The 72089-nt window shown below is 32.0% G+C and overlaps 3 protein-coding genes and 2 long non-coding RNA genes across 6 annotated transcripts in view; all 5 read right to left on the reverse strand.

The window, feature by feature from the left end:
• Window positions 1–568, reverse strand: part of LOC105790453 (uncharacterized) — a 3337-nt gene extending 2769 nt beyond the window's left edge. The window contains exon 1 of the long non-coding RNA XR_001132481.2: window positions 156–568. This is a non-coding gene — a long non-coding RNA (uncharacterized LOC105790453). The remainder of the gene's footprint in view (window positions 1–155) is intronic.
• Window positions 569–6891: 6323 nt separating this feature from the next.
• LOC128042964 (uncharacterized) lies at window positions 6892–7452 on the reverse strand. The gene has a single exon (XM_052634499.1). It carries the CDS (start codon window positions 7450–7452, stop codon window positions 6892–6894), a length of 561 nt encoding a protein of 186 aa, XP_052490459.1.
• An 18958-nt stretch (window positions 7453–26410) lies between these two features.
• LOC105790451 (protein TRANSPORT INHIBITOR RESPONSE 1) lies at window positions 26411–31240 on the reverse strand. Of its 2 annotated transcripts, XR_008198820.1 has the most exons (4): window positions 30588–31240; window positions 29765–30260; window positions 28732–29592; window positions 26411–26753 (listed from the first exon to the last, which is right to left on the reverse strand). XR_008198820.1 is itself a non-coding variant. In XM_012618049.2 (3 exons), exons 1-3 carry the CDS (start codon window positions 31052–31054, stop codon window positions 28792–28794), a joined length of 1764 nt encoding a protein of 587 aa, XP_012473503.1. In that variant the 5' UTR covers window positions 31055–31240; the 3' UTR covers window positions 28568–28791. The 2 variants fall into 2 exon arrangements, 1 of the variants encoding a protein (XP_012473503.1); XM_012618049.2 differs by lacking the exon at window positions 26411–26753 and having other exon boundaries at window positions 28568–29592.
• A 13846-nt stretch (window positions 31241–45086) lies between these two features.
• Window positions 45087–46975, reverse strand: LOC105790454 (U1 small nuclear ribonucleoprotein C). The gene is made up of 5 exons (XM_012618052.2): window positions 46808–46975; window positions 46661–46703; window positions 46479–46520; window positions 46134–46386; window positions 45087–45603 (listed from the first exon to the last, which is right to left on the reverse strand). The coding sequence occupies exons 1-5, from the start codon at window positions 46813–46815 to the stop codon at window positions 45350–45352; spliced, it is 600 nt and encodes a 199-aa protein (XP_012473506.1). The 5' UTR covers window positions 46816–46975; the 3' UTR covers window positions 45087–45349.
• Window positions 46976–50796: 3821 nt separating this feature from the next.
• LOC128042925 (uncharacterized) lies at window positions 50797–52502 on the reverse strand. The gene is made up of 3 exons (XR_008198526.1): window positions 52389–52502; window positions 51872–51945; window positions 50797–50930 (listed from the first exon to the last, which is right to left on the reverse strand). It is a non-coding gene; the product is annotated as an uncharacterized LOC128042925 (long non-coding RNA).
• Window positions 52503–72089: the final 19587 nt, after the last annotated feature.

Raw genomic sequence — 72089 nt, forward strand, 5'->3', positions numbered from 1 at the left:
TACCAAAATCATGAATATGTCAAAATTGATATATAATATAAAGTATAGCATGTCAAAATTTATAATAAATATAGAGTACGTTAAACAAACGATTACAATACAAAAACAAACATCATCGAACTAACTCAAGCAAGTGACAAGGGAAGATGAAGGACCTTGATCATTTCTCAGCCAAAACGCCGTGCCACGAGCACAGCTCGCCGCGGTGGTGGTGGGAAGCAGATGGCCATGAGGGCGAGAGCAATAACCAGCACCATGAGGAACCCGGTGAAGCCCAAACTGTTCCCTTCTTTTAATTCCGAGCAGATGACTTTCCCCATCTTCGATTAGATCAGCGTCGGTCAGCTTCTGGTTGGTTCCTGTCCCAAAAGGAGGGCTCGGAGTTAGGGGGAAACATTGAAATGCAAATTGTATTATAGATGGTAATGGGTCTATATTTCAAGTCAACTCCGAAAATCAAAATGTGTAGACTCTTGGAAGACTTCAAATTAAGGTTTAGGTGAGTTGTGAAATGTGGACTAACCCCTCACCATACGATTAAGGCTTAATGACAACTTCACTTTTATATTATACGGGCTTCATTCCTGAAGAATAAATAGAAACAAGTCTTTTTTTTTTTAATTAGTATAAAAATTTTCTTTTAAATTTGATATCGAGGCATACCAATTATGGTACAATAAAAGTTAAAAAAATGTACGGATCTTAAAAATAATATATTATAGGTTCTGATTATATATGTTCTTTTTGACATAAAGTCTAGAATTACTCATACCCTTCCCCAACCCATAAATAAGAAGATAATGCGATTCAGTATACTTAAACTCATGTCTTCCTATATTAACAATAATGCACATATCAATAAAATTAAAACTCAATCAACATGAATCTAAATAAATTAACATTAAGATTAAGAAGACTTGGCCCTATGGGTCGTCTGGAGGTGCGGCCACCCAGGGTTTAAGGGGTTTAAAATATTGTTTTCTAATTTTTAAAGAGCCTAAAATGATTATTTTTTAACTTTTAAAGGTAAAAGAAAAAAGTTTTTACCAACTTTTAAGGGCCCCAAATTTTTTTTTTTAGCTTTTAAGGATTCAAAATTTTTCTTTTACCAACTTTTAAGGGACTTAAAAATTTTTCTTTAATATTTAAAGAACCTAAAACTCTATTTTATTATTTTATTTGGGCCAAAAAAAAACCAATAACGGGGCAGAGATTAAGTCTAACTCTAATTTACAACTTGAATATATTCCCTAATGTTAAATTTGGGTTAGTATTCTTAACCACCATTGAATTAGCATCTTTGGAATTATTAAAAGATAAGTTTGGTACAAACATCTATAGCGACCTAAAAATTTGGTCATGGGCGCTAGTCGAAGTAACTATTGAAAGTTTGAAAACAGAATCTCGATTTTATTTGAAAAAGGAGTCGCCACCGATCTTTTTTCTAGGTGTGATCGGACACCTAATAAATTCTCTTTTTTTAAAAGAAAATTTTATTTTTAAATTTTCCTAAAAAGAGGTAATTTTAGGTCTGCGTGAAAATCTAGAGAAAATTAGAGTTTGGGAGTAGGTTACGCGCGAGGAAGATATTAGCACCCACGCGACGCCCAAAATTGGTATCTCGTTAAACACATGTTGTTTTAATTTTCAAAATGCAAGTTCAATTTAATATTTAATTGTAATCCGATTGAAATATGAAATTTTTTTTAAAAAACACGAGAATTTTGAAGCACAATTTTTTTTTGTTTTAAAAAAAACGAAATTTTCGAACACGAAAATTTTAGAAACACGAATTTTTTTTAAAACACGACAATTTTTGAAACACGAGAATTTTTCAAAACACAAATTTTATTAAAAAAACATGACAATTTGTGAAACACTAGAGTCATTGAAAACACGGAAATTTGTGAAAAACGAAATTTTTTGAAGCACAGAAATTTTTAGAAAACACGAAAATTTTGAATCACCGAAATTTTTGAAAACACGAAGATTTTTGAAACACCGAAATTTTTGAAAATACGTAGATTTTTGAAACACTGAAATTTTTGAAAACACGAGAATTTTTTTTACATAAACTTTTTGATTTTTTATTAAGCAAGTATCGTATTTAACACGAACCGATGATATTCACTCAACATAGCAATGAAATCAACAAATTAGTGCCAATCGATTCGCTGCCTTATTTTTGAAAACACGAATATTTTTTTGAAACACGAGAAAAATTTTTGAAGACGAAAAATTTTGAAAGATAGAAATTTTTTGAAATCATGAGATTTTTTTTGAATATTTTCAATTTTTAAAAGGGCGTATCGATTTTAACGCGAACCAGTGATATTCACCCAACATAGCAATGAAATCAACGAGTTTATGTTAAATCGATTCGTTGTCTTATTTATTAAAAGTATTCAAAATAAAATAAAATAAAAATTGAATTAAATTTAAAATTTAAAATTAAAAATATAAATACAAAAATATAAAAATGCACAAAATACTAATAATATTAAAATGAAAAAAATACGAGCATTAAATTAAAATAAAAAAATGAAATTACCGAAAAAATCTCGAAACACGAATTTCGTCGAACGAGTCCCACAAATTGAACCTTTTTTTTCTTTTTCCCTTTTTTCTTTTTTCTCTTTTTTTCTTCTTTTTTTTTTTCGCTCGCTTCTTTTGTACTCTTTGAAATTTGGTGTGTCTTGACTTCTTTGGTGGGTTTCTTGCAATTGGGCACTTGGGTCTTGAAATGGCTGTTGCTTTTTTTTCTGTTTTGTTTTTTTTTTTTTGGCTTTGCTTTTTTTTTTTGAACTGGAGCTGCTTTGGGTGGTCGTGGGTGGTCGGGTCGGGTCACTTGACCCGATCAATTAATTTTTTCTTTTTCTTTCTTTTCTTCTTCCTTCTTCCTTTCTTCTTTTCTTTCTTCTTTTTCTTTCTTCCCGTTCATTCCCCCACCAACTTCTCTCTTCTTCTGGCCTTCCTCACTTCTTGGTCTGACTACTGATGACGCTCCTCCTTTTCTTTCTCTTCTTTTTTTTTTTCTTCTTTGTTTTTTCTTGCTTGTTGTTGTTTTTCTTTCTTTCTTTTTTATTTTGCTTGCTTTGCTAGGTGTTGGCGATGGTGGCGTTGTGGCGGTGGGCACGGTGGTGCTGGTCTTGACCATGAGGTCTCATTGTTTTGACCTTTTTTATTTTTTTGCTTTTGCTATTTTTTTTGGTTGCTCCTTGCTTCTTTTTTTTATTTTGTGGGGGTTTTTTATTTTTTAGGAGAAAGTCCCTTTATGCTTGATTTTTGCTTCTTTTTGCGGTGGTAGGGAGGGCCTAGGTTTGGCCGCACATGCTGAGTGCAACTTGCGTCGATGGCTGCAGAGAGGACCAAAATGTAATGGCAACAAAACTTTTAAATGAATCGTAATTTTGAGAAAGTTTAAGGGTTCAAATGTAATTTCAAGAAAGTTTAGGGTCAAAATGTAATTTAGAAAAGTTTAGGTGTTGAATTGTAATTTTGAGAAAGTTTAGGGGTTAAAATGCAATTTTAGAAAAGTTTAGAGGTCAAAAAGCAAAAAAATTAAAAAAAAATTTAAACACGAAATTAATCCCGAACAAAATTCAGTGATTACAATGTGTCCTCTTTGCTCATCATTTGTGAAAGCAGGATAGAGCAAAGACTAAAAGCATGAATTTTGTTTGACCATCCAAAATTTTCCTCTTTATTTGAAAAGCGAAATCGAGAACAGCTCGGCGTGCGACCCGAGACTCAACTCACCTCTTGGATTATGAGTTGATCTTCGAAAAACAAAAATCGAAAATACCTCGACATGTGCCCCGAGGCTCAACTTACCTCTCGCAATATGAGTTGATTTTTGAAAAACATGAATTGAAAAATACCTCGGCGTGACCCGAGGCTCAACTCACCTCTCGCAATATGAGTTGATTTTTGAAAAATAGAAATTTAAAAGAAATACCTCGGCATGGTCCAAGGCTCAACTCACCTCTCGTAATATGAGTTGATTTTTTGAAAAACATAAATTTAAAAGAAATACATCGGCATGGTCCTAGGCTCAACTCACCTCTCGTAATATGAGTTGATTTTTTGAAAAACATAAATTTAAAAGAAATACATCAGCATGGTCCGAGGCTCAACTCACCTATCGCAATATGAGTTAATTTTTTGAAAAACATAAATTTAAAAGAAATACCTCGGCATGGTCCGAGGCTCAACTCACCTCTCGCAATATGAGTTGATTTTAAAAAAGACATAAATTAAAAATACCTCAGTGTGACCCGAGGCTCAACTCACCTCTGTATTATGAGTTGATTTTTTAAAAAAAGACATAAATTAAAAATACCTCAGCGTGACCCGAGGCTCAATTCACCTCTTTATTATGAGTTGATTTTTTTTAAAAAAGACATAAATTAAAAATACCTAAGCGTGACCCGAGGCTCAACTCACCTCTGTATTATGAGTTGATTTTTAAAAAAAGACATAAATTAAAAATACCTCAGTGTGACCCGAGGCTCAACTCACCTCTATATTATGAGTTGATTTTAAAAAAAAAACCGAAATTAAAAATACCTCAGCGTGACCCGAGGCTCAACTCACCTCTGTATTATGAGTTGATTTTAAAAAAAAGACCGAAATTAAAAATACCTCAGCGTGACCCGAGGCTTAACTCACCTCTATGTTATGAGTTGATTTTAAAAAAAAAAGACATAAATTAAAAACACCTCAGCGTGACCCGAGGCTCAACTCACCTCTGTATTATGAGTTGATTTTAAAAAAAGACCGAAATTAAAAATACCTCAGCGTGACCCGAGGCTCAACTCACCTCTGTATTATGAGTTGATTTTAAAAAAAGACCGAAATTAAAAATACCTCAGCGTGACCCGAGGCTCAACTCACCTCTAGTATTATGAGTTGATATTTAAAAAAAACAGAAAGTGAAAAATATTTCTTGAAAGAAACAGGGTTTCAAAAAACATCTGGTAAAACTAAAAGCCTTCTTCTTCATTGATTCTGTGTAGCTTTCACCTAGTATTCCTTGCTCTACTGGTATATTTGTATATGTCATGTATGATGTTATTATGATATGCACATGTTTGTCCTAAATGCTTTTGTGTCTACATGATCATGCAATGCACCCTGGGCTGTTTGTCACGTGCCCCACTTTTGATTTTTGTGAGGGTCCGCATTCATTTCCTCAATTCTTGACTTTTCTCTCTAGTTTTGTACTCATCCTCAAGTTTGGTGAGTAACCCACATTTCTTCGTATATCACTCTCTTGCCCCCTGTTGAACTTTTTCTTGCTTTGGGGCCCTCGTATTTATCAAATTCTCATCCAGGTAATGCTCAACATTCCATTTGTTTAGAGTATGTCATCTTACTATTTATCATTTAAATGAATCAAACACGAGATACATGAAAAATGGCAAAGTAGGCATGAAAGAAAGACCTCGCATTCATTTTTTTCAAAAGCAACAAACAAAAAATTGACAAGGAAAGTTTAACAAATGAATCGTCATAAAGAAAAGAAAGCGAATTCAATGGCCAGAAATGCTCTAGATATCCAATGCATGAACTTCTATGCATTTCTTCATCCTGGATCCTTTCGAGCACGGCTTCTTGTGTAGAAGATTTCGAGCTTCTGAGAATGCTTCAAATATTGCGACTTCGTCATTCAACTCCCATTCAAGTCACTTTGCTCCTTTAAGCCAGAACCCACCTTATTAGGACGCCATTTTGGGTTTTCATCCTAATCCTTTTTGTTTATCAAGATGCCCTTTTCGGGTTTTCATCTTGATTTTTCTTTTTCTTTTCTTTGTTTTGTTTTTGTTTGTTTTTTTTTGTCCTTTTTTTAAGCATAATATTTCTTCACAGCATCTGAGTTCACTGGATTAGGTAATTCTTTCCCATCCATCTCAGTAAGAATCAGAGCCCCTCCTGAGAATGCCTTTTTTACAACGTATGGTCCTTCCCAATTTGGTGACCATTTTCCTCGAAAGTCCTTTGTATCAGGAGGATTTTTCTTAAAACGAGTTCCCCTTCGCGAAATTCTCTTGGTCGCACCTTATTATCATGGTCCGTGATCATTCTCTTCTGGTACATCTGTCCATGACAAATTGCCTTCAAGCATTTTCCCTCAATAAGATTTAGCTGATCATACCGAGCTCGAACCCACTCTGATTCTTCTAACTTTGTCTCCATCAAAACGCGCAGGGATGGGATCTCTACTTTGATGGGCAGAACGGCCTCCATCCCGTTGACCAGAGAAAAAGAAGTTGCCTCTATAAACGTCCGTACAAAGGTGCGATATGCGTACAAAGCGAATGGTAGCTTCTCGTGCCAGTCATTATATGTCTCAGTCATCTTTTCGAGAATCCTTTTAATGTTCTTATTAGCCGCTTCTACTGCTCCGTTCATCTTCGAGCGATAGGGTAAAGAATTATGATGCCTTATCTGAAATTGCTCACATACTTCTTTCATCATATTGTTGTTCAAATTTAAAGCATTATCTGAGACGATTCTTTCAGGCAGACCATGTCGACATATGATTTCCTTTTTTAAGAACCTACAGACCGTAGCCTTCGTCACATTAGCAAACGAAGTGGCTTCTATCCATTTTGTGAAGTAGTCTATAACCACAAAGATGAATCGATATCCATTGGGAGCTTTCGGGGAAATCGGCCATATAACATCCATGCCCCACATAGAAAAGGGCCACGGAGAAGTCATGACATGAATGGGCGACGGAGCTGTATGAATTTTATCGCCATAAATTTGACATTTGTGGCACTTTCGTGCGTAACCAATGCAATCCCTTTCCATCGTCAGCCAATAATAACCAAGTCTCATAATCTGCCTGGCCATGGTGAAACCACTGGCATGTGTTCCACAAATTCATTCATGAACCTTTTCAAGTATCTTTCTAGCTTCAACAGTGTCCACGCACCTCATGAACACTTGATCTTTTCCTCTTTTGTATAGAATATCCCCGTCAAGAACAAATTCAATCGCTATTCTCCTGATTGTTCTTTTGTCATTCTCGTTTGCTTGCTCGGGGTACATTTGATTCTTGATATACTCCAAGATATCATGGAACCATGGTCGTCCATCTGACTCCTCATCAATACTAAAACAGTGTGCAGGGGTCTCATATATACTCATTTGGATGGGCATTATCTCAGTTTCTCTGTTTGCCTTGAACATCGAAGCCAAGGTGGCTAGGGCATCAGCCAGTTGGTTCTCTTCTCGTGGAAAGTAGTTAAAAGTCACTTCTCTGAATTCTTTGACCAATTTCGCAATGAGATCGTGATACTTGACTAATTTTGGATCTCTCACTTCCCAATCTCCACAAATTTGATAAATGACTAATGCTGAGTCCCCGTGTACTTCTAATATTTTGATTTTCTTCTCGATAGCTGCACAAAGTCCCATGATGCAAGCTTCATACTCTGCCATATTATTACTACAGAAGAAGTTCAATCTGGCAGTGAGCGGGTAATGATTTCCTTCCGATGACACTAAGACTACTCCGATCCCATGCCCTCAATGCATTCGATGCATTATCAAAACTCATCTTTTATGATTGATCTTTTGATGATTCACCTTCGAAAATGCACATCAAGTCTTCATCTGGGAAATCAAATCTCAGAGGCTCGTATTCTTCCGCTGTTCAACTTGCCAAGAAGTCAGCTGTCGCTCTTCCCTTTATCGATTTTTGGCTCACATACACGATGTCATACTCAGTCAGCAAGATCTGCCATCGTGCCATTCTTCCTGAGAGTGCAGGTGACTCCATCATGTACTTTATTGGATCCAATTTTGAAATTAACCATGTCGTATGATACAACATGTATTGTCTGAGCCTTCGAACCGTCCAAATCAATGCGCAACAAAACTTCTAAATTGAAGGGTACTTTGCCTCATATTCTGTGAACTTTTTACTGAGGTAGTAAATCGCCTTTTCTCTTTTCCCTGACTCATCATGTTGCCTCAGTACGCAACCTATTGAGTTTTCAAACACGGTCAGGTACAATATTAAGGGTTTTTCAGGTGTTGGCGGTACTAGTACTGGAGGATTAGACAAATACTGTTTTATCTTGTCAAATGCCGCTTGGCACTCCTCGTTCCATTTTCCCGGATTATATTTTCGAAGGAGTCGAAAAATTGGATCACACTGATTGGTAAGTTGAGTGATGAATCGAGTAATGTAATTCAACCTTCCTAAAAATCCTCTGACTTCCTTTTGTGTACGCGGAGGTAGCAGTTCTTGTATAACTTTTATCTTGTCTGGATCAACTTCAATACCTCTCTCACCGACAATGAAACCTAACAATTTTCTTGAGGTAGCCCCAAACGTATATTTGGCTGGGTTTAGCTTCAACTGGAACTTTCTTAGCCTTTTGAACAGCTTCTTGAGATTTCCAATATGCTCTTTTTCTTCCCAAGATTTGGCAATCATATCATCGACGTAAACTTCTATTTTTTTATGCATCATATCATGGAACAACGTCACCATAGCTCTCTGATATGTTACCCCAACATTCTTTAATCCGAACGGCATTACCTTATAGCAGAAGGTTCCCCACATTGTTATGAATGTAGTTTTCTCTATGTCCTCGGGAGCCATCTTTATCTGATTATAACTTGAAAAGCCATCCATGAAAGAAAATAGAGAATGTTTTACCGTATTATCTACCAAAGTGTCGATGTGTGGTAAAGGAAAGTTATCTTTAGGGCTTGCTTGATTCAGATCACGATAATCTACGCACATTCGCACCTTGCCATCTTTCTTCGGCACTGGGACTATGTTAGCCACCCACTCTGGATATTTGGAGACTTGTAGGAAGCCAGCGTCAAATTATTTCTTGACTTCTTCTTTTATCTTTAATAGCATTTTAGGTCTCATCCTTCTTAACTTCTGTTGAACGAGCTTGCATTCTGGTTTTAGTGGGAGCTTATGAACCACCACATCCTCATTCAACCCTGGCATGTCCTGATACGACCAGGCAAATACATCTTTGTACTCACGGAGCAAGGCGATCAAATTCTGTTTGGTGTTCTCTGAAATGGAAATCTCAATCTTCACTTCTTGTTTCTTTTCTTCACTTCCCAAGTTCACTGTCTCAACAGATTCTTGATGGGGTAGAATCTGTTTCTTTTCTTGTTTAACCTTTCTCAGTAAGTCAGGAGGTGAGACACAATCTTCAGCATCTTCTTCGGCTTCAAATTCTCCTAAACAAACAGCCTTCTCAAAATCGATTTCAGGACTTGTAACGGGATTGTTCATGCCATGGATATCTGAGCACTTGAAAGACGGATAGAAAAGACTGCTATAGGAGAGCATCAAAGTATTGGAATCAACAAACATAATGTTTTGGAATGAGATATATGGAGAGAAAGGATATGAAGCGATGAGGGTAATTATGAAACTGATAGAAATGAAAAGATCACGACAAAATGCATCTTCATTAATGTTCATTGAAATGATAAAGAACAAACATAAGCTCTTACAAAAGGAATCCCACTATTTAGGGGCACACAAAATAAATGGAGAAGTAACATTGGGCATTACTCTGGAGATGACTTAGAAACTATAAGAAGGTCCACAGCAGTCCAATTGTTCAAAACATATCCTGGAAGACAGAGGTGTATCATTGAAACATCCTCAATTGTATCACTCTCGTTGAGCTCAGTATCCATAGTTCTAGCTCTTAAATGCATTCTATAAGAATGACGTGATTCCAGACTTGTAGTGTCACAATTGTGGATTATGCGGTTCTAGCCTTAGTGAATGGTTAGGGTGATATGTACATGCAATGCATGAATGAATGACAAGTGAATGTTAGTCATGAATAAATATACAAGAATTTGGTGTTGATTTCAAGATAGCCCCATATTTTGGCGTTTCATTAATCAAAAGAGCCCATTACAATACATTTTTCCATCTTGGACTTAACAGTTACACAAATTCCCTAGCCACATCGCCTTGTTTCTTCACTCGTCCTAGGAATTCCAACATATTTTATTTTTGGCTTAGAGATAATTGGTAATTGAGAGCTTCGGCCTCATCTGATAATTGCACAATTTGCATAGCCGCCTAGCGAATTTCATTGACTAAACTTCAGAACATGTATCAGTCATCCCTGTCTACTTCATTAGCTTTTTCTTGAAGGTCATCGATTTAGACTCCTTCACATATATCTTGTTGAGTTGCACATTGTCGATGCGAAGCAGGGCAACATACTCTTCTATGGTCGGAGTCATATCTTCCTGATTAAAAGTGAAACACTGATAGGCTGGGTCTCAGAATCGAACCATGGCTTGGATCAACTGCTCGTTCACATTGATTGCTATCAAGTGAGCTATATCTCTGTATTTTTCAGTGAAGATGCCTCTAGTATCTGAGTCTCACTGCTTCCAAATCCTAGTCAAGTCTTCAAGATCATTCTAACGCACATTCGAGGTCACACGCTCGGGAAGATCAGAGGTGTATCATTCCTTTAAACTGTCCCCTTTTACTTTTTGAGTCCTCAAAGACCAATCTCAGACTACAGCATTTTTCTCAGTTACTCGTGTAATTGACTCCTCCATCAGAAACCTGTTTTTGGCAACCAATCTTTAACCAACACCTTCATAATGAGATGTCTATGATGTATGATAAAAAAATAAAATGAAGAACAAATAACCTTGGTTAGAGATCACAATAGAAATAAACAGAGGAAAAAAAGAAAAATAAAGACTATGAAAAATTTAACAAATTAAGCTATTCAATCATGTAATTTGGTGGAACAGACCCACATTTATTTATTTATTTATTTTTTGCCCCAACATGCTTTACAAGAACCTACCCCACATACCATCAGACAATCTATCCGGCCCAATTTATTAAACAGACTCAATTCATTTGCAAATAAATGTAAATGTAAAAGAAATAAAAGGTAAGAGGCGTTTCTCCCGTGCACTTATTTTGGTAACTATCAAACGGACAGAGGTTCGGCATGGCTCTAATTGGGTGGCTCGTACGGTTCACTATATGTGGCTTCGGTTCTAGACAGGTACTCGAATTGTCCATATTGTCACCTACTAAGGTAAGTACGGAGCCTCGGTTATCGCCCGTCATGGGCTTGCGAGTTCAATTTGAGGGATTACATTTACTTATGCCTATGCGGAGCGACAAGTTAACTCACGAAAGCATAAGTCATATGTAACCCGGAAGTAATTACTAGCCTGTGCGGAGGGACGAGTTAACTCACGAAGGCGTAGCGTTTACTTCCACTTAAACGGACGGAGCCCGAGTAGAGAGCTCATGTTATGCAAAAAATGCACGTGCACGGTGTGTGGGGAGAAACTCACAAACCTTTTAAATTTTATTTTTACTAAAACAACTAAAAAAACATAAAACTTAAAGCTGAAAAAAAAACAAAAAGACAAAACAAGTTAGAAAAATATTAATTAAAAAAAACCGAATGCAAATGCATGACTTTTCAAAAAATAAAATTCAAGGATCACGATTAAAATTTAATTTGAATAAAGGATTTTAAAAATTTGACAACACGCGTTTAACATCAGACTCGACTCTCAAAAACATTTTGTCCCCAGCGGAGTCGCCAGCTATAGCGACCTAAAAATTTGGTCATGGGCGCTAGTCGAAGTAACTATTGAAAGTTTGAAAACAGAATCTCGATTTTATTTGAAAAAGGAGTCGCCACCGATCTTTTTTCTAGGTGTGATCGGACACCTAATAAATTCTTTTTTTTTTAAAGAAAAATTTATTTTTAAATTTTCCTAAAAAGAGGTAATTTTAGGTCTGCGTGAAAATCCAGAGAAAATTAGAGTTCGGGAGTCGGTTACGCGCGAGGAAGGTATTAGCACCCTCGCGACGCCCAAAATTGGTATCTCGTTAAACACATGTTGTTTTAATTTTCAAAATGCAAGTTCAATTTAATATTTAATTGTAATCCGATTGAAATATGGAATTTTTTTAAAAAAACACGAGAATTTTGAAGCACAAATTTTTTTTTGTTTTTTAAAAAAACGAAATTTTCGAACACGAAAATTTTAGAAACACGAAATTTTTTTTAAAACACGACAATTTTTGACACACGAGAATTTTTCAAAACACAATTTTTTAAAAAAAAAACATGACAATTTGTGAAACACTAGAGTCATTGAAAACACGGAAATTTGTGAAAAACGAAATTTTTTGAAGCACAGAAATTTTTAGAAAACACGAAAATTTTGAATCACCGGAATTTTTAAAAACACGAAGATTTTTGAAGCACCGAAAATTTTGAAAACACGAAGATTTTTGAAACACCGAAATTTTTGAAAACACGTGGATTTTTGAAACACGAATTTTTTTTGAAAATACGAAAATTTTTTAAAACACAGATATTTTTAAAACACGGGAATTTTTGAAACACTAAAATTTTTGAAAACACGAGAAATTTTTTTTACATAAACTTTTTGATTTTTTATTAAGCAAGTATCGTATTTAACACGAACCGATGATATTCACTCAACATAACAATGAAATCAACAAATTAGTGCCAATCGATTCGCTGCCTTATTTTTGAAAACACGAATATTTTTTTGAAACACAAGAAAATTTTTAAAGACACAAAAAAATTTGAAAGATAGAAATTTTTTGAAATCATGAGAATTTTTTTTGAATATTTTCAATTTTTAAAAGGGCGTATCGATTTTAACTCGAACCGGTGATATTCACCCAACATAGCGATGAAATCAACGAGTTTATGTTAAATCGATTCGTTGCCTTATTTATTAAAAGTATTCAAAATAAAATAAAATTAAAATTGAATTAAATTTAAAATTTAAAATTAAAATATAAATACAAAAATATAAAATGCACAAAATACTAATAATATTAAAATGAAAAAAATCGAGCATTAAATTAAAATAAAAATGAAATTACCGAAAAATCTCAAACACAATTTAAATCGAACGGGTCCCTAAATTGAACCTTTTTTCTTTTCCCTTTTTCTTTTTTTCTTTTTTTTCTTCTTTTTTTTTATGGCACGCTTCTTTTGGGCTCTTTGCTGGTTGGTGCGTCTTGTCTTGGCCGGCCTGGGAACTCTTGATGGGTTCTTGCAATTGGACACTTGAAATTTCTTGGAATTGGCTGTTTTTTTTTTCTGTTTTGTTTCTTTTTTTTTTGGGGCTTTGCCTTTTTTTTCGGGCTTGGAGCTGCTGGGTCGGGTCGTCAGTCGGGTCGGGTCGGGTCGGATCAGCTTGACCCGACTGAATTAATTTTTTATTTATTTTTCTTTTTCTTTCTTCTTTTCTTCTTTTTCTTTCTTCCTGTTCAACCCCCCACCAACTCTCTCTCTTCGGGCTGCTTCCTCACTTCTTGGTCACTGACCATGACGCTCCTCCTTTTCTTTCTCTTCTTTTCTTTTTTTTCTTCTTTGTTTTTTCTTGCTTGTTGTTGTTTTTTCTTTCTTTCTTTTTTATTTTTGCTTGCTTTGCTAGGTGTTGGCGATGGTGGCGTTGTGGCGGTGGGCACGGTGATACTGGTCTTGACAGCGGAGGTCTTCTTGTTTTGACCTTTTTTTTATTTTTTGCTTCGCTATTTTTTTTGGTTGCTCCTTGCTTTTTTTTTGTATTTTGTGGGGATTTTTTATTTTTTGGAGAGAAAGTCCCTTTATGCTTGATTTTGCTTCTTTTTGCGGTGGTAGGGAGGGCCTAGGGTGGCCATGCATGCTGCAGTGCAACTTGCGTCGATGGTGCCAGAGGGACCAAAATGTAATGGCAACAAAACTTTGGGGCGAATCATAATTTTGAGAAAGTTTAAGGGTTCAAATGTAATTTCAAGAAAGTTTAGGGGTCAAAATGTAATTTAGAAAAGTTTAGGTGTTGAATTGTAATTTTGAGAAAGTTTAAGGGTTAAAATGAAATTTTAGAAAAGTTTAAGGGTTAAAATGCAAAAAAAATTTAAAAAAATTTTAAACACGAAATTAATCCCGGACAAAATTCAGTGATTACAACATCTAAACATCAACGAACATATGGCTAAAAAAACTTAACCAACATATGGCTAAAATAACTTTCTCCACCGTCCTTTATATTAAATGAAGGTAATTTTATATTAGTTGTTTATCAGTGTAAAATTAAGGTAATCTTACATTATTTCATCTTTTTATACGATTAATATTTTAGTGATTTAATCGTTATTTTTATATTTTACTCATATAAATTATGTATGGTAAATTTAATATAAATTAAAATTTTCTAACTATTTATTTTTCATATTATCGTATCCATCACTTATTGGAATTAAAAGAATTTTTTTTGTCCTCTAATAAACACATTTCATTAAATTTTATCTATATGTTATATTTCATATTAGACCTACCTATAGGTTAGGCATAGTGGCGGCTTGGATTTTCCTCCAACCCTTTTATGTTGTATAGTGTAAAACTAGTTTATAGTTAAATGTGACGTATGGGTTAATTGTGTATATTAAAATTTTAATATAATTATAAAATATTTTAAAAATAGAATCAATGTTAATTAATTTTAAAAATATTTAATATTAAAATAATATAAAATTCATCATAGTTTGAATATTAATATATTATCATTTAAATAATATTATCAGTAATTTCTCATAGGTTATTTCTTATATATTTGATTTTTTAATTTTATTTTTATCCATAAATCGTTGTTTATTCGATTGATTATAATTATTTCTTCATTTAATAAATTAAAACATTATATTGAAAATAATGAAAAATATTAGATTAAAAATGAAAAAATATTTTCTATAAGATAATTAAAATAATTTTTAAAATTTCTTTTCAATGGGCTTACTACATATTATAAATAAGTAAAATGAAAAAGCATTATTTCATTTCACTTATTACACATATTTTTAAATAAAATATAATAAATTATCTTAATAATTATCCCAACAAAAATAATTTTAAAATAAATATAATTCTTTTATCTTTTAAAATTACTTTTGTAATAAAATAAACAAAATTGAAATAATTTTAAAATAAGAATGTTAAGAGGATTTATTAATGAAACCCATGCGATAATTATACATTATTTAAAATTAAATATAAAAACATTACCAACCTCACATTAAAATATTTCTTATGTTTTAAAAGGTTTATAATGACACATATTTAATTGTTATGTATAAATATTATCTGTTAATATAAAAAATGCATCATTAAATGGTCATTAGGGCTAGTATTTTCTGTGTATATATAGGTTTTATTCAGTTAAATGGTCATTTTTGTTTACACCCATTATAAATACATCCCTCTTTTTCATTCTTCCTAAAATTCATGTAAATAAAATTGCATACACCTTAATGCTAAAAGTTCTTTTATTAAGTTCAGGATTCATGACATATTATTTGTAACTTCTCTAACCTGGCCTAAACATTACGATCAGATTCTAAAGGTTACATAAGCCACAGAAATGGCCTAGTAAAACTATTGGAGTTTATAAAACAATCTTTTTAAAGCATTTGCTTACCTTAGTAGAAAAAACTTAGTGTGTTTCCAAAAGGTATAATTTCTTTCAAAAATCGGTTAATTTTAATGATTACTTTGTAAAAATTGATTTCTAATTTTATATGTTTTTCAAATCTCATTTACATAATAATGCAACGGAAAAGTGAAATTCAACATAGTATTAATTAAAAATCTAGTTTGCATTCAAAATTAACTCAAATTCCATGTTTCGACATCCTAAAATCAATTAAAACGACATGCATACCAAATAAACCCCAAATTAAAAATAAACCGAGACGAGCCCTCCAAATGCCGAATTTGTGTCTTAACATTGTGGGTTATCTGAAAAGATGAAAATTAAGGGGGATGAGCTTAAGAAGCTCAGTGTGAGTCCAATTACAAAAACACCAATGCAAAACAGTAGACCAAGCATACAAAATAACAATTCTCAGATTAATCACAATCGTGTAACAAACATAATTTAATAGTTTATTTGAGCATGCTTATGTATGTCAATGTAATTCATATTAACAGAATAAGTTTCTACCCATACTTCGCTACACTCCACAGTAAGAGTTCCCCATAACTCATCCATTCCTACACTCTATATTATGGATAAACCACCAGTATTTGCAAATGAACTGCTAGTAAAAATTGTGGGTAACCACCAGTATTTTCAAATAAAAAGTTTGCAAATAAACTGCCAGTTAGTTTTAGATGAACCACTAGTGTTTGCAAATTATTAATGTAATAGTCCGTTTTTAGTGAAATTGGAATAATGGTTTCGGGACCACAAATTTGAGGTCGGAAGAAAATTTATTTTAATATTATTTTGTGGTCTATTGTATAATAGGAATGACATATGAAAATTTCGTTAAGAAATTTTACCGATTACATGTCTAATTGGTTAAAAAGGACTAAATTAAAAAATGTGTAAAACTTGCTAATTATGATAGTTAAGTGATTAAATAGCTTGACTAGTAAATAGGGGAGGACTTACGGCATAAATATGCCTAAAATAGGTGGATGAGGCGGCATAAACTGGGAAATTAATAAAATAAAAATCAATTACAATTTTGCCAAATTAAAACAAAAACAAATGGAAAATTAAAGATTTCTAGACATTCAATTATCATTTTCGGTTCTAAGAATAGACATTAAAGAGGGTTTAGGCTGGTTCTTTAATTTTTCTTCATGTGAGTTTAATTCTTACCCGTTTCTTGAAATTTTTATGTTTTTGAGATTGTTATAATTAGATCCAATTAACCTTTACTTTAGTTTTAGATTTATTTGAAAATTTTGGAAGTTACCATTGAAAAGTTCATATGATTTTAGTTATTAGATGATGAATTTGAGATGTTGATGGGTATTTAAAAGTATTTTATTTAAGAATTTTGATGAAATTTTGATTTAGGGATAAAATTGAAAAGATGTTGAAATCATGGAAAATTTTGAATTTTATGAAATTCATGGGTTTCTATTGTTATATATGAAAATTTCTAGGCTTGGAATGAAGATTAAATTTCATGGATTTCATTTTCAGAGCCTAAGGACGAAATCGTAATTGATTAAAAGTATAGGGGCAAAATGGTAATTTTGCCAAAGATGTGTATTAGATAGTGTTTGACACAATTTTTTTGATAAAATGGAGTCGACTTGGGTTTTGGAAAATGAAAACAAAAATGGGAGTCGCCACCAATCCTTTTTGATGAGGTGTGATCGGGTCACCTCGAAAAGTTTTTTAATAAACGATTTGATTTTATTAAAACACGATTTTTGTCCACGAAATCTAGGAAAACAGGTTCGGGAGGCAGTTACGTACGAGGAAGGACTAGCACCCTCGTAACGCCCAAAATTGGCACCTAGTTGATTAATTAGTGTCCTAGTATCGAAGATTGAAGACTTTGAAAAGTTTTTAAAAAATACGATCCTAAAAAAAAACTAATATAAATCAAATTATCCGTTAAGACCCTCTCATTTCGGAGAGAGAAAATATCACACCCAATGAGTTAGGGCATGATATTTCACCTCTTCAAAAATGAGCTTGTCCAAAAAACTCGTGCAATAAAATTTAAAAGGATATTCAATTGTTTAAGTCAGATGAAGAAATCGCAGCCCAATACGTTAGGGCACAATTTCTCAAAATTCTAAACATTGAATATTGCCTTTATTATTATTTTTAAGAAAAAATCCTCATCTCGAGAAAACATGTTATATCCAATGCATTAGGACACAATGTATTGAATTCCCGCTAATGAGCTTTTTTTTTATGTTTTTGATTAAAGAGCATTCTCGATTATTTAGATTCAACGAAGAAAATTAGAACCCAATATGTTAGGGCTCAATCCCCTCGAAGATCCCAAATACTGAGTATTGCCTTTATTTTCAAAATTTTCCATTTTACGAATCTAGGTAAAAATTGATGTAATGGAAAAACAATTATGATAATGTAAGTAAAAATAATACGAGCAAAAACAAAAAGGTAAATAAATAAGAAGACAAATATATATATAAAAAAATCAATCATGTATACACAATAACAAGTAATAAGCAAATAAAAGTGAAACATTCTTTTAAAATAATAATGAAAGCGTAAATAGATAAATAAAAAATGAATAAAATTATAAGAACGTAAAAGATATATGTATGTACATATATATATAAATTATAAGATATAATAAGAAATATATATAAGCATGTATATATATATTTATGAAAATTAAAAATATGTATATATATATAGATATGCATAAAAATTATAAAATATAAAAAAATATAAGAAGGTATATATATATGAATTATAAATAAGTTATAAAATATGTATGGGTATAGGTATATATATATATTATAAAATGTATGTATGTATATATATAATTAAATCCAAAATTAAAAAGGTATAAATGAGTAAATAATAATAATAATAATAAGATTAAAAGATATTAAACTTAGATAAGTAAATAAAATAATAACAATAATAATACAAAAATAATAGCATAATATAATAATATAATAGTGAGGAATAAATAAATATAAAAAAATTGAGTTAATTAATAAAATAACACAATAACTAAAAAAAGAGAGACTAATTTGCATTCTAAGACAAAGATTTGGGGCAAAATCAAAAATAAAATAAAAAAGGGGACTATTTTGAACACGCGCATAATGTGAGGGGACTAAAAGGGAAATTTTCCCTTTTTCCCCAAAACGACGCCGTTCAAAGAGGGACTTAATTGAAAACGCAATAAATGGTGGGGTAAAATTAAAAACAATAAAAATACTTGATTATAAAACCATTAAAAAGCAGAAGGGATAAAGGTGCAATTAGCCCTTCTGAATAAAAACACGCGGATCTTGGCCTGGAGCGGGTCGATTCTCGGGTCGGCCTCGAAATGACGCAAAACGACGTCGTTTAGGCACTAAAAGAATCAAGTCAAAACGGCGTCGTTTCTAGGCCCTATATAAGTAAAAATTTCACAAAAAAGGTCATTCTTTCTTCTTTCAACAAAAAAAAATTCAAAAAACCTCTCCTCTCTCCCCTGCTCTCCTAATATTCTGCCAAGGGCCCGGTCGAGCTTCGGTCACCGGCCACCGTGTCGGCCCCTGGCTGTCGGCAACGGTGCCGCCGTATGCGGTGGCCGGTAAAGGCTAAAACCTCTGATCCTACCCTTTCAATACCCCTAAACCCAAATTCGAGCTCAAAATCCCCAAAATATTAACCAAATAGCCCCAAAAGCTTAGGAAACCTTTTGGTTTCCGGTCGCCTATCCTCGGAGGTGACTTCCTCAACCACCCACGGCATCGGAGGCCCGAATATAGGTCAGTTATGACTCCCGTTTCTTTTTTGTTTTATTTTTTGTATATGTAAATATAATGAAAACCAAAATAATAATAAAAAATCAAAAAAGATGAAGCGGAGATTTAAAAAAGGGTGACAAGTATCAACCTTTCGGGCTTTCTATTGAATTTTTTTCTTTCAATATTCGATCCTTTATTTTTTTTTGTATTTTTGAATCCCTCTTTCATACAATATCCCCTATTCTTTTTTACAACATTCGGCTTTATAGTCGAAAGAAAATAAAAACTCAATTTTTGCTATTGTCTAGTCTTGTCTGCTTCTGCTTCTCTTGTTGCGTGTTTGCATATGACCGTGCAGAGTTGCAGCGGCAGCAGAGGGTGTCAGATGCACATGGCAGAGCAGGTCGCGACGCTCATAGGGTTGGGGATTAGGGTTTTTGCTGAAATGTTTTAAGTTTTTGGGCTTGTTGGGCTAGGTTTTAATTTGGATCTGTTTGGGTTTAATTTTGGGCCATGTGGTTTGGGCTGGCATTGTAATGGACTGTTATCTTTTAATATTTAGGCCCGGGCAGAAGTTGGGTCTTACAGATAGAATTGAGTATGAATTGTATTAAATTAATGTTAAATTCATTCATATAGATCCGGATAGACCAAATACAGAGTTAGATCGAGGAAAAGAAAAAGTGTCGAATTAGTAGATTTTGCATACACGAATATTGTCGAGGTAAGTTCGTGTAACTAAATTGTATATTTATATTTTTTATTAAATGTTGTGTATGTGAATTAAATTGTGTAATTGACATGTATGAAAATTGAACACGTATCCAAATATATCCGACAAGTATTAAGTCCTATTTGAATAAATGAATTCAATGGATATAGGGTTCCCGAATTGGTTGTGGTCCTGCATGTGTTGCGGACACACCACAGCTCGAAAGAGCGTTCCATTATTAGCTCTTATGAGCTTTCCGTTATATGGTTCTTGCGATCTTTCCGTTAATAGCTCTTCAGAGCATTCCAATTGGTTGTGATCTTACATGTGTTGTGGACACACCGCAGCTCTTATGAGCGTCCCGATATATGACTCTTTGGAGCTTCTCGATTAAAGGCTCTTCCATGAGCTTCCCGTTAATGGCTCTCCGGAGCTTCCCGATATTGGCTCGCTTGAACCTTCTCAATATTGGCTCGTATGAGCTTCCGGTTATATGGCTCGAAAGAGTTTCCCATTTATGTGCTCGTATGAGCATTTCCGAATATGAATTGACGGATCTCAGATTTATACACTTCGTGTGTACTACCTAGGTATCCATCGATATTTTAAATGACTCAACAAGCAAAATCCTGATATGAGAAAATATATGAATTCAAAGTGAAACGTTAACTATATATATATATACACGAAATACATGGAAACTTGATGTTGATGAGCTCATACATAACTCTTGATATTCATTGAAATAAATGACTAACATGTTTGATGAAGTTGTGTGTTTAAACTATTAGCCAAATTGCTTGGATGCATTTTGTATGTTTATTTTAATGAAAATAAATGGTAAGTTAATTTTTCGTTATATGAACTTACTAAGCATTAAATGCTTACTCTGTTTTATTTCCTGTCTTATAGTACTCAGAGGCTCGTAAAGGTTGAAAGCTGGTCAAAGTTACATCACACTATCCCTCGGACTCTTCAGTATATATAGCAAACTAATTTTGGTTATAATGACATGTATAGGCTAAAAATGACCAATAATGGCAATGTAAATGTTTGGTTGTAATTAGCCATTGGGATGGCTTGTGAATGACATATTTTGATGTGTTTATATATGGTCTTAATGTATTTGATAAGTCTTTGAATTGGTTAAATGAGGGAGATTATATAGGCTCATAATTAATTGATTTGAGTTAGTATAATTGGTAAGATATGCATGTATGAGAATTGGGTCAATTAGGGAAAATTGAATACTTAGACATATGGGATATACTATAACATGTACTAAACTTGGTTTTAGCTTGATTTGAATTATTGGTATTGCCTTGTGAATGTGTTAAAGTGTTGATGTAAGTGGAAGATAATTTGGGTGAGAAAAGTGGCCTTGGAAATAGCCTATTTTTGTCCACACAGGCAGAGACACGGGCGTGTGTCTCAGCTGTGTGTGACACATGACCTAGCACATAGGCGTGTGATTTGGCTATGTGTCCCATGTATCTTAAAAATTGAGAAACAGAATGCTCAAAATTATCCACACAGCCTAGCACACAGGCGTGTGGCTTGGCTGTGTGACCTTTACACCTAATTAATGCAAGTTAAATTGCTCACACGGCATAGCACACGAGTATGTAGCTTGGCCGTGTGACCCAAGTCAGTGAGTTACACGGGCATGAGCACGGGCTGGGACACATCCGTGTGCCCCTATTTCAAATGCCTACACAGCCTGGCCACAAGGGCGTGTGTCCTCTGCACCTAGGAAAAATTTTGACATTTTGCGAAAAATTCTCTGAGTACCCGGTGTAGTCCCGACGTGTTTCAAATGCATATTTTGGGCCTCGAGGGCTCATGTAAGGGACAAAATGATTGAACATGATTGATTTCTGATATGGATGTTAAATGATATAAAATAATTGTATTTGATCTGTAACTCCGGTAATGTTCCATAACCTCTTCCGGCGACAGATATAAGTTAAGGGTGTTATAATTAAACTACCAATACTTCCTCCATTCATATCGTCCCACCCCATGCAATTCAATATTACATGCTTGTAACAATACAGTGCAGAAATAGTAGAAATCTTTAACATGTATTCAATTCAACAGTAACAATAGACATGCTTAACATACACTTAGTAGGGCAAAGTAGTAATACAATAACAATTTATCAAAATTACAGTAACAATAAACATGTAACATTCACATATTATATATTATATATTATAAAAGTAGCAATTCAGTCATTAAATCATAAATTCCAGTATATACATAATATTAGGGACTCAATTGAGTGAATAAAAATTCTAAAAATAATTCAGGGACTATACAAGGACTAAATTGAACAATTCACAAATTTTTAAGGAAAATTGTACAACAATGATCACACGACTGTGTGGAAAATGATAAATTACCCTATAGGAAGGACACAACTGTGTGGCAGGCTGTGTAACAGGCTGAGGCTATGTGGTTCACGAAGTATTGTACGATTTACAGGTGTACACGATCCTGTGGTCCACACACCTGTGTGGCCCTAAACCTACATACGGTTTGACCAGATTCACTTGGTAAAATACACACACACATACCCCCCTTTCACCACGGGTTCAGTTGATTCTCCTCGCGATCGATTTTGATCTGATTTACCTAAATCCAGTCTTTCAATGACAAATATACACAATTAACGATTGATATCAAAATTTTGGCAAAATTATCAAAGATTTGGCAAGATTCGTAAAACATTGATTAATCGAATCAAAATATCAATGTTGGATTTTTGTACAACGGATATACAAAATCTAACAATTGAAATGAATGCACTTACCGATCTCTGGCAAAGATAATGGATGCTATTTGATGACAATCTAACCTTTGATAGAAAACGATTGAACGAAGGACGATTCGATACAGGAACGAAAAAGAATCAACAGCCCAAAGATTGAAAAATATGGTGCAAGAATGAGGGAAAAGAATGGGCACTGACACTTAATCATTAAGCCTTAAGCTCATTTCTTACTTAATTTAGACACTGAACTGTACATATATTTCGAAGTGTGACAACTGAATTATCAAAATAATAAAAATATGAAGGAGGGGGCTCAAACCTAAGATCTCTTGGAAGAGGGACTAACACTTAACCATTAGGCCAATAATTTTCTTATTTAACAAACGCACAATGATAACCTTATAAATCGGGGCGTGACCACTCTCGATTTCATAAACTCGATTCTACTAATCCAATTTTTAGGATGTAACATTTTTTTTTCAATTTAATAAATTATTAGTATAATTTATATTCTAAATTTATATCATGCCATATATATAAAAAATTGTGTTTCTTACTGTAATGAAATAAAAATTTAATATTGTAGGAGAAATTATTTTATTGACCCTTCCCACCACATAATTCATTGTCTCTTTCCAATTATGTAAAGACATTTCAACAATTTTTTTCATGTCATTGATACATAATTTTGATAATTTTTTTACCTTGAACCCCGAACCCTAAACCCTAAACCATGAATCAAAACACTAAACTTTGAATACTAAACACTAAACCTTAAATCTTAAACCTTTCATAGTTTAGGGTTTAAGGTTCAAGTTTAAGGTTTAAGGCTTAGGATTTGGGTTTGGGTTTGGGGTTTGAGATAGAAAAATTACAAAATTATATATTAATGACATGAAAAAAATTGTTGAAATGTCATTAAATAATTAGAAAAGAACTATGAATAATGTGGTGGGAAGGGTCTATAAAATAATTTCTGATATTGTAGACATCCATTAATAATTTTGGAAACAAATTTATTAGTAACTTTTTATTTTATGAATTTAAAAAAATTAATTTCTTAACCTATTAAAATTTCTATTTTTAACTTGTTAGAATAAATTATATTAATTTCTGCATAATTAACTCTATTAAAACCATTTAAATCACGTCCAACCCACTGTTTACATCCCAAGATTCACGTGGTTTTCTAATAAATGGAATAAGTTAAGTTTCATCCTATATAGTTTGCAATTTACGGGCTTCAGTCATTAATTTGTTGTTTTTCTTTTATTCGATTTAGTCCATTATCAAATTTACTTTATTTTATTTAAATATAACTTATGTGTTATATGAGATTTAATTATTAATGTCCTATTTTATAATTATATAATTGGATTAATTTTGATTATGTTTGTGATAAAATTTTATGTTTGGATGCCGATATTGACTTATCTGTATTCATACTTATTTTTCATAGTTTTAGTCAAGTATGTTTATATGTACGTATTTCAGTTCTGATTAGTGATCTCTTGGTCATTAATATTTAAAAAGTGTTTGAATGTAAGGTTAGTAGATTGAGTCTTAATTCGATTGGTATGATCATTGTTGTTAATGCAGGAGGATGTAGCTCCGTGTGCGTTGAAGCGCATTATCCTTCTATTTATGGGTTGGGGAGGGACTATGGGTAGTTTTAGGTATTGTGTTAAAAAAAGTAGATATGATCATGCAAGCGAGTTGCATCCTGCAATCTGAACTGAGGACAGGTTTTTGGAGTAAGCTCACCTTCGCGGGATCGCGACCCTTTGTCACGTCCATTGTAGCATGTGTGTCGCCCATGGCATAAGGGGCATGATGACTTTATGTCATCCTCACCTTCCTCTGGCTTATCATCGGTAGTCTGCTCAAGGTTCCAAACTCAACAGTGGCAACTAAACATGAGGGTTGCACTCGTTGCGGGACTAAAACTATAACGAAATTGTTCAAAGAAAAGATTTATTATCTTTATTAATACCTACAATCATTTTGTGTATCACACGGATAAGAAAACTAATATATTATATATTACAAGGTTTTAAGACTAAAGCTAACATGGACAGCCTATTTTAATGACATATGGTATATTTATTCCGTTGAAACGTGACAACTTCATTCTTTATATATAACATTTATTTTGTTTTAAAATTAATAAAAGATAATATAAAATTATAATTCACCATTTTTATGTTTAAATTAATAGAAAATAATCTTAAAATTATAATAAATATATTAATCTACTTTATGATTCTACTTTTGTTTGCCAAACACTTTATTTTTCTATAACTATTCAACCGTAATCGTTTATTAAAAACATTAAAAATTCAATATATATTTATACATTAAACTAAATATATTTCTAAATATAAAAATTAATCTATTACTAAATAAAGTTTAAATAATAAAACATAAAACTATAAAATTGAATTTTAAAAATCAAATGACAAATTCATAGAAAATAAAACTTAAATTATTTTTTACACAGTATTTAAAAGAGTTCAAACTGAGGAATTATTACTTTTTACCTTTCTTTTTCCTCAAAATAAAAATAAAATTACGAACTAATTAAAAGCTAATTAAAATATCAAATTTATCGTAAACTTTAGTTACGTGTGTAATTTGATACACGAAAATTAAATTGTGGTTCATATGTATACAAGAAGCTTTGATTTTGATTCAATTGTACACATTTAAAGAAATGAATGCATACATTTATTTTCATATTGGATTAATATAATTGTTTGTGTATATAACATACCAATATAAAACGATACTAATTCGATAATGTTGATGGATGGATAAAGAGTAATGGAAGCATGAGTTGGGTTGGTGGGTTACTGCGAATCGAGAAAGGCGATGTTCTTGTTGTGTTCTCCCAATGTGTTGGATTTGCTATTCCATGTATGGCTGAACTCATGGTTGTTAAGGAGGTGTTTAACTATTTCTTTGCATCCAAGTGTTGCAACTCACACAAGTTGGTGATTGAAGCTGATAGCCAAAAGATTGTCAATTGGTTTTTAGATCCTTTTGAAACTCCTAACTCCTTGAGGATTGTGGTCTTAGTTGCTTCAAGATTTGGACCCAATGATAGATGGTTAATTCGATACATCTTTCTAGTAACATTGATGCCGATGGTTTTGCAAATGTTAAGATTTGTCTCCGACTGTAGAAAAATTCCTACTTATCTATTTATAATTTTTTAAATTGTTAATTTACTATGATTTTTACATGCAAAGTAAAATGAATAAGTAAATATTTATTTATTGGTTACATTAATATTAAAAAGACAATTTATTTATATATATTTTTACAAAAGTGAAACTATCCAATTTAACAGATAAAAATATTTTAACTCATTTAAATGAATCGATTAAACAAAAGTCTTATTAGTTTAACCTCATTTATAATTTTTAATAATATTCTTTTGGTAATGTAGAATTAGAGGGTTCATACTCACACACATATGGTAAAGGTACATACTTATATCATACTTGCACATATTATGTTCAAAGGAAACTGCTCAAATAAAAGTCTACCACTTGTTCCATAGGAGTTTAATCCCGAATAGGTTTTATAAGTGAATAGCCCTTACTCACTAGACTAACACGGGAATTCTTCATGATGATATTTGAGTACGCTTTAAACCACAATATCAAATATAAACACAAAGGAGTTTATACAATTACTTAATTCACAAAAAAATAAAGGAGTTTATACATGGATTCAATTTTCAATGACCTTATGAGACTTAAGTTACTCGAGTAACTTGGGGAGTAAAGACGCAAAACGAAGGGTTTACCAACCTAAACGATGAGTAACAACCATTGGTCGGCGGGGCCGGGGAGGTTGGTTGACGCAGGAAAGCAAGAGAGCGATGGCGATAACTAGCGCAAGCACAAGTCCCATCATATCCACGTTGAGCTCTATGCACAACTGCCCCATCTCTCTTCTTCTTCTTCCTTTCTCTGCCCTACTCCAGAAACAATGGCAATTATTAAAGTTTCAGCATAGGCGGCTATTCTACTTTTTGGAGTCAAAACACTAAATATATAAACGATATTGTGAATCATGTCCTATATTAAATTCGAATTTTAATTCATACACATGTTTTTAAAATAGAATTTTAGTAATAATAATAATATATTTAAATTTATAAAAATTGTGGATAGTGATTCAAGTGCTGTGGGATTTCTGAATAAATTTATTTTCAAATTGTGGCCATCGTTAATCATTTCAGAAAAATAAATAAATATATAAAATCAAAATTGGTGATGAGTGTGAATGACGTTGTAAGCTGTAAAATCGTGACTTTTTCTTCACAAAACGACAGGTCAATGACTAAGACGAAAGTAAGCAAATGAACCAACTCAAAGCGACTTTATCCTAAACAAATTAATGTCAACATCCAAGTCAAGTCTCTAGATGTATTCATCTATTATTTATTTATACTGGCATGGCATGCATACATTTTTATACGTCACATTTTCCTTAATTATGTGAAAATTGTAGATTTAATTTCTATATTTTAAATTTATCAATTTTAGTTTCAGATAGTAACAATTAAATTTATTTGGTTAAATTCTACTACTAATACTATATTATGCATAAAGTTAATAAATTTAGTTCATGTTTTTGGTTAAATCGTTCTTTGTCTTTATATTATTTGAATTTCAAAGTTTCAATCTTATAGCAAATTATAACCATTCAATTCATTTTGTTGGATTTGCTTAGTAATATGTAGAAATAGAAAACTAACATAACATTACACACATGATAATAAGTTTGCCGCATAATATTTTAGAAATAACAAAACTTAGCCTAATAAATTTAACAACTATCATTTGACCAAAACAAACTTTCAAAATTCAAAGCGTATAAAAACTAAAAAGTCAAAATATAAGGACTAAATTCACAATTTATGCATAGCACAAAGACTAACAACATAAATTAACTTTTATATGTCATCGTATAAATCAAGCCAAATTAATTAATTTTATATAAAAAAAAGGCAATCAGTCAATTACCATATCATGTTTAATAGTTTTATTTTTATTATTAGTAACATAATTTTTCTATAAAATTAGTGATGACATCAATCTCTATTATGTTTATATAATTTATTTGCTAAATTATATATATTTTAAGATAGGATAATACAACAAATACTATTACAAGTTATATTATCGTGTGATTTTTTCGAGTTTCATATGCTTTTTCCGTAATCTTATTATAGGGAGTAGGATATATTTTTACAAGTGTTTGTTGTTAGAGTTTACTCTTTATCATTTAATTATTTAATTTTATCATTTTATCACCAATTATTAAATTATTGATAACTTTTAAAATTGACATAATAACTATTTTAACCCTCAACATCTATACATTATATCAATTTTATTTTGATTCTAAAAAATTTAACCCGATTTTGTATTTTCTTTTTACCATTTCACCTAAAAGCTAAAAAATATTAACTAAATTTAGTCGAAAATATATCAAATGAAAACACCCAAAAGTCCAAAATAAAAAAAAAAATTTAGATTAACCCTCAATGTAAAAAAAAAAAAATCAAATTACACAATGTGTAAATACCAAATACATGTATATCCTCAAGGCATGGGAATATTTAAGCTGAAAGCCTCGAATCTTTTAATGTCCTAAGTCTTTGAGCATTCGGCGTCCAACCATGCACAATTGCGGTGCACGGATCTTTGATTTCAACATGTATGTCATAAATGAGTTTTATCCAATTATTTTCCGTTACTCATCTATTATGTTTTATACTGATTTAATTCTACGTTGGAATTGCTTGAGCATATATTTTTATTAGAGTGCGTACTCTCAATCCTCGTATATCCTCCATATTATGTTCCCACTCCAACCAGATTTGCAACTATATTCATCTACATAAGATTGATCTGGCAACACTGAGAAACATATTGAGCATGTACCTGGTACATCTGTTCTTGAGATCGAATGAGCCGCCATAGTTTGACCACTTCAGATGAGATCTATGGAGAAAGCCTCAAAGCCAAATCTTCATCCTTCGTCCAAACAAAAGGAGGCATGTCAAACCTTGGCCCAGCCACAGATCGGTAGATATAGAGCTTATCGACCGTGTAGTTCTCGGGTCTTGAATCAGGAGGTCCCCTCTCATCTATAACTTCAACATTCAGCCTGGGCATCTTCTGACTTAGCAGCTTACAAGCTTCGAAACTCACGGAGCAGGAAGACATCCAAAGGGATCGCATTGTCTCCAGCTTTGCAGCATTGGTCAAAAGAGCCTTGTCTCCGAAGGGGCAGTCCCTAATTTCTAGTTTCCGTAGGCTTTCACACCCTGAAAGCACGTGATGGAGTCCCAAATCACTATCTCCTGCAAAAGCCACGGATAGCATTTCCAGCTTTTTTGCATATTTTCCAATATATTCAAACACGCAATCTGTGAGGAGACCAGAGAGGGAAAGCCGTATGAGATCCTTGCAATGCTCAACAATGGCTCCAAAACCAACATCAAATGGCTCTCCAGTCAGGTAATCAGCTGTATTTGGCTCAATTATACAAAGACGAAACCGGGTCAAGTTTGGACGGTTCTGAGCAATTGTGACTAGAGCTGCATTAGACATTCTGCGGCAGAAGTACAAAACTGATTGTAACTTAGGACAACCCAAAGAAACAGCAACAAGGCCCTGTTCTGTCAAGGATGCATTTGGTTCGGCATCAAACGGGTCAGATGGAAAAACCCGTAATTCCTGCAGGTCCTTGCAATTAGATGCAAGTGCTTCAAGGCCACTGTCTTCAATATAATCAAGTACCTGAAAGCATAATTGACAATTTAAAAGAGAAGGGAGATTCAGTTCAGTTATTAGAACATTTTATGCGACGATTGGCATAGTTTAAAGGTGATCAGTAAACCACTTAATGTTCAAAATATGCGCTCAATTGTTTTAAAACAGTTACGAACTGAAGATACCATAACAAGCTTACCAATAGGCGCTGCAAACTCGGACAGTGGCTTACAAGCTTGATGAGATCAGGGCTTTGTATAGTTGCGTAACTCAAGTTCAGTGACGTTAATCTAGAGCAGACAGAGTAAATAGCCGGAAGGTAATCCGGAACCACATCCCAAAACCCAGACAAACTCCTTAGTTCCTTGCAATTAGAAAAAGCTCCAGCCAAGTTTGAGAAGACATCTGAACGTAGCTCAGCCGAATAGGTGCAAGTGCTGAATTCAACCAGCTGCGGTGCAAGTCGTAATATGTTGGCAGTCTTATCAAGGGGAACAGCGCGGTTGAGTTTAAGGGACCTGAGGTTCGGACATCTACTGACCAGGCGCTCCAAAGCCGAGAAACTAACTTCACCAGATCCTAAACAGGAAATGTTAAGAGACACCATGGATGTGTATGTCTCAGGAAAATGGCTGAGCCAATGCACACTTGAATCATCCACTTCACTTTCTCGCAAGTCCAGCTCTCTCAGGTTCCTACATTACCAAGCAGAAAATCAACACATTGTATACTTTTACTAGATTAAATCCAAGAGTTAAAACATAAGAAATCAAGAAAATCAATGGTGGCTAATGAACAAAATTAGAAGATGACCATTGTCATTGAAATTGAAAATGATTAATCAGATCTGATAAAAGCAAACAGTGAACCTTAAAAATCTACAAGTAAACAGTTCTTTCAATCAACTTCATTACTAGGTAACGTTATAATTACTCCATTAAGAAAAGTGCAGCTAAAAACAAGACAAATTGAAGTAAAATTCCAACTGAAAGTTGAAACGAAAAGGTGTTTATGAAGCTTACTTGCAACTAGCAGCAATGGCAGCAAGTCCATCAGTTGAAAACCCTTCACAAGAAGCAAGCACCAATACTTTGAAATCCTTAAATGACTTAGCAATAAGCTCCAAGCTTTCATCCGTGACGACCATCCGTTTAAGCCGAATCTCGTCGAGCCAAGGGTAAGCGCCAGCCATCTCCGTAATCCATGGCAAAACGTAACCGCCCCAGCCGTCCGGTACGAAATTGAAGTCAGCGAAGTGCGGTTTCCCTTTCAACTCAATGGATCTAACTTGCGGGAACCGTCTGATCACCATCTTAGGGCTCACAGCATAACAGTTCCCGACGAATATCTTCCTCCGACACCACCGCTCGATCTCGTACCACGATTTACACACTGCCGATACCACGTTCCGATCCTTATCCGATTGTATGAACGAGAATACATGCTCCAGCACCTCATCTGAGAGCGAAGACGCTAATCTCTTCGGCATCCCAAAAAAAATGAAAACTTCTGACAGATAAGATGAAGATTTTCTCTCAAATTTCCTCCTTTTGACGGATACTACAGTTTCGTTAAGATTTTAAGTTCGTTTTCAGAAATGAGACGCCATTAAAGGAGATTAAGCTTAAGCTGACGAGACAACAGTGAAGAAGAAGAAGAGAGGATAAGGATTTTTATTTTCGTGTTGGGAAGAAGGGTTAGATTTTAACCATGGTTAACTAAGTCATTCTCTTGTGTGGGGAATTGATAGACGTTTAGGGTAGTGACACGTGGTTGGGAAGAGATGTGGGCCCGTGCGATGGACGGTGGGAGGGGTAGAGCTTATCCGTCGACGGTGAAACGGAGCCGCACAAAACGGATTTTTGTATTTTGACTAAATAGTGTACTTTTTCTTTTTTATATGTCACATATATTTTTTATTTCTTTTTTAAAATAGTTCAAATCTCAAGTATTGGCTCAATGGTCAAGAGTGTTTATCGTTCCAGTTGTAATTTACATTCAAGTCGTGTTAGTTGCTATTTATAATTTTAAAAAAAAAGCAGTAATAATCTCTTATTAATTTTTAAATGAGAATAATGTGTTTCAGTACATTCGATCAATATATATATTTTATAAACAAATTGCTAAATTTTAAAATCCTTAAACATTTTTCCATAGTTTAATTTATACATAAGATTGATTTTATTTTAAATAATGGTTTATTCAAGTAAAAATTAAGGTTTAGAATTTATTTAAGTTTATGATAAAAGATTAAAGGCTTATTTAATCAATTTTTTCTTTAAATAAGTTTTAATCTAAATAATCACCCATAATTTACTGTTTATATAATTAAAAAATAATGGGAGAGTTGAGTTGTCGAACACGTAAAGGTTATTATTTAAATTTCTATGCAGAAAAATGACGGTGATTAAGGTTAAACATTGATGATTAGTTTAATAATTAAGCCCCACGCATGGTTTCCCCGGGAATCTCTCGTCCCCCTCGAGTGGGACGGCGTAGACTTTGCTACACATTCTGAATTTTTTTTTAGATTCTGATTATTAAAAGACGAGAATAAATTATTATCTTCATATTATTAAAATTTAAGATCGGTAGACTATTTTATACGTTTTCGGTCCTATCATTTAGATCTTATAAATATATATTTGTTATTTGTGACATTTCTCGCCCACTCTAATTGTTGGGTCTAAATTTTAGGATGTTATATTTATTATCGAGTAATTACCGTTAATTATACAGTAATTAAACTATTTAATCATATAATATTCATGATATACAAAATTTTTCGAGTCTCAATCGAACCTATAAAAGTTCTTTTATTGACTTAAATATATTGTAATTTGGATTCAACGATCGATCGGACAAATAATGTTACATTAAGAAAACGAAAAGAATTTAATTTATCATGTATTATTAAAGGGAAATGCATAAGCATAAACAAGGAAAATTTCCCCAAGTAATGAAACGATAGCCATCGAAGCACCGACATCAAGCCAACTTTCACTACTATATATTTATTAATCCTTATTTTTAAAATTAAATTTTTTATTTTAATTATTTTTAAATGATGTATTTAATGAGTGAATCTATATAAATATTGATGGAATGGGTGAATCTGCATGTTAACTTATATATTATTCTATAATTCATAGTTAAATAATAAATTTATATTTTGTTTTTTCTCACAATACCGAAAACTATTATAACTCTTTCTCAACCTATAAGTAGGGGATAATGCGTTTTAACGTATTTGAATTTACGTGCTCTATACATTAATAATAATGTTCATACCAATCGAGTTAAGACTCAATCGACTATGTTATTATTATTTTTAAATAATAATTTTAAAGGAGTTGGTGTATGCTAAGATATAGGTTGATTTAAAAGCCATGTCTAGTCAAATAAAAATATATTTTATTTTTATAATTAAAAATTAGATTTAAATATATACTTTATGATTCATATGAATAATATTAATTTGTAAGTAATGAAATATAAAAAATAATTATAGCAAATTTTATTTTGATCATATTTAAAAAAACTAAATTATTTATTGTTAATTAATTAAAATATTTAAAAAGAAAAAGAAAAAATAATTCTAGTTTACATAATAATGATACTTTTCTATACAATTTGTTTGGCCAGCTTTTGTCTACGAAATTGAGAGGAAGGTGACCTCTCTGCATTTCCACAGCTCAATGATTCTAAAATTACAACCAAATCTTCAATTCTGACTTTAATTATTTGGTGCTATCTTTCAATTCTAACAATTCCAATAGTTTGAAGGCTTTTAATTTAGCCTCTTTTTTCCTCCCTTTAGAAGATAATTAATGAATAAAAGATATTCAAGATTTTTAAATTATCATATCTGATAACAATTAATTATAAATAAACTATGTATAAAAAGGTTCGAACTAATTTTCAATATCTCAACTTTAAACTTTCAAAGTTTCAACTGTCGACATAACTAAATCCACATTAGTAATATGTTAAAGTCTAAAGGTTTTTTTTTTCAATAATTGAGGGAGGAGAATTGAGTTGCTTAGGATCGAAACTAAACTTCTGTGCCTACAATACAATACTCTTGCTACTAGGCCAAGAAATTATAAGCTAAGGCGTAAAGGGTTTAAAACTACATTTGTGTTATACTTACGTACATATAATTTAAAAATTACCCATATAATATTGTTATCCAAATACATGGAGGACGTCATCAATAAGTAATGGGAAAAAGTAGAAGTGGACTTCTTTCTCATGTATTTGGATCAAATTCAATAAGAGGGTTTTACCTGAATACCACCCCAGTCTAATCAGGATTAAACTAAAATTGTAAAATGGATAAAAACAACTATAGTTATACAAAAAAAAAATACAAGGGGATGTTAGGATAGGCTAATGCCTTGGCCTTAGAAATGATAAAATTATGAATGTAATCTATTTAAAAATTGCAAGTTATTATCAATATAAAATTAAATTTGGTCTACTTAAAAGAATATTTTTTGCATGAATTGTCCAAATATATTTATAGTTAAGGGATGACAATTCCCCAACAATCGAAGGTATTGTCCCCTAGTGGGGGGTTTTACCTCCCCTCACCCATAGTACTTTGTTGAGAGCTAGTATATTGTGAACGTCTACCCGTCAGACTACACATTGAAGAATTCTCTCTCAAAGTTGAAACCCCTCCTCAACAAGCCTAATCAAGTGAACTGGAACTTTTATCTCGTATGGAACTCGAATTTTAGAAGTAAAACTCAATTCAACTTGAGTTCAAAACTTTTATTAGGGTTAATGAAATTTTTGCCTTGAATTTGAAATTAGGTCCACTTTAATATCCGTCCATTTTTTAGTCCATTTTGGTACAAGAACTTGACAAGCAAGTCAATTTTGATCCCACAACTCGAAAAATGTAAAAGTTCTGATGGTGTGATTGTATTATGTCATCATATCTCGATGAGATCCAAATTTAAAAACTAAAATCAACTTAATTGTCAAATTCAAATACTAATATGGATAAAAAAAACATGCATTAAAGTGGACCTATTTATCAAGTTGATGGGCCAAATTTTATATCAACCCTTTTTATAACTTAGTCATGGTCAACATTATTATTTAAACTAGATAAAACTGGGCAAATGACCAAAAAAAGCCCTTTTTTTTCAAAATTTATCGAAATGGGCCGATTTTTTGATTATTTACCGGAATGGTCCATTTTTCGGGAAATCGCGCCCATGTTAGCGCGATGTCAGGGTACATGGTAGGAGGTCGCGTCCACGTCAGCAAGTCACGCTGATGTGGACGCGACCTTCTCCGCGGTCAAAAATTTGACCGTTGCCCCCCCCAACGGTCAAAAAATATATATATATAAATACCCCCACCCCTTTATTTTTTTTTCACAAACAAATCCTATCTAATTTTTCCTCTCTAATCCTCTCAATTTCCTTCCAAAATTCTCTCAATTTCCTTCCAAAATTCTCTCAAACCCATATTTAATTTTAATTTCCTTCCAAAATTCTCTCAAATCCATTTTTTAAAATAATTATATTTTTTTATATTTTTTTAAAATAATTTTAAATTTTTTTATATTTTCATCAATGGCCGGATCATTGACTCGTCTTGATAGCAATCACATATCGGTGGAGCAAATGAAAATGGTAAGTATTAAATTTAATTTGTAATTATTATTTACGATTTTTTATTTATGTATTCTTAGATAATTATTAATTTATTATTTGTTATAAAAGTCTGAAGATTGGGTATTGGAATGCCATATCCGGAATATGCATGCTCCTCCATCACCGTTAGTAGAGAACTACTGCGGAAGCGTGTTTTTGCACGTGTGACGGTGAGGTCGGGATTCAAGTTGGACCCAAACCGATTAGTGCGTTGATCGAGAGGTGGAGACCGAGAGACACACATTTCATCTTCCATGTGGAGAGTGCACTATCACTCTAGAAGATGTCAGCATGCATTTGGGATTGTCGGTGGACGGGCACCCAATCACGGGTCCGCCTAATCTAGCAATTGGGAGGCGGTGTGCTATGAGCTTTTGGGCGCTATTAGGAAAAAATGGATGGAGGTAAGGTCGAGATGGGTGGTTACGTGCCACCTTCCCGAGCGAATGAAAATTCAACCAAATCCAAAGAATTGATATGCTCGATCATACATTCTTCAAATAATTAGAGGTTATCGATGTCGACACGCCACGAGCTAGTGTACATCTAAGGTGGCTGCTAAAACTCGTTGATTTTAGAGGAGCCGGTGAATTTAGTTGGGGGCCTGCCGTCTTGGCAACATTATATCGGGAGATGTGCGGGGCGACGCGACCGAGGAGAGCAAACATCGGAGGTTGCCTGTCATTACTGCAATCATGGACACGGTTTCGCTTTCCATTTCTACGTCCTCGAGTGAACTACCCATATACATTCCCACTTGTAACGAGGTAAATTTTATATTACATTTTTGAATTATTATGTAGATTTTGTAAGAATAAAAGTATGCTAAAAATTTATTTAATTAGGTGGAACCATTCGGCAAGTTTTCGTGGATTACCGTCTGAACTTGAAGATATACGGCTTCTATTGGACCAACGGTCGGAAGCAGAAATAAGTATTAATGCAAATAGATATTTCCATACATTCGCTAGTCGATTGATATTTAGTATTTAGTATTTAGTATTATGTATGTAACTAATATTTCTATCATGTTCATATAGTTTCAATGGACACCATACGAGGATCCGGCAATTCGGGCAGTAATCCTGGAAGAGTTTTTACAAAATCTGAACGCTTGGCACGTGAAAGTGGTGTTGATCAACTATGCAACCGTGGAGCCCCACCAGACAGACAGAGTGCTACGACAGTTTGGATGTAGACAACCGATTCCTGCGGACCCTTAGGAGTTTGATGAGCACCACAAATTTGACCTTCGGCTATTAGGTACGGATTGGCCTAGATACTGGTCCAAGTACACGGAAATGTGGGAAAATCGGCATGAATATCTACCTACTCGGGAAGCAATCATCGTTCTGGAGTTAGCGTGTGTTCCAGAATACATGTCATGGTTTAGGATCCATGGCAAGCCGTATTTACTTACGCCAGAGGAGAGGCAACGGTAATTACGTCTCGGAAGGGAAATGCGCGGGCCTCTAAATTCAAGACGAGAAGACTTCGAAGGCAGCCCCTCAATGAGGCCCAGACAGTCACCCGGCGCATCATCAGCGGGCATGCAATCACCGGCCCCAACGAGAGCACCGACGCAGTCACCTGACGCAGAAATTCAACAGATGATACCCACGCAACCGCCTTTCCCTATGATGCCAGGTATGTTTCCTAGCCCTTATATGTACCCTAACCCTTACATGTATCCTTGTCCGAATACTATGGCAGAAATGCCTGGTTCAGCTCTATTTCCTGTTATGCCGAGCGGACCGTCGATATCTAGGCCAGCGGCGCAGGAGGGATCGGCTATGCCTTTGGGGAGCTCTTCTTTTTACCAATCGCCAGCAACGTATGACATTCAAACACCTAAATTAACTAAAAACCCTAAACCTAACCTAAATTAATTAAAAACCCTAATCGAACCTAAATTAACTAAAAACCCTAAACCTAACCTAAATTAATTAAAAACCTTAATCTAACCTAAATTAATTAAAAACCCTAATCTAACCTAAATTAACAAAAAACCTTAAACCTAACCTAAATTAACTAAAAACCCTAACCCTAACCTAAATTCCCTAAAAACCCTAAACCTAACCTAAATTAATTAAAAACCCTAATCTAACCTAAATTAACAAAAAACCCTACGCCTAACCTAAATTAACTAAAAACCCTAAACCTAACCTAAATTAATTGAAAACCCTAATCTAACCTAAATTAACAAAAAACCTTAAACCTAACCTAAATTAACAAAAAACCCTAACCCTAACCTAAATTAACTAAAAACCCTAAACCTAATATAAATTAACTAAAAACCCTAACCCTAACCTAAATTCCTTAAAAACCCTAAACCTAACCTAAATTAATTAAAAACCTAATCTAACCTAAATTAACAAAAAACCCTAAACCTAACCTAAATTAACTAAAAACCCTAATCTAACCTAAATTAACAAAAAAACCCTAAACCTAACCTAAATTAACAAAAAACCCTAACCCTAACCCTAACCCTAACCCTAACCTACATTCCCTAAAAACCCTAACCCTAACATAAATTAACTAAAAACCCTAAACCTAACCTAAATTAATTAAAAACCCTAATCTAACCTAAATTAACAAAAAACCTTAAATCTAACCTAAATTAAATAAAAACCCTAAACCTAACCTAAATTAACTAAAAACCCTAAACCTAACCCTAATCTGGTAAAATATTTTGACTGGTACTAACAATTAAGAAATTAAACTAATTTGATAATTTTACTAACAATTTATACAATTATCAATTAATAATTGAAGAAAATATTTTTTTTCTAAAATTACATTCAGCTATTGCGATTAGGGCATGATCGACTTGTATGGCCTGGATTCCTACACCATCTGCACAACTTCTACTGACTGGATGTTTCTCGGATATCCATATTATTCCGTATTCTAGTGGAGCAAGGTCGACCCTTTGGTTTGCAACACAATTCTCTATCCGGTAACAGCTTAAAAGGAGCAAGAGATACGGGCGGCCACTTACGTTCATCTGGGACCGGTGGGAAAACGTGTTTCCAAATGTTGTACATGTTTTCTAGTTTGTACACTTCGTCTACATAACTCATTGGATCCAGACGAAGTTTCTGGCAAGATACAACATGAGACATGGATAACGAAGTGCATCAAACTTCCCACAGTCACAAGTCTTGTTTCGTAAGTGTACACGATACTACCCGCCAACAACACCTTGGTGCGGTCTGTCAAACTCCGTCACGCGAAACCATAAATTGTCTCGATCGTGACACACTGTGTGCATGATGTTTGCCCTCGCCTTCGCCTTGTTAATTTCTTGAACTACCTTACTGCACCATACATGGCCACCCTGCATCTGGCCAGCATAAGTTGCTGCTCGCTTTGGAAATAGCGCTGCCAAACGAAAATATGTCTCTCGTACAACTAATGCTATCGGTAGATGGCGCGTTCCTTTAAGAACAGAATTTATGCATTCAGCCAGATTCGACGTCATATGGCCATATCGTAGGCCTCCATCGTATGCTTGTGTCCACTGTTTGAAACGTATGTTACAAAGGTAGTCCGCCCCTTCTCCATTTTGGGATCGTAAAATTGCCAACATCTCCTGAAAACGATCTTTATTTATTTCATACCCTGCCAATTGGAAGATAACAGCGAATATTTTATACCACTTCTACCAATAAAACTAATTCAAATTGACAAACGAAATAATACAGTTATAAACTAAATACCCATGTTGGTCACTTGTCGTCATTCGCTCTTGGATGGATATTGCCTATAGTAGTTCAAAGCAACGTGTCTTAGGCAATATCTATAGTGTGTGCGCTGCCACAAGCTTCCCTCTCGATCAAATGCAGCTAGTATACCGGCGCCCCGATCTGAAATAACATAGATATCAGGTTGGGGGCAGACATGCCTCCTTAATCTAGAGAGAAAGAAATCTCAGTCATCAGATGACTCCCCCGGTGTTATTGCAAATGCAATTGGAAGAATTCTCCAGTAGCGATCTGTGCCAACGCAACCAATAGCCGATGAGTATACCTACCGAATATAAAGGTACCGTCAATTTGTACCAACGGCTTGCAGTATGGAAATGCGTCTACGCATTGCTTAAAGGTCCAAAATAGGCGTTTGAACACTTGACATCCACGTAGCAATCGGCCGTTGTAGTACGCATGTTCCGTTTCAAGGTCTGTGATGGCACCTGGGACATATCTCTCTAGCACCTGACACCACTGCCATACTTCATTATATGAGGCGTCCCACCCACTATGCATCTTCTCCAACGCCTTTTGCTTAGCTATCCAAGCCTTGCAGTAAGAGGGCGTATACCCCATTTGGCTACGGATATTGGCAATTATCACCGGCACTGAAGTCCTGGGATCTACTTTTATCGTGGGCATTATCAAGCTGGCTAACATAGCTGAATCCATTTTGGGATGATCTTGTAAAACACCTACAGAGGGAGTACATTAAATAATGCAACATTGCAAAATAAAATTATTATTCAGATACATTCAATCCTGTACCTACAGCACATGTATGTGGACCTTTGTACTTTTTTATCTCCCACAACCCCGTCCTTTTCCTTAACGAGGCGACGATTTTCCATGAACATGTGCCGTCTTGCACCGCACACTTCGCCTCAAACTTATCAGATTTTGATTTAACGACGTGGTAATTAACGCTGTTTTTGATGTTATGTTGTTTCAAAGCACCAATAAAACTATCCTTGTTGGTAAACTGATTACCAACTTCAAGTTCACTGAAATATACCCCCGAACTTGTACGATCGCGCAACCGGTGTGGTAGATCTGGAAACTCTAGCACATCATCTGCTGACAGATCGACATTATGCATGTGGGCTGGAGGTGAGTATGCTTTGAATCGTGGATTTTCTTCATCATCTGAACTCCTTTCAGCATCTTCACCTTCTGTTGGAATAGGCTCCAGTTCAGAAAATAATCTCACCTCTGCACCATCCTGCCCGGGCTCTCGAGGTGGATCCACATCAGACTCATCTTCTAACCCATAATCATCTGCAGCGTACGACGTCCCCTCACCGGTTGACGTCGTAGGTAGTACGTCATCCCTTCTTCTGGGAATTTGATAACGTCCCCAATTGGATGTAGATTTCCATCCACTGGAACTTGACGCAGTTCCCCAGTACGTATTTCCAGCATCAAACGTCGAGCCACTGACGTACATGTCCCATCCACCAACAGAGTGTCTTGTGGGGGATGTGCATTTGACACCTCTACCGAACATGGGCTGTTCCATATTTTGTAACCCGCTAACCGAGTGTCGGCCAAGGGTCGTGTATACATCTCGAACACCGGACGGAAGTACATCAGTTGGCGACGTAAATTGTACATATAACTCAATATAAGTTGCTCCACTAGCAAGATGAGTCTGCACCATTGACTCCAAGCTACGAGCACCTTTTATGTCGAACGAGTCATATGTCACCGGATCAACACAAGAACAAAATCGATACGTGATTGACAGAACTTTCATTGGCGTCGTTCCGAAGATTTTACGCTTAATTCTTTTACGAAGTTCTGTGAAATCTATATTCTGGTTAAATGACAGTCGCACTGTATTCTCCGACAAAAAGACAACACCATTCTCGATGTGGCAAACCTCACCATCGTAGTAAATAACAACACTAATACGTTCACTCATTTTGAAACTCTAACTTTCTTAGCCTCTCTAAATTGTTTCTGCTATGACTTATGCATTCCAAGAACATTTTCTGCCTAATTTATAGCCTCATTAAACTTTTATCAGAGCAAAATCGCGTCCACGAGTAGCGATTTTACAATTTCTTCTCAAATAGCATCCTCGTAGAAACGATTTTATACTATTTGCTCAGAAACATCAGAAAAAAAAATTATTTCTTACATGACCTACTGTAGCAAAATCGCGTCCACGAGGGCGAGATTTCACTATTTCTTCTCAAATAGCATCCTTGTAGAAACGATTTTATACTATTTGCTCAGAAAAATCAGAAAACAAATTATTTCTTACATGACCTACTGTAGCAAAATCGCGTCCATGAGGGCGCGATTTCACAATTTCTTCTCAAATAGCATCCTGGTAGAAGTGATTTTATACTATTTGACCAGAGAAGTCAACTCGAAATAATTTATTCCGGGACCCATAAACCCTAAAAAGCCTACACCCTAAACCCTAAAAGCCAGAAAACCCAAACGTGAAATCAACGTCAAAATCGCGTCCCCGAGAACGCGCTACATGGCAGGAGGTCGAGTCCACGTCAGCGCGACCTCCTGCCATATACCCTGACATCGCGCTGACGTGGGCGTTTCCCGAAAAATGGACCATTCCGGTAAATAATCAAAAAATCGGCTCATTTCGGTAAATTTTGAAAAAAAGGGCTTTTTTTGGTCGTTTGCCCGATAAAATTGACCGAATAAAAAATCTATGGATATATCAATTTAAACATAAAATTTAGATGAAATAAACCAACTAAATAAAAAGCTGATAATTTGACTAACACAGTTAGCTATGCGATTATTAAAACATGGCTACTCAGCTGGATTGAGTGTGCTAATTAATGAAGTCAACACGCCATGTTCTTGTGACAAATTTTACAAATGTTGTTCACAAGTTTTATGTACCAGATCACAAATTTAGCTTCAACATCGAGGTTGAGGCAAAGATTAAAAAAACATATTAAAAAAAATAAATTGACGCCGATTAAGTTTTAACTTGATTCACATGAATATTATTGTCAATAGAAAAGCACATTATTCTTCTATAGATCAAAATTTAAAAACTTATGATAGGACTTTTCAAGCGTATGATTGGCCTCCAAATCATGGAATTTTATTGATTCCTTAATTTCCATTGATAAATTCTACTCTCTTTTTTTTCTAAATAAAACATTAAAAATATGTTATTTTAAAATTAAATAAAATATCATATTATTATTAAATTAACTCAAATCTAATTAATCTAATTAAAAGATGATTAATATAAAGACTTGAACAGAATTTAAAATTCAATCGTACTTACGAACACCTTTAGCTACCATTCATTTACAAACAAAGCCACGTAAACAAAATTTGAGATACATATATTATTATATGAATTTTAAATTCTGTTCAAATATTGTTAATGGGGAGCATCGTTTGTTAAATTGCCCACTATGGTAGACTCCATGGGACCATCAGTTGGTGAACCCTCACACCAAATGTTAGCTTTTGCATTTTTTTCGAGTTAATTGAATTATGTGGTTTGCATTTCTATTATACTTAATTTAATTATTTTTAATATTTTTATTTTAAAATTTGAAATTTTGACAAATTGAATTCTATTATTTCTAAAATATTATATAGTAAACATATTATTACATATGTAATGTCATATTAACTTAGTATTTTCACGTAATACTTACCAAAACACATACACGCTATTTTAGTTAATGAATTCAACAATTATCGTTTTAAGTCAAGATGAAATTTTAAAATTCAAAAAGTATAAAGATAAAAATAATCTACTTGGAGAATAGGATAAGCCCATAATTTGACGATACAATTTAATTACTAACAATTGATTCAAAGTTGAAATTTTAAATTTTGAAAAATATGAAGATTAAAATTAATCTATTCAAAAAAATTAAAATAGACCAAATTGAAATATAAAATTAAACCTATAACTTACGCATAATACAAACAACCTTAAATTATCAATTCCATTTCAAGGATATCACCTCTTCTTATCATCATCATTGAGAAGGATTGTATAAAACTATGATTTCACGCCATCTTTATCCTTTTCAATAGGAAAATGACAAATCAAATTTTTTCTCTTAATTTTTAGCATTTTTAGTTAGATTTGAATTTTTGTAGGAGGAAAAATCTAATTTGTTATTCTCCTACTTGAAAGATATAAGGATGACGTGAAATCACAATTTCATACAATCCTTTCACCATAATAATAATTTGATATAAGCTAACTCATTAACAGTCTCGCAATAAGAAAGAATCCAATGGTTATTTTGGATTGATTGCATAAAACTAAGCTCATAACTTGAACCACTAATCCATAGATAACAAATATATGTGTCCCCAACTCATAATATTTAGCCATTGGGTCCCCATTTTGCCCCCTTTGGTTTGATGGATTTAATAACAATTTGATATTGATGTCCCAGCCAGATTTTGCTGCTTTATGTTTTTTATTTATTTATAAAATCATAGTTACTTCATAAATTTAATAATTTTTTCACATTAATTTTTAATTTTTTAATAACCTCATTATAGATTTCGATAATATCTGTTCTTTTTGACACAATATTTAGAACTAATTATAACTCCTCAACCCATAAATTGGAGGATAATGCGCTTCAGCGCACTTGAACACACGTCTTCATGCATCGCACTTGACCACTTTTTAAAGGATGAATTGCACCCAAGGTATTAAACTATTAGTAAATTTAGTTTTGGTCATTCAATTTCAAAAAGTTACAAAATTGGCACTAAACTATTCGAAAGTTTTTATTCAAGTCACTTGACCGTTATGTTTTCCTTTTTAAAAAGTTTGGTTAGTGAACTTCAAACGATGATTCAACGATCGGTATGGTAGATCAATACCTATCGACGAGTAAAAAAGCATACCTTAAACCTAAGTTGATATATGATAGTTAATATAGAAGATCAAAAAGAAAAAACTAATTGATAAAAAAAACTAAAGTGTAAAAGTGTTAAATATATCTCTATTCATAAATTTTAATTATTTATATAGTGTTAAACATCAAAAGCATTAAAACTTCTACAAACTGGTATAAATTTTCATTCCTCAAAGTAAACAAAACACTTTTTTCTTTTCCAATTAATTGTTTAAATTATGAGCTAAACCTGATCTTGATGCGATATGTAAATTCGGTTTTATTTAAAATTTTAATTTTCAATTAAGATTTTGAAAATAAAATGTGTCAACTAGCCTACTTGATGTTTTATATTATATTAATTTTTATTTGATAAGGTTCTATAAATGTTAAAAGAGTCGAAATTAATATATATTTATAAAATTAGAAGATAGGTACTTCCGTAATTATTTCTGGTCCAACCCAATGGTTGTGACAAAAAACGAACCCGTCAGACCTCACAACTCTATTTTCCAGTGATTAATAAATTTACATTTTCATCATTTAATTTTAAAAAGTTATAAAAATTTTCATTTAAATTACCGAATTATTTAATCAATTATTTGAAGATTAAGTTCTTTCTAAAAAAAAAATTTAACTAACAAGTCCCAAGCGACCATTCGACAATCAATATTGTGGAGCAATACTCATTGACAAGTAGAACATACATTAAATCCAAGTTGAATTGATAGTTAACCTAAAAAATCAAAAAAAGTAATTTGAATTTTAGTTCATAGATTTGTGACTTCAAAGTTGTTTCATGATAATAAAAAAACCCTAAATCGTAAAGAGATGAGGAAAAAAGCTTTCGGTTGACACAAATAATGCGAATAGTAAAGGCCATACAACAACAATTTTAATAGTCCAACAACTTAAATGAAAATTTTTAAATAGTTCAATAAACAACTGTAAGCAAAACCTAAATTTATTAATAATTTAATGAATTTTGATGTAATTTATCCTTCAAGCAACAATCCTTACAGGATCTGATATGATTGTATATACTATAAATTCTAACATTTGCAATTCCTTCCCTATAATCATCAGGAAAGAAAAAAACCCCTCACATTTATTATTAAAAAAATCAGTAACGTCAGCCATTCCCCCCCGCCCCCTCCTCAAAAACTGATAAATCAAGTATATGAACGCACATACACATATCCCAAACCAATGCCAAACTGTGATAATCATAAACCAACCATTGCATAATCCCAGCTTAAGTTTGAATTTCTACATTGACTTTAAAATTGCCAAAAGAAAAACAACAATGTCAAAGTTTGTCTTTTATCAAGTTATCACATTCTCCATATGCTTCAAGTCTAATACATAAATAACCCTTCTAAAACTATTAGCATACAGCGGTAATCATCGGAAAACTTCATGTTCAACAGCATACATGTGCTTAATCTCTTTAGGTACAGAAGGAAGGCACGTGGGTTTTACCAGATTACTGATTAGCTTCAGAAGGTTGTGCATTGGCATTGAAATTGTCAAACCCGCCACTTGTTGGGGCAGTAGGATTGGCCTGATATGGTGCAGATATAGTGGGTGCTCCGTTAGAAGAAGTGGGTGTTGTTACAGTTCCAGAAACTGTTGTTGGGGGAGCCAATGTAGGAGGTCGTGGAAGGCCATTTACTTGTCCAGGCAAAGGAGCACCAGGTGGTGCCATCATTGGTGGCATGCCTGGAACGGGAATATAACCTGGCAATGAAACCAAAATGAAAATTTAATATTTTTAAATTCAATTCCATTTTATGTTTGTAATTGAGATCTATAATGGAAAAGCCGACACCAGAGCCAACCAAACGAGATGAAGTGCTTAACATATAAAGTATCCCTATTGGTAAGCAAACAAGTAAGAAATTTCCCAAGTTCACAACCACCACATAAATTCATGATGATACAAATAACCAAATAGCCAAACCCCGTATCAGCAAGAACACAAATACTACTAGTACGTATGAAATCTTACATGGAGCACCTAGAAATGGTCTTGGCAGACTATGGGGCCTCATCCTAGGACCATTGGTTGATTTACAGAATAGTGCAGCCCAAGAGTGAGACGGTGTATGCAAAAAAGCAGTTCAATGGAAACAAAAAAAAGCATGCAAAAGTTTCTTCAAGTTCACTATCACAAGTCGCAACATCAATTCGGGATGGGATATGTTTATTAACGAAAGACTGAAACCCCATACTGGCAAGAACACGAAATATGCTAATATGAATCTCACCTGGGGCACCTGGAATTGGTCTTGGCAGAACAGGGGGCCTCATCCCTGGGACCATTGGTTGGTTTACAGGTAACGGAGCCCCGGGAATCGACATAACAGGAAGTCGAGGCCTCTGAGCCATTAAATGTTGATTGAAAGCAGCTCCAACCTGCTGGAAAGCCGCAGCTTGACCAAGATGTTCCTTGATCCTTTGGTCTATTAAGCTCTGGGTCTGTTGCTCCTCAAATTGCTGATAGTAAGTTCTAACATTCGCCTAAAATTACATACAAAAAAAATCAGCAAAAGAAAAAAAATGTATAACTCACAACACCAATCAATACAAAGACAAAAATCTCTACAAATTACCTTGTGCTTGTAACCTGCGTTGTGTTGCTTTCTAACTGATGGCTGAAATTTAAACCCGGAAAGAAAAAAGAACGGTAATCAATTATTGTAAAAGCGATAACTCAAACTAATGAAGTTAATTAATTTTCGAAAAATTCAACCAAAAATTTGAAGACCCAAAAGAAAAGAAATAGGAAACTTACAGAGTCATGGGTCAAATAAGTATCGCAATAATCACAGTAATACCTGCAAATTTTGAATCCAAATAAACATATCCATAAATTGTTAATGAAAATTAGTTCGTAGCGAGAACTTTAATTAAGATTGGACGAATTTGTAAAGATCCGTACCGAGGCATTGCGAAACGACTCAGAATCGAAGCTAATTGGTTGAAGATCGTAAAACCCTAGAGAGAGGGTACCGTAGCAAAAGCCCTAGCTCAAGTACAGAGAAAAACTTAGAATGAAAAACAGAACGGGGATTTTGGGTTTGTCTGTAGAAATTTTAATGGTAGTTTATATTCAGTTTTAGGATCCTCATTAAATATCTTATGTTATAATTAGGGGTATTCAGTCCCTCGATTCAACCCAATTATTATTAATTGAATTGAAATATTTTTGTTAATTCAGTTGGTTCAAATTAATCAAAATTTATATATTTCTGAACTAAATAAGGTTGATATGTTCCCTTTTTTATTAATTTATGCCTTTACGTCATTTTAAATTTTATTTAGGGAAATATGTTGTTTTTAGGGAGTGTGTGGGAAAACGCATCTTGTGAGACATGTTTTTCCTTTTAACTTCCAATTTTTTTTTAATTTTTTTAATACAATTAATTTCTTTAGTTGGGTGGTTAAATGTTGGTGGTTTTATTTTTAAGTCCTAAGTTTAATTTCTCTCCCACTCATATTTATAATTTTTATTTCATGTTGTTTTAATTTTTTTAATGAATGTTTTTAACGTATTAGCTTCCTTAGTTAAATAGTTAAATAATAATGATTTCATTATCATTAAGACCCAGAATCATTTCCTCTTTTCTAAACATATTTATAATTTTATTTCATACTATTTCAATTTTTTAATTAATAAATATATTGTTTTCAATTTTTTATTTTAATTCATCTTTTAATTAATAAATATTTTATTCATAAAATCAAATAATTATTACAAATATGGTTATTTTAGTAAATATAATTTTATATGTGTAGTTATTTTATAATATTTATGATCCTCTAATTTTTATATGAAAAAACAATGATATTTGAAATATTTTATATATAAAACAATAATTATATTAAAATAATTATTTTATTTTATAATATTAAAATCACCATACCTACAATAGACGCGGAGAAAATAAATATTTGACATATAAATATTATATATAAAGAAAAATAATCAAAAAAATAGTTGATGTTTATATTATATATAAAGGAGTTATTAATTTCAAATATTTTTAACATAACGATATATGTATAATATATATTTTTATTATATAATTACAAATTTATTATTTGATTTTATGAATAAAAGAGTTATTAATTAAAAGATGAATTAAAATAAAAAATTGAAAACAATATATTTATTAATTAAAATAAAAACTTGAAACAATATGAAATAAAAATTACAAATGTGTTTAGAAAAGGAAATGGACTTAGGTCTCAAAGATGAAATCATTAATATTTAACCACTTAACTAAGGAAGTTAATATGTTAAAACAATCATTAAAAAGAAGAAGCAGAAGCTTAAAAAAAGCTGAAATAAAAATTATAAATATAACTGGGAGAGAAATTGAACCTAGGACTTGAAAGACAAAACCATTAGTATTTAACCATCCAACAAAAAAAATTAATTATATTAAAAAAGTCAAAATTTACAACTTAAAAGGGAAAACGTGTCCAGGAAAGCTCGCCTAGCTGGACGAGCTTTCCCTCAAAATCAGCCTATATCCATAAATAATTTTAACAACGGTCCAAAAGGCTAAATAAATTTCAAAATTGGCATATAGGTCTTATTTAGCATTTTGTCTTTTGGTTAAAATAAATATAAAACATATAAAAGAAATAAATTGCTAATTTTTTTAATAGTTCAAAAAATTATATTATTTATTTTGGTTAATATAAAAATAATTATTCAAAAAATACATTGTTAATATAAAAATATATTATATACAATATATTATTTATTTTGGTTAATTTAGTTAATATGATTAATTACTCGATTTGAATTGAATTAATTGATAATCAAAATTTCAAAAAATCATTAATTGACCTCCAACCAAAGTAAATACGATCACCAACTGAATAATCAAATTAAATGAATTCAATTTTAATCAAACTATAAACACCTTTAAATATAATTGGTATTTTTCTCCAAAGCTAATTGTTGTTCACGTTACAGAAGTAAGCCGTCTGAGTTTAAAAGTACCCTTTGAAAAAAGTTGGCCTGTGGAAGACTTGGGCTTTTAAGGTTGAAGGCTCAAATTCAATTCGGCCTGATAGATAATTTTTTAATGTTTTATTTTATATATGTAATTTACAAATTTAATATTATAATGTTAATAGTAGATAATATGTTAAATTTTTAATTTTAAAATTTAATCAAATAAATTATTAAATTTTAAATTAAAATATCATATTTAAAAAATATTAAAATATTAAAATATAATGTGGGAGGCCTAAAATGAATTTAATTAAATGTCAAGTTTTAACAATAGTGAATAATAGTAATATCACACATAGGTTTGTCTCAAATTTAACTTGTCTCGGTATAAGAATACCTCTACTTGAATATACTGAAAATTTAATTAAATACCAAAATAAGTATGTTAAAAAGTAAAATTTCAGAATATATAATAGTCCTTTTTTTCCCGAGCCTAAGATTACTAAAGTGTATTTAGTATAGATTTCAAGACTTTGACATCGATGGCTATCGAGTTGTTTTTAAAACTAATCAATGTATATACATTTATTACTGGTTGCTAGGTAATTAATATATTAATTAAAATTTTAACTATTTGTTAAATTTTTCTTTGAATTGTGTTATTTGTGATAAATTTATATGAAAGGACCTCGATCTTATAAATCTAAATTTAATTTTGATAAGTTTTCTTTTGAATTGTGTTATTTAAGTCCTTAATTATTTTACTATTAATCATAATTTATTTTTCATGGGTTGGGTAAATAATTGGAGAAAAGTGAGTTAAAGTTAACTTTTAGCAAGTTTTTACATATTTTGGACATTGCTTCAATATTTTGGACATAATTTGAACCACAGAACTTCGATTTGGGCCTAGAATATACTATTTTAAAGGAAATGGAAAGACCTAATAGAAGTTATCATGACTCAAGCCTAGAAAACATCGTGAAGGTGCCCAAAATTGGCTTAAAAGTTTGACGCAAAAATCTGCCCAAAAATTTAAACTTTTTTGTTTTATTTATAATCTACATAAAAGCTCAGATTTAAAAAAAACAAACTTTTGAATTGATAAGAATATCATTTATTATTAAATATACTACTAAATTAATAATAATAAAAGTAGGTTAATTAAATCAATTAACATGATAGTATATTCATGTGAAATTAATTAATTTAATGATATCTTTTAAAAGTTTTACTTAAAAATTAATATATTATTAATTAATTAAATTATAAATCTATAAAATTATTGAATATAATTGAATAAATTAAAAATATTAAAAAATTAAGTTTTTATAATTAAATCAATAATATATATGACAATAATTAATAATGTTAATGTAATACCCAATTGGTGCCCATGGCCCAAATTAACCAATCTGACCCAATTACATTTGGCCCAATAAGGCCCAAGTCACTAAACCAAACCCAAACCCCAATCTAACCCTAAACAGTGGTTACAGCAGCTACCCTAGCGCCGTGCATGCTCCACGTCGCAACAATCTCCAGAACTGTAACACTCCCTAACCCCAAATCGTCGCCGGAATAGGGTTACGAGACATTACCGGACATATCGGATAATTTACAATAATTCTTAAATAAATAACAAACATATTAAAATAAAATCATAAAATCATATAATATTTTACTAATTGACTTCATTCATTTTTTTTTTATAAAAATTTCGGCAGCATTTCCGCTTATTTTTACATAGAACCCCCCTGCAATTAAAACCATATCTTTTCCAAATATAACCAAATCAACCAATTCATTTCACATTCACATTTTCTATTCTAAATACTTCTAATCAACTCAATCAACATAATATCGGTTTAAATTTAACAAGGTACTAAATAAATCAAAATAGATAAACTTCTTTTATTATAAATCTTAAACTTATAATACTAACATTTTTAACCATTTATATTAAAACATAATAACCTTTATACACATCCTATGTACATGCCACATTACCAAAGAAAATATACATCACCAAAGTTATGCTGAAGCCGGGATTAATCTGGATGCTGAACCAGGACCTTTGACTTCTATCGACCTGCGCGCGGAAACAACCGTACGCTGAGTATTGCGTACTCAGTGGTATTACCATAATTCAAATTATAACAATAATAAACATATAATGCATAAATCGTATATACAATTTAAAATTCCATATTTCAACAATAGCAATTCATCAATTGATATCATACATCCATAATTTGAATTTGGACATATCATGAATCTTAGGTTCATTTCTCAATCTCATATCACATTTCAATTCACAATTCAACTTTTTCATTTCATTTGAATAGCTTGTTTGATCAACTCGTTCAGTTTATCATTTCATTTTTTACCCTATTAACAAAACTCGGACTTTGGCGGATACACGGATCCAACCAAACACACCAATATGGCACCCAGTGCCTCATCGGATAGTTCGAAGCAATAGTTGACACCCAGTGTCTCATCAGCCAAGCTGAAGTAAGTTGGTACCTAGTACCTCATCGAATCTATCCGAAGAAATATAGTGACACCCAGTGTCTCATCGACTCGAGGTCGAAGTATCCCTGAACTCTTCCAATCCTATGGCATGCCAACTATATCCGACTCAGCCCGACTAGTTAATAGGGTATTTAAGTCACATATAATCCCAATTCAATCACAATTTCTCATATTTTTAATTCAATCATTTTTCCACCTTTCAATCAATAATTAATCCACAAATTCACATATTTTCACAACTCAATACATTTCCATTCAATTTAATATCAGTCACAATTCGATTCAAGTTCACTTCCTGCTTTCAATCAACAAACAATTCAAATATTAATTCATATAAACTATTCAATTTAATTCCCACTCATTTTAATAATAATGATAATAATAATAATAATAATAATAATAATAATAATAATACTTACCTTACATTTCATTTACCAACACATAAATTAAAATTAACATTTAATAATAAATAACTTGAATTATAGTAATACAAACCGTAAATCTCCCGTTTTAGTCCTCGATAGCTTTCTCCTTTCCCTTTGATGCTGATGCCTCGGGTTCTTTGTTAGCTACGAAAATAATAATAATTTATACTATTAATTACAACACTAATTATAATAAATAATTGAATTTTCTAGTCAATTTCTTCCTTATTCTCAATTTAATCCTAACTAAATTTACTTACTTTCCTAATTCAATTCACACTCTATTTCTATTCAAATTTCATCCAAACTCAAATTTAACTATCAAAATTTCAGCATATTTTCCTAATTTCGAATTTCTCTAAATTTAGTCCCTAAAACATAAAATTTATAGTTTCTTTTACAATTTAATCCCTTTATCAATTCTAACTTAAAATTCATTCAATTTAATCCCTAATTCAACAATTTATTCAACATAAACTATACTTGAAAACCTATGAACTTACAAAACATCAACTTAATCCCATCAAAACTTTGTTTTAAAGCTTTTAAAACATTAGAATTAAGAGAAAAGGGCTAATTTGACTTACCAATCAAAGCTTTAAACCTTAAACCTTTAGTTTTTCCTTTTCTTTTCTTTATTTCTTTCTTTCTCCTTGTTTCTTCTCTGTTTCGTCACTTCTATTCTGTTTCTTTCTTTTCTTTTGCTTTGTTTTTATTTCCTTTTATTTCATTTACATTATATTATATTAATATAATTTATTAATAACCATTTAATTAATGAATATCTCTTAATTATAATACACGTGTATATACATATTTTATTACATTTGTACAACTTTATTACCATACATTTGGCACCATTTGATTTATTTCTTTTATATTTAATTAATTAATATTTATAAAATATCTATTTTAATAACAAATATAATTAATACATTTGTACCATATCATGACCTTACATTTGTCTTAATCTAACTACTTCATAAAAATATATTTTAATATAATAATTTAATTAATAAATATCTTTTACTTCAATTATAAGAAAATATACAGTTATATTACAAATGTATAAATACTTATATTACACATGTATTTTATCATATCCATACAATTGGCATATTTTGGTTTATTTAATAATAATAATAATAATAGTAATAATATAAAACCATAATAATGTTTAATAATTATACTAATTATATATATATATAATATTTATATATAACTTAAATTTTTATGCTTATGCTGCCTCAAATTTGGCAATTGGCATAATTGCCTATTTAGTCCCTATTATTTTCTTTTAATCTATAATTAAACTTTTAATTCTAGTGCAATTTAATCCTTTTACTAATTACTCATAATTAAGCTAAATTCACCTATCTAAAACCTAATTAAACATACAACTAGTCTAGTAAATATTTCTAATAATTATTTTCAAACTCAATTTACTAAGACGGAGGCCCGATATTATACTTTTTCGATACCTGTGAATTTTGGGTCATTACACGAACTGTGCACGCCCCACGTCGTAGCAACTCCCACGCCAGTGTATATATGCAACGAAACACAAAACCGCAAAAGGAGGCACTACTAGAGGCAATAACAGAAAAGGGGCGAGCGGGGAATGGGGGATGGTTTTTGTATTTTATTTTGGGCGGTAGATCCATAGTATTGGGGGGCTATAAAAAGCAGATTCATGTCTGTAAACAGGGGAAAATTGATTTTAAAACAGAAAATGATTTTTTTTTTTGTTTTTTAGGGAAAACTATTGGTTTTATAATTAAAATGAAACGGCGCCGTTTGGTGGGTGAGAGGATCCGCGCGTCGACCCGACCCAGTTCCAAGATCCGCGCATTTTCCTAAATGGGAAATTTTCGTGATTAGTCCTCTTGTTTTTGTAGCATGTCTAAATTAAATTTTTATTTCTTTTAAACTTGGCCACATATTTTAATACTGTTTCAAATTGGTCCAATGCTGCGCAGCGTTTTGGGAGGTTTGGTTAAATTGCTCTTTCGGTCCTCCTCCTGTTGCGCGTGTTTTAATTTGCTCCCTTTCTCGTTTTCTATTTTTAAATTTAGCTTTTAAATTCCGTTTATTTTCAACTTAATCTTTAATTTGTTATTCTAGGTTTTTTTTATTAACACTGTTATATTGTATTATTATTACCGTATTATTATTAGTATTTTTTATTATTGCTATTAATATTATTTCAATATATATATATGTATAAATATCATATAATATATATATGTAAATATTCTTAAATGTTTTTGTTAAATTCATATACATATCTTATTATTTTATTATTATTTTTTTTCTTAGTTTTATATACATATGTATGCGTATATATTTATATTTTATAATATTTATATATTTTTCATATTTTATAATCCAAATATATATATTTTTATAATGTATATGTATATACACTATTCAAAGCTTTTATAAATATATTTTTCACATCTTTTTATACATACATATATATCCATATTTTCATAATTACTACTATATTATGCTTACATTTTTTATGTAAACTTTATATGTTATTTTTATAATTTTGTATACATGTGTATATATATGCATTAACATCTTATCATACTTCTAAAGAAAGATATATTTTGGTTTCGTGAAAACATTAAAATCATCACATTTTATAAGTTTTCAAAATATTTGGCATTCATGATTCTTGAGAAAAATTGTGTCCTAACTTACTGGATTGCGATTATTTTTCGATGAATTTAAAAAGCCAAGTATTTATTTTGTAATAAATTCACAAAATTTTCGAATAAAACTTATTCTCGGGAATCCAAAAATGTCGGGTCCTAACTTACTGGTCATGACATTTTGTTATTTCGAAATAAGAATTTCTAAAACAAAAGGCAATATTTGGTATTTGGAATTTTGAGAAATTGTGCCCTAACTTACTGGGTTTCGAGTTTCTTCATTTGACCTAAATAACCGAATATCCTTCTTAGATTTAATTGTGTGAGTTTTAAAATCAAAAGACAAACTTAATTTTGAAGATTTAAAAATATTGTGCCCTAACTCAATGAGTGTGATGTTTTATTTCTTTGAAATAAGAATGTTTTATCATTTTAATTCATTCACGAGTTATATTTTTTATTTAAACTCTTTTCAAAATTTTGACATCAAGACATTAAATAATCAAATTCGGTACCGATTTTTGGGCGTTACGAGGGTGCTAACCCTTCCTTGTGCGTAACTAACTCCCGAACCTATTTTCTCAAAATTTTGTTGACCAAAATTATTTTTAAGGTGAGCCGGTCACACCTCAATCAAATATCGGTGGCAACTCCATTTTTTGTTTTTAAAGTCGATAACTAATTTTTGTTTATCAAAAAATGGTTTCGACAGTTAAAATTATCTTTTTATAATTAATAAAAATTAAATGTGAGAGATTAGCATTATATATAAAAGATACTACCAATATAATATATAAATTTATTTATTTATTCTTAATTTTATGTCAAAACTCAAAAGAAATTAAATATTAATTTTTATTTTTACTCATTTCATTTAATCGAATCGATATGATTCAACACAAATCAATCAATTAAGAATTAATATTTTGTATAATCTATGTTCCTCATATTTTTAAATCTATAAAATTAATGATATAATATAATATAATTATTTCATTAAATTCAATATTGAATATAAAATTACGTTCATAAAAATTATTAATAAAAAATTATTTTATTAATAATGTTTTAGTTATTATCACTTAATTAAACTTTCTATTCATATTAAATTATATTTATTATTTTAGATTAATTATCACTTAATGTTACAATTCTATATTAATTAAAACTAATATTTAGCATTATAAATAGGGTAAACTACACCCATGGTCACTTTTGTTTACCTTAAATTACGTTTTAGTCACTTATGTTTGAAATGTTACATTTTAGTCATTTATGTTATCATGTTGTAACATTTTAGTCATTGAGCCATTAATAGTCGTTAATGGTGTAACGGTAAGCTGACGTGGCACGTTAAATCATCATTTCAAACAAAATTTTAGGTTAAATTATACAATTGGTCCCCATCTTTTTTCCTTTTAAGTAATTTAATTTTTTTTCTTTTATGTTCTTTAAACTTTCCTCTTTTTTTTTTCCATTCTCTTTTGTTTCTCTCTCTGTTTTCATACCTTTCCCATTTCTTTTAACATATTAGGAAGTCGAATTGGCAGTGAAAAAAGAAGTAGGAAGTCGACTGTCATCATTTGCCTATAACCAAAACCTATAAACCCATACCATGCTTCTTTCTTCACTACCAATTCAACTTCCTGGTATGTTAAAAGAAATAAAGAATGTAGGAAAACAGAGGGAGAAGCAGAAGAGAATGAAAAATAAAGAAAAAAAGAGGAAAGTTAAAAGAACATAAAAGAATTAAATTGCTCAAAACGAAAAATTATGGGGACCAATTGTATAATTTAACCTAAAGTTTTTGTTTGAAATGATAATTTAACATGCCACGTCAGCTTACCATTACACCATTAACGATAATTAACAGTTCAGTGACTAAAATGTTACAACATGATAACGTAAGTGACTAAAACGTAACATTTCAAACATAAGTGACTGAAATGTAACCTAAGGTAAACAAAAGTGACCATAGGTGTAGTTTACCCTTATAAATATACATATTTATAAAGCATTTTCATTTAAAATAATATCTAAAGAATTACTAGAAAAATCATAATTTAGCTGCAATTGCTCTAATTCACTGCGGACAATTGCCTTAAGATGCTCATTCTTCACATTAAAGTTGGTGCCTTAAATTGTTATTTCTCTAATGGAGTTGATGCTATAGTTAGTCTTATTTTCAAAGATTATTAAATTTCATTTGATTAGAATTAGGTGGAATATATGGGGTTAACTTCTAATTAAAATTATTTAGTTTAAGATTCATTGTTTTTTTACTGTGGTTTCTTTGATTTATTGCTGTAATTTTTTTATTTGTTGCCAAAGGGTAAATATTAGAGTTGCTATTTGATACTTTTATAATGAACTTGATTGAAATTTCATTGCGAATTGTATGTATTTGTTATAAAAATTTTATTTGTATGTACATATTTGGAAGAATAGGAACTTCCTCATTTTTTAATGAAATCAGTGGAGCATTGATGAGATGATTAAAAATTCTTACAGTTAGACTTTACAATGTAAGTCTACCCAAAAACACCGTGGCTTGTGACATCGTTTACAGGGATTTCTACAACCAAGGATGGTAATTGGGTGAGCTTGAATATCGACGGCACTATGAAGTTAGAGTTTGGGTTAACTTCTGTTGGAGGGATTTTGAGAGATCGGCACGGGGGTTGGATATTTGGGTACCACAAGAACTTAGGTTGGTGTTCTGTATAAATGTAAAATCATGAGGTATCTTTGATGGCTTGAAGCTATTAAAAAATAGAAAGTATGATGGGATGTCAATCAAAACTGAAGGTTAGGAAGCTATTCGGGCTATTCAGGAATCTTTCTCAAAGATATCTTCCTTAGCACTTGTTCGATGTATTCAACAAAATTCGATGGACATTAGACATTGAAAGCTTGAATATATTTCTCGTGAAAGGAATCTAGAAGTTGACTATATTGCTAAGCCGGCTTTGGACAGCAATGAAGGTCTTCATTTAATTGATGTAATTCCTTTAGACTTGATTAGACTTTTGTTATATAAAAAAAATAGTTAAGATTGATATAATTTAAATTCATGTAGGATTAATATGGTTGAATCGCATTATGAATTTGTGACTTAGGATCGATTACATGTTATTTTAATTATATTTTTATTGTATGCTTTAAATAGTTAAATGGTGTATTAATTTTAATTGGGAAAAGGTTAGTTTATTAATTAACATTCTTCAATGGAGTTGATATTGTCATCAGATTCAATTATGTGTGATTTATGTTTATACAAGATAATTTTTCTAGATTAACTTATTAGATTGACTATCATTGCATCTTGGGATTATTAAATCGACTTAAAATATAATTAAAATCCAATGATATGGAGCTGATAACTTAGAATTATTTTTGATGAATTCATACGTTTTTCTATTGAAACGAAAGAGTAGACAATTCATCGAGAGTGGAGCTCGTTGTGAATTAATTGTTTCTAAGCTATGAAGGCTTAGAAATTCGGTTTGTGGCCTTTACGTTTTAAAGTATATTATGTTGTAGTTAAATTATTAGCTTAGTGATTGTGATTTATTGATTCCTTACATTTGAAATTTTACTTCTTGTAGTTTATTAAATTGTTTGTAATGATGATTACTAAATTGATATTCTTTATTAATTGATTATTTTCTGAAAATCATCGATAAAAGTATGACTTTAATAATCGATTAAATGCTCAATAAAGCTAGCTGAAAATTCTTCAGATACAGTTGGTATGTTGTAGAGTGTGGGGTTCCCATCATTACTTATTGTTCATTGCGCGAACTGCCTTGAACTTCTGAGAGTATTGTCATTGTTGAGTATTTGGTGTGATGTTTGGTTATTGGTTAAATCACGTTTATTATGCAAGAGAGTATTTTCATCGTTGGCGTTTGTGCCATTTTCATTGATCATTTGGTTTTTGGTTGGACACTCGTGTTTCTAAATGTCTTTCCTTCTTGTGTTACTTGAGCAAAATGATTGAATGAACTTAAACATTAAATCAAAACACTATCACTATTTATTGAATGTATTGATAATGCTTCATTGTTATTTTAAATTGTTACTTGGTGACTGATTTGCGATTGTATTCTATCTTTGAAAACTACTTGGATGTGACTTTCACTTTTGAAAATATTGGCTAGTTATATATTTTTGTATCTTATTAGAATGCTTTTATTTTAATTATATGCATTGGTAGTTTAAAATATATTGGGTGACCACTGAGTTGTAAAAATCTCAGTGCTCGAGTTTTTAATTTCATGCGCAAGTAATATTTAGATTGAATAGTTCATGACCGAACAACATCACCAAAGAGTCTTCACAATCATTGTTTCGTAAAGAGCCTTCAATTGGTAAAGTTTGGCATGTACTTAGGTTTTGTTAAATTGGTTGACTTGTTTACTTGGGTTTTATTTTAGAGCTTATTGATTGATTGAGCATTGTTAAATTATTTGGCTTTACTAACAACAGGAGTTAGGTGAGATGGCAAGGGTCTCTCCTACCTTAACCAATGGTCGAGGGTTCGATCATCGTCTTGGGTATGGAGTAGCTTTAAAACTTGTGGCTAACATTTACCCTTATAGATGATTAGTTATTGGGCTCGCTCCGATAGATACATTGAGAAACCAAAAAAAACATATTTGGCTTTACTCAAATGTTTAAAATATACTATTTTATGTGCAATTGATTGCATTATTAATTGTTTGGGGTTGTTTACGTGACCATTATGATGCTTTGGATCCAATTGAACTTTTGGACCAGGTTTGAGGTGTTATATACATAATTTATATATTAAAAAAAACATTAATTACTATAAAAAATATTAGTATGATAAAAAATAATTTCTAAACATGTAACAAAATTAAAGTCAAATATTCATATATAATATATTGGTATACAAAAATAGTTGATAATATAATAACTAATAAAAGCTGAAAGAAAAATAAACATTGTATGTAATTTTATTAATTGTTCGGTGCATATTTGTTGAGTTATTCTCTTTAATATTTAACATATGCTCCTTATTATCATTTGTTGGTGTTTGATCAAGTTTATTATCATCAAAATTTGAATTTGCATAATTAAGATTATCAAGATCTTCTTCTTTCATGTACTTTTTGAAATATGGATCATCTCAATTCTACCTATAATTCAAGTTATAAACTATGCAATATACTAGCACAATCCAATCTTCCATGATATGTATTGATATGTTTTACTTAATCATATTCTTACATATACATACCAATACCTCATTTAATGTTCCATCAGTAATAAATTTGCTATCTAATGGTGAGAAGCCACGTAATTTGACCAATTTAAAAAGTTTAATTTAGATTTCAACTCCTTCAAAAATAACTTATTGACACAATTTAGTGGGTTTTTCAATCTAAAGTTATTAAATATATATATATATATAAACTAGCTCAGGGGATCAATTAAAAAATAAATGTATATGTATCATAAAAGTCTTACCATTAGATATCTAGTGGACTGATGCCAACCACACTAATTTGACTCTCACAAAGTGAAAGTTTGACAAAGCTAAAGGTTGTTAAATTAGACGAAAATGAACAAAAAGCACAGTTAATAATTCCATTAAAAAAATTAATAGAGCGATGAAAATGGAACTCAACGATAATATTAGTGATGAAATTAAATTTTTTAATAGTTTCAATGATCAACATAAAAATACGTTAATAATTGGGTCATTAATTGTGCAGTTTAGCCTTAATTTATTTTTAAAAGTAATTGTATTTATAAGATAATAAAAAATTCTATTTATTTTTCAAAAGTTATAATTATAATCATTTAAATATATAAAAAGAGCATCCAACAAATATATCAAATTATTGCAATAAAAGGTTGAAGAAATCATACACGAATTAGAAAAAATTTATTTCAAATATAAATGAAATTTAATTCTATTAAAGGCAAGGACTAAATTAAACAAATTAAAACCAATTATAGATTAAGATATGAATATATATATGAAGTGAAAATGGAATCATAAACTTTGAAAATAAATAATATTCTAGAAAGCAATTAATTCTAAAATAAAAATCATCCACCCTCTTTTATTTATTATATTTTTACTCTTACTTTCAACTTGTTGAAAAGGTTATACAAAGTTATCATATAATTTCTACTCTTACTTTCTACTTGTTGAAAAGGTTACAAAGTCATCATACATTTCCTAAAATCACATGCCACTTTTTCAAAGATCCAATGCAGCCTAACCCAAGAGTTGATGATTTTTATTAACATTTAATTTTAACCGATAGATATCCTTTAAACGAAATAAACTATTATTATATTTATTTTGTGTGATTTAATTTTAAATTTTATTTGTTGATCTTTACAGAACCATTAAATGTTTCGAGCAATTTAAAAGAATTAGGCATGAGTCGGAATGAAGTGAAGCAATTTGTGCCCATAAAGAATAAAGATATATGTGTCAACTAAATAATATAAAATTATTTTAAAATAAAAAATTCCTACTACCTTTAATTATTGAAAGAATCTATTGATTATCAACTGATAATATTTTAAAAACTTCCCTTAAAAAGTTTGACCCGTAAAAATTTGAAGCAGTCAAGAAACTTCTAAGAAGGGTATAGTAAGAGGGTTGGAGGCTTAAGTTGACGCCAATAGTCAAGATATATCTCCATAATGGTCACTTGTGTTGGGTGGTCTGAATTTCCACATTGAGACATTATTGCTATGAATGCCATTGAGTTCTCCACAAATATATATTAAATAAATTTTATATATATCCCATATATGTTATATTATAAAAATATATAAATTATTTTCCAATTCAATTATTATTTTATGTTGTCAATTTACTATATAAATTTTAATACGTCAGTAATTTATTTTATGTAAATATTAATACGTTTCTACATTCATGTCATGTTAATTTTTTTATATTTATGTCGTGTAATTATATTTAATTAATCATAACTTTTGATATTGCCTCACCCGTCATCATGTCTATGTTATTTCTGTGTTATCCTTGTTTTCAAGGTAATATATATTTATATAAAATTTTTAAAATTTTGTTTTAGGTAGATTTTAACATGTTTGTTTATTCATGTCATATTTATTCTATTTTTTAAAAAGAAAAATCATATTTTTTCAGTAGAAATTGATCAATGTAGACTTAATATTATCATCGAATAACACACATTGTACAAAGTCCGGAGGTGCATCAAACAACTGTAAATTCGCAGGTCTTGTGTGACTTACATAGCTGAGACACACGCCCATGTCTCGGGCCATGAAAATTTTAAAATAAGGACACACGGTCATGTCCCAACTCATGTCCGTGCCCGTGTAATTCTCTAGGTTGGGTCATATGGCCAAGCTACATGCCCGTGTACTAGGCCATGTGCTAGGCCATGTAACAACCTGACTTGCATGCCTTAAAACCTACAGGGGGCACACGACCGTGTCACATGGCCGTGTGTCACATACGGCTGAGTCACACGCTCGTGTCTTAGGCTATATGGACATGAATTGGCCAAAATCAAGCCATTTCCATCATCAAATCAAGCATGTACCTAAAAGCATTTTTTGTACACATGATCAAGGCCTCATAACATGACCAAAATCAACATGAAATGACCAATTCATTAGTCTAAAACCATTCAACCAATATGCCATATAAGGCACCTCAAAAACAAACATACAAACTTACCTAAACATATGCATTACTACATTTAAAACATGCACATCTAGTTCAATATCATCTTAAAGCATACCATAATTGAGACCATAAGTTACTCAACATAAACATACCATTTTAATTTCCTAAAATCAACCAACCAATGTGCCCTTTATAAATACTGCAATAATATCCAAACATCAACAACTGAAACATGTCAACATTGATCCATTCCTAGCATAGCAACTTAATTCAATCATAAACTAAAAGAAACCACAAGTGTTCACTTTCATACCATTCTAATTTATACAAAAAATATACCTATTTACAATCTTGATAAAATAGCTAATAACTTAATTTAGTATTTTTTTCATATTGTACCAAAACAACCTATATAGCTACATATACATGCCGCTACCCTAAGAGATATAAGAATTACTGGCATCGATGGATAGTGTGAGCCAAAAGTTCGATTCGTCCAAAGTTAACAACAACAATCTACAAAACAATCCATAAGAATGAATAAGCTTATAGAGCTTAGTAAGAACATAACATATCATTTAACCTAACAAAAATTTAATAAAACTCATACATTACTCGATTCAAAGTTATCAGAGTGTAAATAGAGGCACGTATGTGCAATTTAGGGGTACCGAAGCACAAACAGGGGCACATATGTGCAATTCAGGGAATAATCAACTACAAGCATTTAATTACATAGCTATAATGTGAAAATACATGTAGAAAATTCAATTAAATATTGAAATACTATGAACTTACCTTGACGACTAGAGCGTAGAAATATGATCGAGCTAATCTGTAATTTTCGCCTTTCCTTGATTTAGATTTGGTTGAGATTTATCTTGATCTAAATAAATAATTACATTCAATTAAGTGTTTCAATCAATCACAAACATTCAATTCAATCCATAATTCACATTTATAAATATTTACCCTTTGACCCTAAATATTTTAACTTTTTACAATTTAGTCCTTACGCTCATACATTGATATTTAAGCATTTTAATCCTCATCTCATGCTAGCCGAATCCTCTAAAGACCTATATCAATTCATACAAACCATCATTTCGTAATTTCACCATGAACTTTTATCATTTTCACAAATAAGTCCATATAAATGTTATTTTTCAATAAAACTTGTTTATTTATTAACAAGGACTCATAATCTACCATCAAACATCAAGAATCATGCAAGAAAATTCATGGAAAAACCCTAAAAATTTAACAATTTTACAAATTGATCCCTGGGCTAGTAGGTTAAGCTAAATTTATCCCAAAAACATGAAAATCATCATAAACGAAGCTGAATTCATACCATGCAAGTAAAATAACCTAGTCAAATGCCTAGCAAGATTCCATGGTGTTTTTATTTTTAATTTCAGTGATGGTTGATCAAATGAGAAAGATGATGTAATTTGTCATTTAGTTTAATTCTTATTTATCAAAATACCATTATAACCTTTAAAATCTTTACTAATTTCATCAAAAGCATGCCATGCACATCCACTAACTTCATGAATGGTTTAATTACCACCTAAGTCCTTTCACTTTAAAATTTCATAACTATTTGACACTTTTAACTAATAGAACTCTACTTTTGCACCTTTTATGATTTAATCATTTTTACGTAATTAATTATGCAAACGTCAAAATTTCTTAACGAAATTTTTATACAACCTTAATAACATTTCATAGAAATTAAAATATCAATAAAATATTAATTTACTTATTAGATTTGTGGTCCCAAAACCACTATTCTGATTTCACTGAAAACGGACTGTTACAACTCTTTTATGTAATAGCGACATAAGGAGAAGAGAGCAAGAATTCCAAGATTGCGTTTAGTGTCGCGACACCACCAAGGGATGTTGTGACACACCCCTGAAGGTACCCTAAGTATGAGCATACTGCCTTTGATGTCGCGATACAGACACTTAAGTGTCGTGACACCGATCCTGTATGAGAAATATTTATGAGCTAGGGACGTTTTAATATGCAGAATCAAATATTAAACACAAGAGCATCAACTGACCTAGGATTGAGGATGACGATAACCCTAACTCTATAAATAAACTCATTTAACACTTGTTATGGAGAACTTTTCATACAATATAATTTTCTTTATAGTTTCAGTTTTTAGTTTTTCTTTTTTCTTAGGCTTTAGGTTATTTTTAGTTGTGCATTTGTCGGGAGATCTTAATTTTAGAACTCAATCAACTTTTGGTGGATTTTGTGCTTCAATTAAATACAATTAAAGCTTTTCTTAAACCTTCGTATCTTGATTTACTATTCATGTTCATCTATTGTCAAGTTTATTATGTTTTTTTAGATCCATGATGAACTAATCCTCTTGTGGAGGATTAGATGAACTAATCCTCTTGTGGAGGATTAGTGAATTGAGGTCTGATTAATTGATTGTTGTGCAAGGTTTTCTTAATGGACCAATTGTTTGGGAAAATAAGAATTTAAACCCTAGGCTTGACGACCTTAGGAAGTCATTTAGGTGGGAATTAACCCAAAATTGATATAACTTATCTGTAGACATCTTTACCCCAAAGCAATCTGGACTGTGAGGTTGAGAGATAAGCAGTTCTTGCTGACTTATTATTCTAGTGGAAGATTGAGAGATCCTAATAGGGTAATGACTAGTTGATTGAATAGACAACCTGAAGAAATAGTTAGTTATGATTATCGAAGCGAGCTAGTCACCCATGTTTAGATCTGATTAAGCTTCTATAGCAAATTTCCCAAAGTTTTTTTCTATTTATATTATTTTATTTCTTTAGTTATTAAAAACTCTCTCTTTATATTTAGTCGTAATATAATTTTTTAAAGTACTAATTAGCTCTATTTGTGCTTAGGTTAGGATTAATTTAGTGCTCGTCTCCCTTAGATACGATCCTCAGAGTACTCACCTACTTCATTGTAACTATATTACAGCTTGACCCATATACTTACAGATAGTGCTTATTTAACATATTTTGTGCAGGATTTCTACTCTAAGCATTAGTACGTTTGGAGGTGGTCACCTGGCAGAACCTTAAATTCCAGGGGTCGAAACCTTAGTGACAATCTTAGCTCTAAAATCCTTTGAATCCACTTCAACTCTGAAATTAAATCATGTTTACACAGAAAAATGTTACCATAGATGTGTTTGTTCCAATCTTGGACAACTTTCTAAAAATTATCCAAATTCTCAATCACCTCTGTATTATTCTTCCAACACCCCTTAACAAGATCATTAAACTCTGCATGCATCATCCAATTGGCTAAACAGCGAAAAGGCCGGTGGCTTCTCTCATGTAACACACAAAGTGAGACTAAAATCGACCTGTGATCAAATTTTAGGCGATGTAAGTGACAGACTACACAATTAGGTGCAAACAACTCCCACTCTGAATTACACACAGCCCTGTCTAAACATTGTAATAAGTGACGCCCTGTCTAAACATTGTGATAAGTGACTTCTACTCCACATAAATTGAGGTAAAAAAACCTAAATCTCGAAGTCTATTGTCAAAAATGAAATATTGGAATCACTAACATCCAATTCATATGACATTTGCGCCACCCATTTTGTTTGAACCCTTTAAGATAGAGTTGAAATCCTTGGCAATAACTCATGATCCAACAACTGATTCTGCTATCAAGTCCAAAATACTCCAAAGATGTTGTCTTTTTGCCGGCTGTGGGCTAGCATGCACAACCATACATAAAAAACTAGTTGAATCTTGCCTATTGCGAATTTTCATGTGGATCAATTGAGGATGCAACTCTAAAACATCAATGAAGACATTATCATTCCAAAAACCCAAATTCCACTAACATAACCTTCAGCCTCAACTGGAAATGAGTTAGGAAACCCAATTCTTGCAATAACTCCATCAGCCTTATCTTTGCTAATTCTCATCTTAAAAAGACATATCACATCTGTGCAAAACTCCCTTCTATATTTGTTCACAAAATTTGTGGAACCGGAGGTGTCCGACTCCCTGACAGTTCCAAAAAAATAATTTCATATCCATAATATAATAGCAATAAACCAAAAAAAAAAATCCCAAAATCAACAACGTGCCTCATCTTCAACATTAACTTCATCATCTATTGCATCCACAATGGACGAAACCATATTCTCATCACATAAAGCTCTAGGTCTTGCTCAATGACCCTAACAATTCCTTCCATTTCCATTGTTAGATCAACTGTGGGTGTTATTTGCTTCTTCAATGCTTTATCCAGTGGCTTCTTTCATTAGAAATCGTTTTTGGTGGTAAACACACACCAAAATTTGACCTATCTACACCATTTTCACCAAAGAAAAAGAAACCCTTTTCTCATTGTCCATTTTCGCACCCAATTTTTCCTTCTTCAGTACCATAAAAATTTTGTTCATACTCGTTTATTTAACTTAGTAAACGAATATAAACGAACGCTATACGAACGGTTCATGAACAGTTCATCAAATGATTTGTTCATTTAGACTCCTAAATATTTCACGACTACTATAATTAAATTAGAATATTTCTTCGCATATGCTATGGTTTAAAATAATTAAATAAAATTATTATGATATTAACATAGAAATTAAATTTGTGATTATTTTTATAATAGAATATAAAGTCATAACTTATAATGATAACATCATGGAGAAATATATTTTAATTTAAAAAAAAGTATAAAATTTATATATTATCTCTTGAATAATTTAAATGATGATGGCAATGTTTATATATTAAAATTAATATATTTAAGGAAAAAATTACTTATTGAGTTATTGCATTTATTCTATGTGATTTAATTTTAAATTTAATTTATCTATTGTATAAAATTATTAAATAATTTGAGCAACTTAGAGTAACTTGACTTGAGCGGGAATAAGGTGGAGAAGTTCGTGCGCATAAAGATTAAAGGTATATGTTTTAATTAAATAATAAAAAATATATAAAAATAAAAAATACTATTGAGGGTCAATATTTTATTATTAAAGAAACCCATTGATTATCGGACAGAAAACCTTTTAAAGATTTAAAGAGTCGATCCCCCCGACAATAGTGATATAGCAATAATTTGAAGCAGTCAAGAAACCTGTAGTAAGGGCATAGCAAGAGGGCTGGAGGCTTGACCCCAAAAGTCAAGAGACATCCCCATAATGGCCACTTGTGTTGAGTGGTCTGCTTTTCTCCTTTGGGATGCTTGAATTTTCCACATTCAAAGCCCACTTGGCAAATTATTGCTACGAATGTCATTGAATTTTCCACAAGGAATTTGTCCCATATGTATTAATTTTTTTTATATATACCCCATACGTCGTTTTACAATACAATATACTTTTTAGTAAATCAGTTCTTTATAGCAATTTGTTTCAAATTTTAGCACAATTAATTCTATTTCTAAATGAATAAAAATAATAAATTTAGTTAAGATATTATTTTAATAAAATATTTAAATTTTATATAAAATATATTAGTCATATTATATAAGTTTAAAGGTGTAAAAAGTCTTTAAATTTAAAAAGAAAAAGAGCAATTAAACTTTATTTTTACACTCAATTAAATACTTAAACTATTAAAACTCAATAAAATAATCCATTAGCTGATGTTGACTGTTAATTTTTAACGGTCAAGATGATGTGGCAGTTAAATTTGACATTTTTATTTTGTTTTTGTCAACTAAAATGTCACTTCAGATGTCACGTGTAATGTTGATGACATCAACATTTTTTCTTGATGCAATGATATCTTTATAAGTGAGAGAGAAATCCTTTATAGTTTTGTTCTCTTAAATTTAACGATACATTTTAATTTTCATTGAGGATCGAAATCGAAATCAATCCACAATTGAGATTTTTAAAAATTTACACAGTTTCCTAATATTACAAAATCAAATCTTCTCAATTTTTTTTTTATATTTATCATGATACCCATAAATTTTTTAATTGTTTTTCTGAACCACCAGAATTTTATGTGGATGAGATTTTTTTAATTGAGTGGTCTGCTTTTCTCCTTTTGGGTGACTGAATTTTCTTGTCACCATTGTTACGAATGCCATTGAATTTTCCACAAGGAATTTATCCCATATATATTAAAAATATATGTGTTTTATTTTTCAATTCAATTATTATTGTTTATTTTATGCTTCAATTCAGTTTATTATATATAAATTTTAATGTCATTAATTTATTTTATGAAAATATTAACATGTTTGTTTATTCATGTCATGTTGATTCTATTTTTAATTCTTTTTCATATTTTGGTTACTAAATGATGGGTATAAAATATTATAAATAAAATTAAATTCTTTTCTATTTAACTCCAAAGCCAAATCTAAAGTTTTTTTTCTACAATGAAAGTATTATAAATCTCTAAACTTAAAAATATTTATAAAAAACTTTGGTTGAAAGAAAATCTTTATAAATTTTAAAACCAAAACACGAAACTTTAGATTTCCTAACGTTTCACAAAAAACATTATAGTTGTTGAGTAATATTTTTCTTGTGTTTTATTGGTGGGAGCCTTCGGGTATTTATACATGTTATTACAGCTCATGATATGACCTCCACTACTTTATCTTGACTCCATTGTTCCTAGTATTGACATTCTTTACGAACTCCAGCATGCTGGACACGTGTCTGGGTTGCCTGTGGAGAGTGTGGTCCTTTTTACGAACCCGTAGGGCATATGCGAACTGAGATCGTGGCCTTTCCTTGGTTCGTGCAAGTTGGATTCTCGAGCTGGGTCCGCGACCTCGCCTTGCTATCCTCTTGTGGTTCCCTTCACGCTCAATCATTTGGTGGAGCCTATCTGGGTTACGGGTAAGTGACCCGGATCCTATCGAGGGCTCAAGTTAGTGATCTTTAGTATATAATAATAGTCCCCCTAGTGGGTTTAAGGAGGGTTATAAAGTGGTGCTTCTTAGATCCATCACAGCAAGTTCAAATGAAGTTTCTTATGTACGCTGCGAGCTGTGATGCATAGTGACCGTCTTGTCAAGTGCGTGAGTGAGTTTCATGTGCATGTATATGATCGTTGAAAGTTGAACCGTTTCCATCTACTCGTATCTGGGTCGTTGATCTGCCTTAGTCATATGAACCGTCAAAAGTGGGGGGAAAAGAATTCTTTAAAAGGGGGTTTCCTAAAACCCTAGAACTCACGCTATTAGTATATTCATAATTGGAATCGATTGAAGTTCTTCTTCAAGGTAAATCTCAAGAATCCCTCATTTTAGGTTTTAAATTTCTTCCATCCTTCTCTTTTTCTTTATGCCAAAAACATGTTGAGGATGAGAGGGGGCCCATGGCCAAATAGTTCCGCACTATCCACCCGAAAACATCCTTCTAAAGCTCTTGTTTAGGCCAATTTTGTCCATTTCACTACAAAGCACGAAGAAATGCTTCGAGCTCTACATGCACGGGGAATCAAAATTCTCAATTTTGCCTACGAATTCTCCATCCCTAAAGGTTCGCACCGATTTAGCGATACCAGCAATGGTAGTTTTCTACTTCCTTTCCACGCCTTGGAGGCTAGGTTTCATTTGCATTTGAACCCCTTCTTTTGCCATTTACTTGATGATTACCAAATTGCCTTTGGTCAACTTTCTGAGATTTCATGATGGATTGCAATGCCCTACTTTATTGATTATTGTTATTGCAACAAAGCACCACAACTTGCAATATTCCAAAACTGTACCTATTAAAGGCTCAAATTCGAGTGACTTCAGTAGGTTTTTATTATTTCTCTCCATTGTGGGAAAGGCCCAAGTATAATTACGAACTGATGCCCAAACCTTCAGTTGAACTAGAGTAAGTACATCAGGGTAAATTACAAGTTTGTCGATGGGTTTGGGTTTCCTACAGAGTGGTCTACCCTTAATAGAGATATGTGTTCTTTCCAGTGAACTGTTAGGACGGTTGGAGGTGAGGCCTAGCTGAGAAGGCTTAACGTTGGTAATTCCTTAATTATTGAGGACGCTATAATTGTAAGAAGCATATTCTTATATTTTTTGAAAGGTCGCAACCCTAATGGGTAAAGACAGGGTGATACAAAAGAAGTTATTGAGGCATTAGGTGTGGTTTCTGAGAGGCAATCATGGTTACATGTGCTCTACGGTGATAACGATCATTTGGGCTAAATTTTAATAGGGTTGAGGGGAGAGCCTAGAAATTTCTATTACACTTATTGTGGGATAAACATTCATCATTGGACAATATCGGGCTTGCCATAGATGAAAAGTAATCCCTCCGTTAATCTGCTACATGCTCCTACTGATGTTAGGGTTGTTGATGATGCAGGCATAATTTACAGTTTGGAGAGTGACTTTAAGGAAATGATTAGTATCTCATCAGAAATTAACGAGGCTATCGAAGCTACTTAGGTAATGAATCTACGAGCTACTTTGAGGGACTAACGCAAGAGGCGTAGAACTGGTGTGAGCGCCATTAACGTGGTTATTACCAGTGAAGAGGATATAGATAGTGGTAGGTTAGAGCATTGTCGCAAAAAGAGGGAAGATCATGCTAGGACTTTTGCTATGATGGTTACAGCCTCTACTTCGCCTTTCGCGTGCTCACAAAGCACAGCTCGCGAAAGTTCTTTTACTCTTGCCTATTGTAACTCTTCTCCTTTCTGTAACTCTCTCCCTACCGTGCCATTCTCTAGGGGTTTAACTATTGGGAACAATAGTGAACCAACTTCTAGCCATCAGAATTTGAATAGTCAGAAGCTACAAGATATCGTATGGAAGTCGAGAGCTTCCGTTTTAGAAATAGTAAAGAGGAAGCTATGTATCGACGAGTCATCTAAGAGCTCGCATGAATCTGAATTGCTAACACTCAACTTTTCTCTACAAGCTTTCCTTGCTGAGGCCTCTATGATTAGCTTAGGCCTCGAGGAGAGAATTGGCAAGACAGGGGCTACTCAAAGGGAGCTAGAATCGAATCTTAAGGTTTTTGATGAGCGATGGCAAAAAATAAAGACTGAGAATGAGGTTTTCTATAAGCAAAATGAAGAACTGGTTAGAAGGTTGGACTGTTCAGTGAGGTCGTAGCCTTAAGTGTTGAGTTGAAAAGGGTCATTGAAGAGCACAAAGCAGTTGTCAGCCAAATTAATTCTGATTACAAGGATGCAATAGCAACGTTGAAACGCAAATAAGAAAAAGCTTTTGAAGGCTTTAAGAAGAATACTTTAAAGATCTTGACTGATATCACTGTTGAGCTTAAATCTAACATTCTTCTGTATACCTAAGTTGTTGCTGGGTCCTTTAATTTTGGCAAGGTTAACTTTGACCTGCTCTTTGAGGTAAAAATAAACCATTTTAGCTATGATGTCCGCTGCCTTTGGGAGCCACTTGGAAGGAGTTCACATCCAAATGGAAAAAATCGAAGGATTTTTACCTCGAGGGGAGCCTTGAACCAACCACTGTACCTATTGGTGATGATATTATAGGTAATTTTGTTGCTAGGAATGTTGATGTTGCTCAAGGAAAAGAGAGGAATAATAAAAGGGCAGGAAGGGTGAATGAGGTTATTGGTAACCAAACTGTATTTAGATGCTTGTTGTTTTATGGCTTTGTATTGTGGTTTTTAATGAATGAAAGAAATAAAACTTTTGAGTTTTAATGTCATGAGGATTTTTCTCTCCATAAACTTGAGCAAAGTGTAACTTAAGAGGAATTTAAACAAGTTTCGTAGGCTTCTATATTTTAATTTGTGAACCTTAATGTGACAACTAGAAACTTTTAACTCTCACTAATTGTTTGAAGGTTGCGGTGTTAAACCTGCGAGTCTTTATATGACAGCTGGGAGCTTTTAACTCTCACTAACTGTTTGGGGGCTGCGATGTTAAACTTGCGAGCCAGAATAATATGATAGTTGGGAGCTTTTAACTCTCGGTAATTGTTTGAGAGTGTGGTGTCAAATCTAC

The sequence above is a fragment of the Gossypium raimondii genome, chromosome 8, assembly GCF_025698545.1.
Source record: "Gossypium raimondii isolate GPD5lz chromosome 8, ASM2569854v1, whole genome shotgun sequence".
NCBI lineage: Eukaryota > Viridiplantae > Streptophyta > Magnoliopsida > Malvales > Malvaceae > Gossypium > Gossypium raimondii.

Excerpts from the sequence above, each read along its gene's own strand:
- LOC105790454 (XM_012618052.2), bottom strand. Across the intron at positions 46,387-46,478 it reads ACGCAGGTTACAAGCACAAG|GCGAATGTTAGAACTTACTA; the intron begins GTAATTTGTAGA and ends ATGTAATTTTAG. Across the intron at positions 45,604-46,133 it reads ACCAATTCCAGGTGCCCCAG|GTTATATTCCCGTTCCAGGC; the intron begins GTGAGATTCATA and ends TTTCATTGCCAG.
- LOC105790451 (XM_012618049.2), bottom strand. The coding sequence starts at position 31,054 with ATGCCGAAGAGATTAGCGTCTTCGCTCTCAGATGAGGTGCTGGAGCAT. Across the intron at positions 30,261-30,587 it reads GCCATTGCTGCTAGTTGCAA|GAACCTGAGAGAGCTGGACT; the intron begins GTAAGCTTCATA and ends TTGGTAATGTAG. Across the intron at positions 29,593-29,764 it reads CGAGTTTGCAGCGCCTATTG|GTACTTGATTATATTGAAGA; the intron begins GTAAGCTTGTTA and ends TTATGCTTTCAG.
- LOC128042964 (XM_052634499.1), bottom strand. The coding sequence starts at position 7,452 with ATGGCAGAGTATGAAGCTTGCATCATGGGACTTTGTGCAGCTATCGAG.